Source organism: Nicotiana tomentosiformis, chromosome 1, assembly GCF_000390325.3.
Source record: "Nicotiana tomentosiformis chromosome 1, ASM39032v3, whole genome shotgun sequence".
Classification (NCBI taxonomy): Eukaryota; Viridiplantae; Streptophyta; class Magnoliopsida; order Solanales; family Solanaceae; genus Nicotiana; species Nicotiana tomentosiformis.
Genome location: NC_090812.1, coordinates 68,139,829 through 68,211,917, shown reverse-complemented (window position 1 = coordinate 68,211,917; position 72,089 = coordinate 68,139,829). Strand labels below are relative to the sequence as shown.

General features: G+C 37.6%; 2 protein-coding genes and 1 long non-coding RNA gene across 3 annotated transcripts; 2 read left to right on the top strand and 1 right to left on the bottom strand.

Annotated features, from left to right (window-relative positions):
• Positions 1–14,684: 14,684 nt before the first annotated feature.
• LOC117281464 (uncharacterized) lies at positions 14,685–23,150 on the top strand. Its single transcript, XR_004512097.2, has 2 exons — positions 14,685–14,889; positions 22,963–23,150. It is a non-coding gene; the product is annotated as an uncharacterized lncRNA (long non-coding RNA).
• A 19,370-nt stretch (positions 23,151–42,520) lies between these two features.
• Positions 42,521–52,822, top strand: LOC104116087 (QWRF motif-containing protein 2). Its single transcript, XM_009626883.4, has 6 exons — positions 42,521–44,107; positions 45,434–45,553; positions 47,451–47,567; positions 47,672–47,761; positions 52,245–52,352; positions 52,447–52,822. The coding sequence occupies exons 1-6, from the start codon at positions 42,665–42,667 to the stop codon at positions 52,504–52,506; spliced, it is 1,938 nt and encodes a 645-aa protein (XP_009625178.1). The 5' UTR covers positions 42,521–42,664; the 3' UTR covers positions 52,507–52,822.
• A 10,305-nt stretch (positions 52,823–63,127) lies between these two features.
• LOC104116095 (LOB domain-containing protein 37-like) lies at positions 63,128–64,582 on the bottom strand. The gene is made up of 2 exons (XM_009626892.4): positions 64,165–64,582; positions 63,128–63,972 (listed from the first exon to the last, which is right to left on the bottom strand). Exons 1-2 carry the CDS (start codon positions 64,346–64,348, stop codon positions 63,485–63,487), a joined length of 672 nt encoding a protein of 223 aa, XP_009625187.1. The 5' UTR covers positions 64,349–64,582; the 3' UTR covers positions 63,128–63,484.
• Between the last annotated feature and the right edge of the window lie 7,507 nt (positions 64,583–72,089).

The following is a 72,089-nucleotide window of genomic DNA, read 5'->3' as shown; positions in this document are numbered from 1 at the left end:
TCGGACTTGATTTGATAGGTTTCAGCGTCGAATGTAGAAGTTGGAAATTCTTAAGTTCCTTAAGCTTGAATTGGGGTATGATTCGTGGTTTAGCATTGTTTGATGTGATTTGAGACCTCGACTAAGTTCATATCATGTTTTGGGACTTGTTGGTATGATTTGACTGGTCCCGAGGGGTTGGTTGTATTTTTGGATCATTGGTTGAGAGACTAGTAAAGTTAAGAAATTTGGGAGTTTGACCATGGTCAATATCAGGTCAAGACGACCTCTTTTTCAATGTTTTGAGTGTGCGATCGGGTCCGTAGCATATTTTATGATTGAAACGCATATATGGTTTGTGTCCGAGAGGTTCCGAATGAGTTTCAGGGTGGTTTCAGATCATTTCAGAGAATCTTGAGTTTGCTGGTTTCTGGTGAGGTACTTTTCATTCACAGTTGCGAACCATTTATCGCAATTGCGAAAACACTGTTCATTCACAATTGCGAACCATTTATCGCAATTGCGCAAACACTGTTCACTCGCAATTGCGAACAATTTGTCGCAACTGCGAACACTATTCATGGGAGGTACTGTTCATTCGCAAATGCAAAGTTTTTGTCCGCAAATGCGAACCTGGACAGGATGTTTAAGATTTGAATTCCATTTTTACCAAATTGGGGCTCGGGAAGAAGAGATTTTCGGGAAATTTTCAAGGAAAATAATGGGGTAAGCGTTCTTAACTTAATATTGGTAAAAATACCAGAATCCATTATTGTTTTTATCCCTAAATCAGTGAATTAGGTTGAAAATGGTAGAAATTTTCATAGACTTTAATTGAGGATTTGGAGGTCGAGTTGATGTCGGAATTTGGTAAAATTTGTATGGTTGGAATCGTGATTGGACGGGCGTTCATATTTCGTAACTTTTGTCGGGTTCCGAGATGTGGGACCTACTGTCGATTTTTGGGTGAAATTTCGGATTTTTATGGGAAAATTATATTTTTTATGGAATTTATTCCTATAATTTGCATTGATTGAATCAAATTAATTATGACTAGATTCGAGCCGATTGGAGTTGGACAATCGAGGAAAAGGCATTCTACTTGACTGATTGAGCGTGGTCTGAGGTAAGTGACTTGTCTAACCTTGTATGAGGGAAAGTTTCTCTAGGATTGGTATTGATGTGATAATTGTAATGTATTGAAAGTCGCGTACACGAGGTGACGAGTGTGTACTCGGGCTAAATGTGGAAGATTATATTTTTATATTGTGTAGATCACTGTTGCATATTAATTAAATTATTTTTTCTTGTTATATTCTTCATCATTGATCTGATTTTTTATACTTTAAATTTGCTTGACCTTTTCCTACTAATTGTTTTACCTGTTTGGTTAAAACTTGGTTTCTTTTATTTTGTGCATTATTTGAAGGTGAAATTTTTTTTAATTTAAATATTATTAATATGAAGTATTTGATATTTTAAATTTAGTACTGAGGCAATATATTAAAAATTTTGAAATATTATTTTTTGCTGAGTTATTTATTCTCGAATATTTTGTGAGATTTTGTACTCATTGTGATTGAGCCGTGAGCTCCCTGTTGTGAAAAATATTGTTGATGTTGTTTATTTTAGCAAATTGAAATATTTGGGCACTTGAGGTGTAAATTATGATATATTGTGATATTGATACGCATGCGGTGGTATAAGGTCTAGGTGTTGAAACGCATGCGGTGAGATAAGGGTAGCTTGATACACGTGGCTAGTAGGGGAACTAATAGAAGTCATGCTGTGTGATAAGGGTGGCTAAAACGCAGGATGCTATTTTGGGAAAAATATTTTCTTTAAAATAAATTGTGAAGGCTCCCGCGGTGATATAAGAAAATGAGATATTGTAAATTTATTTATGATTTGGGACTACGAGGCGGTACCTCGGGAGTGCCCCTGTTGATATTTCTTTATGGCTGCATTTGCCTTTGATTATTGTCGTGATTTTTCTTAAAGTTGTAAATTTCTATTTTCTTTCCGCGAGGTATTATTTGCCCTTATTCTATGTAATTTAATGGTGACATACTACTTACTTGATTCATTTCCATTGTCATTTATTATTATTATGTTGTTAAACATTTCACCATGTCTTTTATTATTCCAGTAGGGACTAACCTGACCTCGCCACTACTCTACCGAGGTTAGGCTTGGCACTTACTGGGTACCGCTGTGGTGTACTCATACTATGTTTCTGCACATTTTTTTATGCAGATCCAGGTACTTCCTACCAGCCCAGATATTAGTGAGCTACCAGTGTATGGAGACTTCGAGATATATCTGCCAGCGTCCGCAGACTCCGGAGTCCCCTTCTATCCTTATTATGTTGCTTCTTTATTTTCTTTAGACTCTGATATATAGAGACATTGAGAAAAAATTCTTAGAAGCTTGTGACTTATTTCTACCGAGTTTTTGGGAGTTGTAATTATGTGAATTTCAGATTTATTTATTTCAGATTTCTATTGTTATTCCGCATTAATAGGCTTATCTAGTCTTAGAGACTAGGTGCCATCACGACATCCTACTTGGGGAATTTGGGGTCATGACAAGTTGGTATCAGAGCTCTAGGTTCATAGGTGTTATGAGACACAAGAAGGTTTAGTAGAGTCTCGCGGATCGGTACGGAGACATCTGTACTTATCTTCGGGAGGCTATGGAACTGTTAGGAAAATATTCACTTTTTTGATTCCTTATCGTGCGCATTTGTTGATTCAAAATTTTAAACCATTGTCTTTCTATTCTCTCACAGATGGTGAGGACACGCACAACTAGATCCGATGATCAGACACTCGTGCCCCCTGCTGAAGCCGCAAGAGACCAGGGTCGGGGCAGAGGCCGAGGAAGACCACGTGGTGCAGCCAGGGCATCTGCACGAGCTGCTGTAGAGAAACCACCAGTAGCTCCAGTTGGAGAACAGGCACCTAAGATGCTTGTTACTACCCCTGCACTTCAGGAGACTCTTGCCCAGTTCTTGAGCATGTTTGGCACTCTAGCTCAGGCAGGGTTGATTCCACTTGCTCTTGCCACATCTCAGGCCGGGGGAGGAGCACAGACTCCCACCGCCCGTACGCCATAGCCACGGGCCCAGGTTGACCATGCTCTAGAGGTTATACCAGTGCAGCCAGTTGTCCCAGTTCGGCCTGAGGCTAGAGAAACAATTTCGGAGGGGAGCAACTCAGGCTCGAGAGGTACAAGAAGTACCACCCTCCCACTTTCAACGGTTTGGCTTCAGAGGATGCTCAGGGTTTTCTTGAGGAATGTCACTGTATCCTCCGTACTATGGGTATTGTGGATTCTAGTGGGGTTTCTTTCATGGTATTCCAGCTTAGAGGAGCGGCCTACTAGTGGTGGTGGGCATACGAGTTGGATAGTCCGGCTGAGGCAGCTTCACTCACTTGGACTTAATTTTCAGATATGTTCTTGAGGGAGTATGTTCCTCAGAGTCTTAAAGATTCCTGGCGCGCAAAGTTTGAGCAGCTATGCCAGGGTTCTATGACCGTGTCAGAATATGCGATCTGATTCACTGATTTGGCTAGGCATGCACCAGCCTTAGTTGCCACTGTTCGAGAGTGGGTTCATCGATTTATTGAAGGGCTCAACCCTAGTATCAGATTCAGTATGGCCCGAGAACTGGAGATGGACATCATATACCAACAGGTGGTGTCAATTTCTAGGAGATTGGAGGGTATGCGAACTCGGGAGAGAGAAGAGAGGGAAGCTAAGAGACCTCTAGATTCTGGCACATATAACAGTTCTCGTGCCCCAGCTGCATCCCCTCATGGTAGAGGCTATGTGAGCCGTCCTATTCATTCAGTACTTCCAGCTTCCAGCAGTATTCCGGCTACTCCCAGACCCATGTTCCATATTATGCACCGCCAGTGTCTACTGTACATCCTATACGGGGTGCTTTCAACGGGCAGTCTAGTCGATCAGGCCCGAGCCAGTCCCAGCAGCCACGTCCTCCGAGGGCTTATTTTGAGTGTGGTGACACTCATCATATCATCAGGGATTTCCCCAGACTTAGGAGGGGTGCACCTCCACAAATTTCTCAGGCTCTACTAGTTCCACAAGGCCCTCAGGCTTCTCAAGCCATGATTACTACACCAGTTTCTACTCCACCTGTAGCCAGCTATATGTGGAGGTCGGACAGGTAGAGATCTCCCTAGAGGGGGAGGCCAGGCCAAATATTAAGCCCTTCCTACTAGGACAGAGGCTGTTGCATCCGATTCTGTTATCACAGGTATTTTTTCAGTCTGTCATAGAGATGCATCAGTGTTATTTGATCCAGGCTCCACTTATTCTTATGTGTCATCTTATTTTACCCCGTATTTGGGCGTATCCCATGATTCTTTTAGTTCTTCTGTTTATGTATCTACACCTGTGGGTGAATCTATTATTATGGACCGCGTGTATTGGTCGTGTTTAATTGTTATCAGTGGTTTTGAAACTAGAGCTGATTTATTATTGGACATTATGGTGGATTTCAATATTATTTTGGGCATGGACTGATTGTCGCCCTATCACGCTATCCTTGATTGTTACGTCAAGACAGTGACATTGGTTATGCCAGGTCTACCGCGGCTAGAGTTGGGAGGTACCTTGGATTATGTTCCTAGCAGAGTTGTTTCATTTCTTAAAGCTCAACGAATGGTTGAGAAGGGGTGTGATGCGTATCTGGCCTATGTGAGAGATGTTAGTGTTGATACTCCTACAGTGGAGTCAGTTCCTGTAGTAAGAGATTTTCCTGATGTATTTTCAGTGGATCTTCCGGGTATGCCACCCGACAGGGATATTAACTTTGGCATTGATTTGTTGCCGGGTACTCAGCCCATTTCTATTCCACCATATCGTATGGCCCTAGTAGAATTGAAAGAATTAAAAGAGTAATTACAGGAACTGCTTGATAAGGGTTTTGTTCGGCCCAGTGTATCGCCTTAGGGTTCTCCTGTCTTATTTGTGAAAAAGAAGGATGGTTCTATGCGGATGTGTATTGATTATCGCCAATTGAAGAAGGTCACAGTGAAGAACAGGTATCCATTGCCACGTATTGATGGCCTATTTGATCAGCTTCAGGGTGCTAGGGTGTTCTCTAAGATTGACTTGCGTTCAGGCTATCATCAGTTGAAGATTCGGGAACTAGATATCCCGAAGACTGCTTTCAGGACTCGGTATGATCAATATGAGTTTCTTATAATGTCATTTGGGCTGACCAACGCCCCAGCAGCATTTATGCATCTGATGAACAGTGTATTTCAGCCCTATCTTGACTCATTTGTCATTGTATTTATTGACAACATTCTGGTGTATTCCCAGAGTCGGGAGGATCATGAGCAGCACCTGAGGATTGTGCTTCAGACTTTGAGAGAAAAGAAATTATATGCAATATTTTCAAAGTGTGAATTCTGGCTTGATTTAGTGGAATTTTTGGGTCATATTGTTTTGTGCGAGGGGATCAAGTTAGATCCGAAGAAGATTAAAGCAGTGCAGAGTTGGTCCAGACCGTCCTCAACTATGGAGATCCAGAGTTTCCTTGGTTTGGCAGGGTATTATCGCTGATTTGTAGATGGTTTCTCTTCTATTGCTGCACGTACGACCAAATTAACCCAGAAGGGTGCTCCGTTCAGGTGGACCGAGGAATGTGAGGAGAGATTTCAAAAGCTGACTATAGCCCCAGTATTGGTATTGCCTACATGTTTGGGGTCTTATACTATATATTGTGATGCATCACGTATTGGTCTCGGTGCAGTGTTAATGCAAGATGTTAGGGTGATTGCCTATGCGTCCAGACAGTTAAAAGTGCATGAGAAGAATTATCATGTACATGACCTTGAGTTAGTAGCTATTGTTCATGCTTTAAATATTTGGCGGTATTATTTGTACGGTGTCCATTGTGAGGTTTATACCGATCACCGAAGTTTACAGTATTTGTTTAAGCAGAAGGATATTAATTTGCGGCAGCGAAGGTGGTTGGAGTTACTTAAGGATTATGATATCACCATTCTCTATCATCCCAGAAAGGCCAATATGGTGGCCGATGCCTTGAGTCGTAAGGCGGAGAGTTTGGGCAGCTTAGCATATCTACCGGTAGCAAAGAAGCCTTTAGCCTTGGATGTTCAGGCCTTGGCCAACCACTTTGTCAAATTAGATATTTTTGAGCCGAGCCGAGTTTTGGATTGTGTGGTTTCTCAGTCTTCTCTTTATAATCGTATCAGAGAGCGTCAGTATGATAACCTCCATCTGCTTGTCCTTAAGGATGTAGTTCAGCACGGTGATGCCAAGGAAGTCACTATTGGAGATGACGATGTATTACGGATGCAGGGCAGGTTATGTGTGCCTAATGTATAAGGTTTGCGTGAGTTTATTTTACAGGAGGCTCACAGTTCGCGGTACTCCATTCATCCGGGTGCTGCAAAGATGTATCAGGACCTGAGATAGCACTATTGGTGAAGGCGAATGAAGAAAGACATAGTGGAGTATGCAGGTCGGTGTCTAAATTGTCACCAGGTAAAATATGAGCATCAGCGGCTAGGTGGATTGCTTCAGAAGTTAGAGATTCCGGAGTGGAAATGGGAGCGGATCACTATGGATTTCATTGTTGGGCTTCCACAGACTCGGCGGAAGTTTGATGCAATTTGGGTGATTGTGGATAGGCTGACCAAGTCACCTTATTTCATTCCTGTGATGACTACCTATTCTTCCGAGCAGTTGGCTCGAATCTATATTCGCGAGATTGTCATACTTCATGACGTACCGGTATCTATCATCTCTGACCGGGGTACGCAGTTTACAACACGGTTCTGGAGGGCAGTACAACATGAGTTGGGTACTCGGGTAGAGTTGAGTACAACATTTCACCCTCAGACGGACGGGCAGTCTGAACGCACTATTCAGATACTGGAGGATATGCTTCGTGCGTGGTGATAGATTTTGGGGGTGCTTGGGATCAGTTCTTACCACTTGAGGATTTTGCTTACAACAACAGTTATCAATCGAGCATTCAGATGGCGCCGTATGAGGCCTTATATGGTAGGCGGTGCCGGTCTCCAGTGGGTTGGTTCGAACTAGGTGAAGCTGGACTAATGGGAACGAACTTGGTTCAAGATGCTTTGGAAAAGGTTAAATTGATACAGGATCGACTTCGTACAGCCCAATCTAGACAAAAGAGTTATGCAGGTCGGAAGATTCGTGATGTTGCATTCATGGTTGGTGATCAGGTCTTGCTCCGGGTTTCACCCATGAAGGGTGTTATGAGGTTAGGGAAGAAGGACGAGTTGAGCCCGAGATATATTGGACCTTTTGATATACTTGAAAGGATTGGAGAGGTGGCCTACAGACTTATACTACCACCTAACCTCACTACAGTTCATCCAGTATTCCATGTTTCCATGCTCCGAAAGTATCACGGCGATCCATCCCATGTGTTAGATTTCAGCTCAGTTCAGTTGGACAAAGATTTATCTTATGTTGAGGAACCAGCTATTATTTTGGATAGACAGGTTAAAAAGTTGAGATCGAATAGTATTGCTTCAGTAAAAGTACAGTGGAGGGGTCATTCAGTCGAGGAGGCGACTTGGGAGACCGAGCATGATATGCGCAACCGCTATCCTCATCTTTTCACCAATCTAGGTATAATTCTAAACCCGTTCGAGGACGAACGTTTGTTTAAGAGGGGGAGAATGTAACGACTCGGCCAGTAATTTTGAGTATTATAACTCCGTTCCCCTATTTACTGCTCAATATATGCCTTATAATTGTTATGTGACTCGCTGAGGTGGTTAGTTCGGGTCCGGTGAGGTTTTGGAATGAATTGGGACACTTAGTTCCTATAAAGGCCCGTAAAATTTTGCAAAAGAAAATAATGTTTCGTGGTTCCGAATTGATTTTACGTGTTGAGGATTATAGAAATTCTTCGCGACGAGCTTGCGAACTGCGACTCGAAATTTTTGGATTGAACAATTCACTGAGGGATAAAGAAAAATATTTGGCAGAAAAATACATTTTTGCTGTCCATTATGCGACCGCAAAATTACTCTGCAGACCACATAGTGGCCGCAGAGTGAGGCAGGAGAGAGGTAATTTTGGATGCCATTCTACGGTCGACTATGCGACCGCAGAACTGTTCTGCGGTTCATTATGCGATCGCAAAACAAGTCTGCGGGCCACATAGTGACCGCAAACCCAGACAGATTTTTGGCTAGCTTTGGACACCAATTATGCGGCCGATATGCGGTCCGCATATCGATTATGCAATCGCAGACCTTGTTCCGGAGCTCCATTTTTGGGTTTTTAAAACCCGATCCTACTTCGTTAAATACACGTTTTGTGCCATTTTTGAGCTAAACTCTGAATTTTAGAGTGAGAGAGGATGCCCTAGAGTGAGAAGGTGTTCTTCAATAATTGTTCCTCAATTCTTGCTCAAATTTTGGAAGATTAAGAAGGGAAACTCACTAGGTCTTCATCCTAGAGGTAAGATTCTACACCCTAACCCCTAATTTCAAAATTATCTGAAATTGGGTAATTAGCAAGGTAATTTTTGGGCATGAGAGTTATTTATTTTACATGCATGTGATATCAAGAGGTGTAGGAAGATTGTTGAACTAAGCATGGTAAAGATTGGGTTGTGGGATGATGGAATCCTCCATAAAAGGACCTTGAAACTTTAATGCACACCTAGTGTTTGATAAAATGCTCAAATGAGCTAGAACCATGAGCATCTTCCTAATTTTGGTTCAATTTGTTATATTTCTGCAATAGATTGAAGTTGCTAAGAATTCCGGAATATTTTAGAGTTTAAGGAAGCTCGATTGAGGTATGTTGGCTAAACTCTTCTCTTAGAATTGAATCCCACGATATTCATGTAAATTATGTAAGTCCCGAGTGGTTCATTATAAAATTGGCTATTCCGAATAAGATTAGATTGAGAGTTATATGTTCTATAAGTATCATAAATGCTTTATTCAGGTTATGTTATAAATTGAGGATGTGCTCGAGTATGGGCTGTACATTAATAATGTTTCGACTTCAAGTCAAGGTCAAACGAAGGTTATTATGCCAAATTTTGTGTAGAATCTCTATGTGCCTTAGACTCTTAATTGCTCACGTGTGTACTACACACCTTGAATTGAATTATTGTTGTTGGTAATGATGATGTTGATGTTTGAAAGTGAAAAGATGAGCATGAAATACTAAATACGGCCAGCGTGCCAAGAATGATTATATAATTATAGCCATTAGTGCAAATGAAATGTAATGATGTGAAAGAAGTATGAAATGCGATGATTGATATAAAAAGGTTGATGTCTCGAATAAGACAGCCTAGCTGATCGGGTCGTGATCGGATACCATGCCGCACACATAGTGGTGATTGTACTAGAAATTGTAATCAAATTGGTGATTGTGGTCGATGTCCCTACTAGATAGCCTAGCCGATCGGGTCATGATCGAACTCCATGTTAAAGACGGTGGTATTAATATTGAGAGTAATTGTGGTTGATGTCTCTAATGAGATAGTCTAGCCGATCGGGTTGTGATCGGACTCCGTGCTGAGAGTACAGTGGTACTGGTATTATGAATAATGGTATTTTGGACAATGGTATATCGATAGTAAAAATCTCCCCATATGAGATATGGAAATTAATTTGAATACTGTCTTGATCCTAAATTAAGCTTTGATGTTGATTAAGGCTTCCATTGACATTATGATAATCTTATTTGTATTATTTGTCATTCTATTGAAAGGGTGTTTAGTTATTCATACTAGTGTTATTCGACAGTACTAACGTCCCTTTTGTCGGGGGCACTGCTTCTTTAAATGGATGCAGGTAGTTTCGTAGCAGAAGATATTGATCAATGATAGCAGTACACCTTCTTCCCACCTGACTTGGTGAGCCCCACTTCATCGCGGGGTCATGTATCTTTTGTACTTTGTGTATTCTATTTGAGGTATAGCCGGGGCCTTGTTGCCGGCATCATCATTGTACTCTCCTTTAACTATAGAGGTTCCGTAGACATAGTGTGGGTTGTATATCGGTGCTGGAAAGTCAAACTTGTTGTGTTGTATTTGAATTACTATTTCCACTTTAGATTATGAAAAATGTGTGTGAAATTGAGACTTTAAATGAAGTAACTAATGGTAAGAAATTGGTATTGCAGACATGATCACTTTATTGTTTGATTAATGAAGATATATATTCTCTTTATTCATGAATGAGTTTGGGTCGCGCTCTTCGATTTTGGGGCTTGTCAGTTTCAAGGTTTAAAGTTTAAGTTAAAATAGTGATCGGATGTCGACTTATAGGTAAACGACCCCGAAATAAAATTTTGATGATTCCAATAGCTCTGTAGGGTGATTTTGGACTTAGGAACGTGCCCGAAAAATTATTTGGAAGTCCATAATGGAATTAGGCTTGAAAAGACAAAAGTTTAATTTTTTGGAAGTTTGACCGGGGGGTTGACTTTTTGATATCGGGGTCGGAATCCAATTCTGAAAATTTTCATAGTTCTGTTATATCATTTATGACTTGTGTGCAAAATTTGAGGTCAATCAGACTTGATTTGATAGGTTTCAGCATCGAATGTAGAAGTTGGAAATTCTTAAGTTCCTTAATCTTGAATTAGGGTATGATTCGTGGTTTTAGCGTTGTTTGATGTGATTTGAGACTTCGACTAAGTTTGTATCATGTTTTGGGACTTGGCGGTATGATTTGACGGGTCCCGAGGGGCTTGGTTGTATTTTTGGATCATTGGTTGAGAGACTAGTAAAGTTAAAAAATTTGGGAGTTTGACCATGGTCAATATAGGGTCAAGACGACCTCTTTTCAGTATTTTGAGTGCGCGATCAGGTCCGTATAATATTTTATGATTGAAATTCATATATGGTTTGTGTCCGGGAGGTTCCGGATGAGTTTCAGGGTGGTTTCAGATCATTTCGGAGAAGTTTGAGTTTGATGGTTTCTGGTGAGGTATTGTTCATGGGAGGTACTGTTCATTCGCAAATGCGAAGTTTTTATCTGCAAATGCGAAGTTTTTGTCCGCAAATGCGAACCTGGAAAGAATGTTAAAAATCTGAAATCCATTTTTACCAAATTGGAGCTCGGGAAGAGGCTATTTTCGAGAGATTTTCAAGGAAAATAACGGGGTAAGTGTTCTTAACTCAATATTGGTCAAGATACCCGAATCCATTATTGTTTTTATCCCTAAATCAATGAATTGGGTTGCAAATGGTAGAAATTTTCATAGACTTTAATTGAGGATTTGGAGGTCGAGTTGATATCAGAATTTGGTAAAATTTATATGGTTGGAATCGTGGTTGGACGGGCGTTCATATTTCGTAACTTTTGTCGGGTTCCGAGATGTGGGACCTACTGTCGATTTTTGGGTGAAATTTCGGATTTTTATGGGAAAATTATATTTTTTATAGAATTTATTCCTATAATTTGCATTGATTGAATCAAATTAATTATGACTAGATTCGAGCCGATTGGAGTTGGACAATCGAGGAAAAGGCATTCTACTTGACTGATTGAGCGTGGTCTGAGGTAAGTAACTTGTCTAACCTTGTGTGAGGGAAATTTTCCCTAGGATTGGTATTGATGTGATAATTGTAATGTATTGAAAGTCGCGTACACGAGGTGACGAGTATGTACTCGGGCTAAATGTGGAAGATTATATTTTTATATTGTGTAGATCACTGTTGCATATTAATTAAATTATTTTTTCTTGTTATATTCTTCATCATTGATCTGATTTTTTATACTTTAAATTTGCTTGACCTTTTCCTGCTAATTGTTTTACCTGTTTGGTTAAAACTTAGTTTCTTTTATTTTGTGCATTATTTGAAGGTGAATTTTTTTTTTAAATTTAAATATTATTAATATGAAGTATTTGATATTTTAAATTTAGTACTGAAGCAATATATTAAAAAATTTGAAATATTATTTTTTGCTGAGTTATTTATTCCCGAATATTTTGTGAGATTTTGTACTCATTGTGATTGAGCCGTGAGCTCCCTGTTGTGGAAAATATTGTTGATGTTGTTTATTTTAACAAATTGAAATATTTGGGCACTTGAGGTGTAAATTGTGATATATTGTGATATTGATACGCATGCGGTGGTATAAGGTCTAGGTGTTGAAACGCATGCGGTGAGATAAGGGTAGCTTGATACACGTGGCTAGTAGGGGAACTAATAGAAGTCATGTTGTGTGATAAAGGTGGCTAAAACGCAGGATGCTATTTTGGAAAAAATATTTTCTTTAAAATAAATTGTGAAGGCTCCCTCGGTGATATAAGAAAATGAGATATTGTAAATTTATTTATGATTTGGGACTACGAGGCGGTACCTCGGGAGTGCCCCTGTTGATATTTCTTTATGGCTGCATTTGTCTTTGATTATTGTCGTGATTTTTCTTAAAGTTGTAAATTTCTATTTTCTTTCCGCGAGGTATTATTTGCCCTTATTCTATGTAATTTAATAGTGACATACTACTTACTTGATTCATTTTTATTGCCATTTATTGTTATTATATTGTTAAACATTTCACCATGTCTTTTATTATTTCAGTAGGGCCTAACCTGACCTCGTCACTACTCTACCGAGGTTAGGCTTGGCACTTACTGGGTACCGCTGTGGTGTACTCATACTACGCTTCTGCACATCTTTTTGTGCAGATCCAAGTACTTTCTACCAGCCCAGATATCATTGAGCTACCTGTGTATGGAGACTTCGAGGTATATCTGCCAGCGTCCGCAGACTCCGAAGTCCCCTTCTATCCTTATTATGTTGCTTCTTTATTTTCTTTAGACTCTGATATATAGAGACATTGAGAAAAAATTCTTAGAAGCTTGTGACTTATTTCTACCGAGTTTTTGGGAGTTGTAATTATGTGAATTTCAGATTTCTATTGTTATTCCGCATTGATAAGCTTACCTAGTCTTAGAGACTAGGAAGCCATCACAACATCCTACGGAGGGAATTTTGGGTCGTGACATCGCACTTGCGAAGCTTTGGTCGCAGGTGCGAGGTGGGGAGCACAGATGCAGCCAGGAGTGAGGAAGGTTATGGTCGCGTGGTCGCAGATGCGAAGAGGTTGAGCGCAGAAGCGGAGGCCAACGCAGGAGCAAGAAAGAGGGTCGCACCTGCGTTTGCGCAGGAGCGGAGCATGGTCCGCAGGTACGAAGGCCAGTTCTAGTTGATCACCGTAGAAGCAGAAGTATTATCGTGTCTGCGATGCCGCATATGTGGTTAAGTTTTGCAGGAGCGAAAAGGCTGGACAAAACCTTAAATTTAAGAGTTCGCGATTTTTCTCATTTTGAACATTCCAAGCTCCGGTATTATGCGATTTTTGAGAGGATTTTTGAGGGATTTCTTGAGGTAAATCACTTGTGGTTAAATTTATTTAATAATTATATTTTTCCATTGAATTTTTCACCTAGATTGTGTGATTTTGAGGTGTAATTTAGGGGTTTGAGACTAGGGATTTAGAAAGTTTAAATTGGGGATTTGAGTGTCGATTTGGTGTTGAATTTTGATAAATTAGGTATGGTTAGACTCGTGGCTGAATGGGCTTCCAGATTTTGTGACTTTTATTGAATTCCGAAATGTGGACCCGGGGGACGGCTTTTGAGTCGACTTTTTGACTTTTAATTAATAACTTAGTATTTTCTTATGAAATTGATTCTTTTAGCCCGTGTTGATTGTATCAAACTGTTTGTGGCTAGATTCGAGGCATTTGGAGGCCGATTCGCGAGGCAAGGGCGTGTTGCAGTAGGGATTTATACGGTTTGAGGTAAGTAACAGTTCTAAACTTGGTCCTGAGGGTATGAAACCCCGAATTTTATGTCATGTGATTGGTGTTGAGGTGACACACATGCTAGGTGACGGACGTGTGGGCGTGCACCATAGTAATTATGACTCGGTCAATTCCATAGAACTGTATAGTTGAATAATCTGTTGTTATCCGTATATTCTCCATGTGTTATAGAAATTGAACTGAAAATCATGTTAGAAATCGTGCTTAGGCTGTGTGTTGATACTGTAGGGACCCCCAGAGGTCATGTTACATGTTAAATTATCTGTTAAATTGCCACTCTGTACTCAGTCACAGTTTTTACTCGCATATTATATCTCAGTCTCTGTTATTCTTTATTGATACATTATATCATCGATGTTTGGACTGATTATCATGATTATTGAGAGCCCGAGAGAGTGGAGAGATTGATGATTGAGTGAGGCCAAGGGTCTAATGGTGTGTATATTTATTGGGATCGGGCTGCACGCCGCAACATATTTTATTGATCTATGCCACGATTGGCTTATTATAACGCTTGGGCTGAAGGAGCCCTTTCGGATCTACACACCTACAGCGAGCGCAGGTACCTACTGAGCGCGAGTGTAAGTAACGAGCACTACAAGAAAAAGCTTTATCTACGACCAGCTTTTAGGGACAGGTTAAGAACCCCGTCGCAAAAAATATATTTATTGGGACGAAATTATATTGCGATCCTTAATGCTTTATTTTATTGTGAAGGTACTTAATCTGGTCCCTAAAGAAATTAGGAACTGCTCCCAAATTATAATTGAGGGGAATTGAGCATGAGAGTACCGCCAAATGTAATACCAAAATATTTAAAAACTATTATTTTCTAAAAATCAGGCGCCAAAACTAATATATTGAAATAAAAAGTTCTAAAAAGTGAAGAAACTCTCTGTCTTCTCAAAACACAACTCCCGCACAGCTTTGCCCTAGTACTCCGCCAAGCTCTTCCCATCTTCTTTATCTCTGTTTTCTCAAAACACAGGTTGTGAATCTGGTAGTGTGCGAATCCAAATCTCCCCAAGTTTCCATCTTGCTCGTTTGAGAATCCAAGGTACGCCCCCTCTTTCAAGTTGTTGATTACTTTGCTTTATCCGAGTTCTTCTTCTTTTTCTTCTCTAACATTGAAAAATTGGTAAGGTTTCATAATCTGGTATTTTTTCTTTTGTATAATCAGCGAAAAGGGTATTCTTATCTTTTTTTACTGCTCATTCCAGAGAGTTAGTTCTATTGTTTTGGGGGTATTAAGTGAGCGTGTTTTTCATATTAGTTTTTTTGTTTTACTAATAAAGATCAGCACTTTTTCTAGATTATTTCTGATTTTATTTAACTTTGGAAACTGGAATGTTGTTGTAGTAATTGTGTATTCTTATTTATTCCCTGGGCTTTTCTTTGAATTTCCTTCTTTTTTCATTGATTTAAATGAGCTTGCTTTTTGACACAAGCCTTTTTCTCGATTATGTTCTGATTTTGATTTGTTTATTAACTTATAGTAATATTGTAGTAGTAATTGGGTGTTCTTATTTTTGTCAGAATTCTTTTTTTCTTTTTTCCAATCAGAGATTAGCTTGTAGAAGTCTAATTGATTGTCTTTTTACTGCTATTTTCTCGTGAGGCCTAATAAAGATCAAGCCTTTTTACTTGGGAAAAATAAATTTCAATCCTTTTGCACGATTATGTTTTGGTTTTGATTTGTTTTTGAAATTAAAATATTGTATTAGTAGTAAGTATTCTTATCTTCACTGATTGAATTAATCTTTTTGGATTCAAAATGAGTTTGAAAAAGACTAATAAATCAAAATTCTTGGTTGTGATAAGATATATGCTGTTTGTTTTAATTATGGAGTGTTTTTCATTTATGACTGATAGTGGATGAACGATTTTAAGATTGAAGTTGATTCTTGAATCAACTTTTGAATCAACTTTTGATCTTGAACCATGATCCGTACATATACCTCTATAGTAAAGTAAGTATCACGACCCAAAATCCTAACCTGTCGTGATGGCGCCTATCTCGATACTAGGCAAGCCGATAATCTCAACAAACCAAATTTCTTTTAAGTTTGAAAATATAATATTTAAACACAATCCACAAGTCTCGCAAATACCGATACAAACACTCCCAAAACCTGGTGTCACTGAGTACATGAGCATCTATATATTACAAGTCTAGAAAATAAGGTCTATAATAATCTGAGACCAAATACAATAAACAAAAAGATAGGGAAGGAGAGACAAGGTCTGCGAAACATGGCAGCTATCTCTGAATCTCCGAAAAATCGACTGTGTGAAAGAATCAACACCCACTGTATCCGGGATCACCTGGATCTGCACACGAAGTGCAAGATATAGTATGAGTACAACCAACTCAATAAGTAACAATAATAAATAAAGAACTGAAAGTAGTAACGAGCTTCTCAGCTAAGTCCAAATATAATACTTTCCAATATAAAAGAGTAGGCATGCTCTCAAGTTCAATATTTAATATTTCATTGAAATTTCATATCAAGTTTGACCGAAACAGAAAATAATATTTTTCCGAAATTTCCAAAATAGTGATATATGACAGCTGAAATGCAACAAATAATGAAATCAATGCATCCTCTCAGAGTAACAGTCACTCAGTCCTCCCATTCACTCCAACCTCAAACTCACTCTTTCCTCACAGTCACTCATCATTCGGCACTCAACACTCACACTTAGTAGGTACATATGCTCACTGGAGGTGTGTACAAACTTCGGAGGGGCTCCTTCAGCCCAAGCGCTATATCAAGCTAATCATGGCGTAAATCAATAAAACATGTTGCGGCGTGCAACTCGATCTCATAATATCCTCACAATTAGGCCAGCGGCCTCACTCAGTCATCTACCTCTCCAGTCTCTCGGGCTCTTAGAAATCATTATAATCAGCCCAAAATGATAATATGATGTATTAACAAATAGCAACAGAGACTGAGATATGATATGAAATGAATAAACATGACTGAGTGTGAAATTACAATATGAATATATTATTCAACCATAGAAATGATCCTAGTGGGTACTAATAATAACAATATATGTCTAAACATGATTTATAATACGAGTCTCAACTCAATTTTCTCTAGCACATAGATAATGTACTGGTATCAATAGATTATACAACTATACAATTTCATGGAATTTGACCAAGTCACAATTTCTACGGTGCACGCCCACACGCCCGTCACCTAGCATGTGCGTCACCTCAAAACCAATCACATAACACATAGTTCGGGGTTTCATACTGTAACGACCCGGCCGGTCGTTTCGAGAGTTATAGCCTCATTTTTCCTATTTCTCCTTCTTTTTGTGTTATTCAGCTATATTATGATATATCGGGTTAGTTGGTTAGGGACTGAAGTGATTTCAGAGTGAATTGAGACACTTAGTCTCTTAAGTAGAAACTTAAGTTGGAAAAGTCAACTGGATGTTGACCTATGTGTAAACGATCTCGGATTTGAATTCTGATACTTCCGTTAGCTTAGTTAGGTGATTTTGAACTTAGGAGTGTGTCCGGAATGAAATTTGGAGGTTCGTGGTAGAATTAGGCTTGAATTGGCGAAGTTGAAAATTTGGCGATTTTGGTCGGCAGTAGAAAATTTGATATCGGGGTCGGAACAGAATTTCGGAAGTTGGAATAGGTTCGTAGTGTCATTTGTGACGTGTGTGCAAAATTTAAGGTGATTCGGACATGGTTTGGTTGGTTTCGGCATCGGTTGTCGAATTTGGAAATTTAGAAGTTCTTAGACTTGAATCCGAGGGTAATTTGGTGTTTGGATGTTGTTTTGAGTAATTCGAAGGTTCGACTAAGTTTGTATGTTGATATATGACTTGTTGGTATTTTTGGTTGAGGTCCCGATGGCCTCGGGGTGATTCCTGATGGTTAACGGATTTGTCGAAGTTGGAATTTACAGCTGGAGCTGCTGCTTCTGCTATTTCCGCACCTGCGGAAGGAGGAGTCGCAGGTGCGCAAAGAGGGTTCGCAGGTGCGGGCAATGCTGGGCTAGGCAGGATGCGCATGTGCGAGCCCGCAGGTGCGAGCCTTGGGTGCAAATACGGAAGGAAGGAAGAAGGTTGGCTTCGCAGATGCGGCGCGCCACGCGCAGGTGCGACGGGTTTGCCACAGATGCGGAGTCTTGGCGGATAAGTAAGTTGCGCAGGTGCAGTTCCTTGGACCGCAGGTGCGGTCGCGCGGGTGCGAGTAAATGTCCGCAGGTGTGAGAAACCTGGGCAAAGGGTACATATTGCACACTTCGCGAATTTTGGTGCATTCTTCACCATTTCTATTTGGTTTTGGAGCTTTTGGGAGAGATTTGAAGAGGGAATCAAGGGGGGTTTCATTGAGGTAAGTTACTTGAGCCCTAATACTCGTATATATGGTGATTTCACATTGAGTTCCCATTGAAAATGAGGTGTTAGGGCTTGAGATTTTTGGAGGAGTAATTTAAGGATTTGAAGGACCAAATAATGTCGGATTTTTATGAATTTGATATGGTTACACTCGTGAGTGAATGGGCTTTCTAGTTTTGTAAATTTTGTCGGATTTCAAGACATGGGCCTGGGGGCCGGGTTTGAGCCAATTTCGGATTTTGGTCTAATTTTATAGCTTTTCTTGTGGAATTCATTCCATTAGCTCGTATTGATGGTATTGTACTGATTGTGAATAGATTCGGAGCATTTGGAGGCCGAGTCCAGAGGCAAGAGCATTGCGGGGTAGAGATTTGACCGGTTTGAGGTAAGTAACGATTGTAAATCTAGTCCTGAGGGTACGAAACCCCAAATTTTGTATCATTCTACTATTGTTAGTGACACACATGCTAGGTGACGGGCGTGTGGTCGTGCACTGTTGGAGATTGTAACTTGGTCCGTCCCGTAGCAACTGTAAAGTTTCATACTTTGTTGAAACTATATGATACTTATATATTTTAGAAAAAGTTTCTGTAAATTGGGCTGAATGTCATGTTTGGACCTTGTGCTAGTGCTGTTTGGACCCTTAGGGGCCTTTTCTTACTATCCTCTCACTGTTTTCAATTGAAAATCTATACTCAGTCATGTTTATACTTGTTTACCACATAACTCAGTTTTATGACTCTATTTTGATGCATATAAATATTTTGGGCCGAATGCCCTGTTTTACTAAAATGCTCGAGTGGCTTGAGAGGTTTATGACTGAGTGAGGCCGAGGGCCTGAATTTTGAGGATATTTATGGGATCGGGCTGCACGTCGTAGTATGTTGCATATTTATGGGATCGAGATGCACACCGCAACATGCTTGATATAGGCCGAGGGCCTGAGTGATTTATGCCATGATTTGGCTTGATATAGCGCTTGGGCTGAAGGAACCCCTCCGGAGTCTGTACACACCCTCAGTGAGTGCAGGTACCTACTGAGTGCGAGTGCCGAGTGCTGAGTGACTGGGAGGCATGAGTGATTGTGAGTTATGCCCAAGTGGAAAAGAGTGATTGTGAGGTATGCTCGAGTGGTACGAGTGACTGTGAGGTTTGCCCGAGGGGCTGTATATGAGTGATGTTTTGCCCGAGGGGCTGTTTATGATTACATCATTTTTGCTCACTTTTTCCTTTTTCCTCTGTTTGAAAACTGTTGAAAAATATCTTTAAATGATTTTTACTGGAATTGGGTTTAAACGAGATGTTTTGATTCAAATCCTAATTTTAAAAGCATGTGGTATTTTATTGAGATTTCCTGATATGAACGTTATATGCTTTATTGCTCGTCACTATTGCTCAGTCCTTATTTATTGTTGTTACTTACTGAGTTGGCGTACTCACGTTACTCCCTGCACCTTGTGTGGAGGAGGCGACTTGGGAGACCGAGCAGGATATGTGCAGCCGTTATCCTCATCTATTTACCACTTCAGGTATGTCTCTATGCCCGTTCGAAGACGAACGCTTATTTTAAGAGGGGGAGAATGTAACGACTCAGCCGATCGTTTTGAGAGTAATAGCCCCGATCCCCAATTAACTGCTTCTCCCATATCTTTTTCTGCTTATGTGACTTATCGGGAGGTTTTGTTTTTAGTTTCAGAGTATTTAGGGATACTTAGTCCCTAAACGGAAGCTTAAGCCTTAGGATTTTGAGTGTAGGCAGAACTGTGTGAAGATAACTCCGGAATGGAGTTCTGACGATTCCGTTAGCTCCGTTGGGTATTTTGGACTTAGGGGCGTGTCCGGATTATGTTTTGGAGGTCTGTAGCTGATTTAGGCTTGAAATGGCGAAAGTTGAATTTTTGGAGATTTTGACCGGAAGTGAACTTTTTGATATCGGGATCATATTCTGATTTCGGAAGTTGGAGTAGGTCCGTAATGTTGAATATGACTTGTGTGCATAATTTGAGATCAATTGGGCGTGGTTTGATAGGTTTCGGCATCGGTTATAGAAATTTAAAGTTTCAAGTTCATTAAGTTTGAATTGGATGGTGATTCGTGTTTTTAGCATTGTTTGATGTGATTTGAGGGCTCGACTAATTCCGTATGGTAATTTAGTACTAGTTGGTATGTTTGGTTGAGGTCCCAGGGGTCTCGGGTGTGTTTGAATGCTTAACGGATTGAGTTTTGGACTTATGCAATTGCTAAAGCTATCTGAGTTCTGGTGTTTTCGCACCTGCGGTGGGAAGACCACATGTGCGGGATCGCAAGTGTAGAAGCGGAAAAGAGAGGAGTTTCCTGGGATCGCAGGTGCGAAGGAGGTGTCGCATCTGCGATGCCCGCAGAAGCACTCAACGACCCGCAGGAGCGGAAGAAGACAGCAGAAGCGGACATGGGTCCGTAGGTGCGCATATGCAGGTGCGACCCTTTGATCACAGAAGCGGACGCTGAGTTTTTAAGTGGAATCCGCACCTGCGATGGGAATTTCGCAGGTGCGGTGACGCAGGTGCAATTCTTGGCCCGCATGTGCGAAATCGCTAGGCAAAAAAAGGCTAAGTGCGAGGGTTTGATTTCATTCTCCATTTTTGGATGTAGAGAGCTCGGATTGAGGCAACATTTCGAGGGATTTTCACAGGAAGCTTGTGGGTAACGATTCTTAACTCTTTTATAGTTATATCTCATTAATCTATAGTTGATCCCACCCTTTAATTTCGGATTTAGGGTAAATTTTTGGGTGAAATGGAAAGAAGTTCTTCAACAAAGATTTTGGGTTTTGATTGGGATTTTGACATCGGATTTGGATAATTTTGGTACGAGTGAATGGGTGTTCATATTTTGTGACTTTTACCCGATTCCGACACGTGGGTCCGGGTTGACTTTTTGCGGCGATTTTCTAATTTCTTGCTTTAGCTTTGATTTCATTAATTAGATTAATTTCTTATAGTTGTATTTATGGTATGTAATTGATTTTGGCTAGATTTGGGCCATTCGGAGTCGAATATTCGTGGAAAAGGCATTGTTACTGATTGATTGAGCTTGGTTCGAGGTAAGTGGCTTGTCTAACCTTGTGGGGGGGAAATACCCTTAGGATTTGATACTGTTGTGATATTTGAGCGTCGTGTACGTGAGGTGACGAGTACGTACACAGAATATTTGTTGTAAACCCCGATTTATTTTACTGTGTAGTAATCTATTTTTTCTTTAATTTGAGTTATACCGTTTAAATGAGTATTAGTCAGTTTTCATTTGTATTGAGCTATTCTAACATGTGTAGCTATCCAGTTTAATCTAATATCGCATGTCTAAGTGCTTTAATTGCTTATTAGAACTCCGTGAAGCATGCCTAGTTGATTTTCTGTTTTTTCTTGTTCTTTGTCAGTATAACTGTAGAAATTTTGTTGTTAACTATGGTATTTATCGGTTCGAGCTGTGTGTTTACTTTGAGACTACGAGGAGGTTCCTCGGGAGTTCTCCCTGGATATTTATTTTGAGACTACGAGACGGTTCCTCGGGAGTTTTCCCTGTACATTTACTTTTGAGACTACGAGGCGGTTCCTCGGGAGTTCTCCCTGCACATTTTCTTTTGAGACTACGAGGCGGTTCCTCGGGAGTTCTCCCTGCACATTTTCTTTTGAGACTACCTTCCGTACTTTTTTTGTTAGACTCTAGTGTATAGAGATACTAGTTTCCTTCTGTAGCTTGTGACTTATGATATTCCAGGTTTTGGGAAGACTGTGTATTTATAGAGTATTGGTTATCGTACATGCCGAACGGCATTGTTACTAATTATTCAGGTATCCATTGTTGTTAGTTGCCAAATTTTACTTTCGGTTATTATTTTCCGTAATTTGTTAGGCTTACCTAGTCGTAGAGACTAGGTGCCGTCACGACGTTATACAGAGGGAGTTTGGGTCGTGACATGAATATTTGCACAAGCTTATGTGACATGGCATTATTTATTCTCCGTGGTGTTCTTTCTAATGATGCCAGTGACTTCATAACAAAGTGCTTGAATTTCTGATGGATTGTAATTGTAGACATTCAGACTGCTTGGAGTTTCCTTTGCAACTAGAATAAAGATTGATTTATCGGTTTGGATGTTCAACTCTACTCGACAAGAACATTGTTTCCTTCAAGCTTGGTGTAGTACTATAATCTCACGGATTACGGGCAACACTAAATAAATATTTTATTCGTGAAACTTCGCTGCAATTAGCAAGCTTATCTGCTATAATGTTTTCTTTCCTCCAAGCATGTGAGAATTCAAAGTTAGAGCCGCTAGACAAAAGATTAATCTTGTGAATTCTATGAGAAACTTGCCACATCTTATTTTGAATTATATTGGTAGAACATGATTTTGAATGTTATGTTTATTTGTTGTATGTCACATAACTGGTAATGTCCATGCTCAGTAGAAGTAGATGATATTATTCTCTCATGATTCAAAATACCAAGTGATGTTGTGTTTTGTTCGTAATAGTTGCTCTCTTGAATGGTAAATCTCAAATTACCGTACCGGAATTTATCGAACCAAAATTTGATTTACCATCCCAAAGCTTTTCTAATTAATTTTACTTATATTCATGTAGTCTTGTTGATATTGTTGGATAACACCTGGTGAATTTAGACTGCTTTTAGGATAAACACTTTAACTATTGCTAGTTTTAAATTTACATATATTATAGTTATTTATCATCTTTTCAAACTTTTGTACTTACAGGTTTTGAAGATTGAAGCTACAAGTAAAGATGCAAGTTTAGAAGATGCACAAGTTTATTATTATTTTGCTAGGACTGTTATGCAAAACTTGATATCATAGTCTAGCTCAGGGTGCTAGCTAACTTTTATTTGTTAAGGTGTTGAGCAAATATTCAAACTAATTAACATCATCATGGGATATTAACTTGATATATTATATTTTTATATCCAGATTTTTCTATAACAATTTGATATTGATTGATAAAAATAACTTTTGGTGGCATCGAGCTTTAGAACTACTCATGGTTAATAAGAGACCAAAAATACGGTCGCCAAACTACACCAATTATTTTAATTTAAATAGGGACCTCGTCTCTAAAAGATAATATGGGACTACCAGTTAAAGGTTGGTCGCTAAAATGGTTTAACGATTGAAATATATTTATTTTTCACGACCAGATTTTCTGCCCATCTCTAAAAGTATTTTACGACAAGATTTTCTACCCATCTCTAAAAGATAATTTAGGACCAGTTGGAGGTTGGTCGCTAAAAAGGTCTAACGACGGGAATATGTATAATTTTAATCATCTATTAGGGACGAGATATGTAGCCTCTAAATGTATTTTACGACCAAAATTTCTGCTCGTCTCTAAATCAATTAATGACCAGGTTTTTAGACCCGTCGTTATTGACATTTAGCGGTGGAAGCTATTACGACGGGTTGCGACCAGTTTTTGCCAGTCGTTATTTCTCCTTTGGGGACCAGAATTGGTCTTTTAGGGACCAAATTTCCCTTCCTTAAAGGCCGATTTTCTTGTAGTGGAGCGCGAGTGCCGAGTGACTGTGTTGGAGTGGATGAGAGGAATGAGTGACTATTACTCTGAGAACATGCACTTGATTTTATTACTGTGTACTTCAATTATCATATATCATTGTCATGTAGTTTCAGAGATACTATATCTTGTTTCAATTGAACTTGATATGAATTAACTGTTTTGGCTTCAAATGTCGAACTTGAAAGCATGCCTATTTTCTTGGATTGTATTTTCTGTAGTTGAACTGTCTCCGTGAAGCTCGTCACTACTTTCAATCAAATAGTTAGTCTTGTTACTTACTGAGTTGGTTGTACTCACACAACACCCTGCACTTCGTGTGCAGATCCAGGTGTTTTCGGATACGGTGAGTGTTGATTATCTGAGCAGCTTGATCATTCGGAGATTTCGAGGTAGCTGTCCGGCGTTCGCAGACCTTGACTCTCCCTCCCTATCTTTCAGCCTTATGTATTTAGTTTCAGTTTTTCATAGACAGTATTTTCAGACTTGTGTTGTATAGACGCTCATGTACTCAGTGACACCCTAGTTTTGGGAATTTCCGTATTGAGTTTTGACTTTCTATCCAGTTTATGAGAGTTTTAATTATTTAAACCTGTGTTATTTCATTTTTCACTTAAAAGTGTTGAAAATATCTTGAGGTGTCGGCTTGCCTAGTACCACGTTAGGCGCCATCACGACAGGCTAAGTTTTGGGTCGTGACAAAAATCATGAATCGTTCCTGGATTTTGTACTAGTAAAAGTTTAAAAATCAATAATTTTTTTCCCGATTTTGTATTTAAAAGTTAAAAATTCCTGAAGTATAATGGGAATTCAGAAACCATAGATCTTTCCTGGATTTTTTCTAGATTTTGCACTAGAAAAGAATCAAAAATCAAGAATTGTTCATGAAATTTGAAATTTGTACCAGTAAAGGTTCAAAATTACCGAATTCTAAAAATTTCAGCATAGTTACTGGGGTTCTACTTATCAAAGTTTTGAACTTCAATACCAATTATTGGAGTGATGTTCCGTATTTTAATTGAAAGCAAACACATCAATTTAATCGGATCAATGACTAATTGTCATCACAATGTAAAAGGTGGCCAAGACCTAAAAGCAGGGCCGAAAAGTTGTTACGCCCACTAATTATATCTTACTGGTGAGTACTAACTGCGTGACAGAATTAAAAGGAGATAACACAAAAATAAGTGGTAACGAGTCTGTCACCCAACTTGGTCACCAAATGTACTGTTTAGTGAACAATGAAGTGATGTTTGAACTTAATACCTACAACTTAGAAAGGAGTATTAATACTATACTAAACAATAATTTAATGACTTTGAGATATTGAGGAAGCATCCTAGTGGGAAACAAGATTCAAAGTACAAGTTGTAGTCTAGCTTTACCAAACACTATTCTCGTCAAGCTTACCACTACCAGCTTTCTTTATCTCGAAGTTATACTTAATAGCACCGTTTAAATGTCAATTATTTACATTATTATTAAGCCATTCCCCTTTCTCATTCATTCTCTGGTCCACTTTCTTTGCTGCTATTAAATAGTTAGATCTTGACTTAAACTTTGAGCTACAGATTTGTTGTTATTAAATCCAAATTTAGAAAGCTTAAATCGTCACGTTCTGCACATTGAAGTGGAAAGAAGAAGCAAAGGCGAATACAATGATTTCTTCTCATCACTTTGAAATTGGGCTATCTAATACTTGTACTTTTAACAAACTTCACTTGTTTAGTTTTTTTTTTTTCTTCTTTTTTCTTGTGGGGTAAAGGTAATTAAGGGAGGAGGATTTGACAATCTAATTTAAAAGAGAGTCTAAATTTTCGATTTACTGAGCTTGAACTACATTACATTATATGTACCCTTTTGTGGTAATTCAAGAATAGTCGAATAGGGCTAGGGTGGACGTACATGTCACTATTGTTGTATATGTATGTCACTGTCCGAAATTCCCACCTTCGAACTGTGATAGCGCCTAACATTTCACTTGCTAGGCAAGCCAACGTTAAAATAATATTATCAATTTTAAAATAATTTTTAAATTTATTAATAACAAAGAAACAAATGCGGAAGTAAAGTCTGAAATTTAGTGAGTAATCCATAAAAATAACGGTGTCTAAATACCATCCCAGAATTGGTGTCACAAGTGCACGAGCTTCTAGAATATACAAATAAAGAGTCTGAATAAAATAAAACTGTCTGAAAACAAACACACAGCTAAAGTAAAGTAGACGGGGACTTCAGAATTGCGGACGCTGTGCAGTTATACCTCAAGTCTCCTCTGAATAGCTGAAATCTGAGCAAGTCTATGGTACACCATTGGGACCAACTCCGAAATCTGCACAAGAAGTGTAGAGTGTAATATCAGTACAACCGACCCCATGTATTGGTAAGTGTCGAGCCTAACCTCGACGAAGTAGTGACGAGGCTAAGGCAGGCCACTTACATTAACCTGTACGCAATAATAGTAATAACCACAATAATAAAATTAAATCAGGTAACTCATTTCTAATAGTTGAAGCCAACTCAACAGTCATAACCAATTATTATTTCAATCAATTTCCGTTACAACGTGCAACCCGTTCCCACAATATATTCATTTTTCACCCTCCAATCCGATCCCCCAATATAGACTTTTTAATAAGTCTGTTGCGGCGTGCAATCCGATCCCCCAATATAGACTTTTTAATAAGTCTGTTGCGGCGTGCAATCCGATCCCCCAATATATATATATATACTTTCATTTCCGTTACGGCGTGCAACCTGTTCCCCCAATATAACTTTAAACAACTCATAAATATAATAAAAATTACTCCAATAAATACCACGTCCAATGAGCAACTATTAAGCATCAAGGCACACAATAATTATAATTTATTTATGAACAAACAATGACAATTAGCAATTAATTATGAAAATCGTGGAGAAAATAGGCATTTTAATATTTAGTATGATAATGTCAAATAACAATTAAGACACATAAATCAAATAGCATGTAACAATTATTGCAGGAATTCAAGAATTAATATTTGACAAAGAATAGGAGAGAAACAATTATTATAATAATTAATTTGTGTCTTAGAATAATTTATGATTTTCAAATAATTATGCAAATAATTAATTTGACGACGTATAGACACTCATCACCTCGCCTATACGTCCTTCACATGCATTTCACATAACAAATAATTTAAGGGTTCTATTCCCTCAAGTCAAGGTTAACCACGACACTTACCTCGATTTGCAAATTCCAATCAATTACTCTACCACAGCTTTTTCTTTCAAATTTGTCTCCAAAAGCGTCAAATCTATTCACAAACAATTCAATATACTCAATACGAATCATAGGAATTAATTCCATATGAATTTACTAATTTTTTTAAAAAAATCCGAAATTCACTTTAAAAATTCAATGGGGACCACGTCTCCAATCTTAAAAAAACTTACGAAATACGAACACTCATTACGAAACGAGTCCAACCATACAAAAATATCAAATTCCGATGTCAAATGGACCTTCAAATCTTAAATTTTCGTTTTTGAAAGATTTTATAAAAATCTGATTTTTCTCCCAAAATTTTACGGATTCATGATATAAATGAGTATGGAATCATAAAATATAATAAATATAGGATAAGGAACATTTACCCCAATTTTTCCCCGTGAAAATCGCCCAAACTTTTGCCTTACCCGAGCTCAAAATGACAAAAATGAGAAAAATCTCGGAAACCATTGCTTTTAACACTGCCCAGGCGTTTCCGCACCTGCGGTGCATGGGCTTGCATTTGCGAGAAAAATCTCGCATGCGAAATGGTTTTCCCCAGCGCGTGTTCGCATCTGCAGAACTTAGGACTGCATCTGCGGTCGCGTTTTTGCGCAAAAATGGTCGCACCTGCAAAGACCCCAGGCCAGCCCAGTCCCGCATTTGCGAAATTCTGCCGCACCTGCGGTCAAGACCCTCTCAGGTGCGATTACATCAGAGGCAGCAAATTTCCATAATTTGCTTAAGTTCATAATTTGATCCGATTTCAATCCGAATCACACTCGGGGTACTCTGGACCCCGTCCGAATATACCAAAAAGTCCCGTAACATAATACGGATTTACTCGGGGTCTCATATCACGTCAAACAATGCTGAAATTATAATTCACACCTCGATTCGAACTTTTGAGTCTTAAACTTTTCAATTTGCAAATCTCGTGCCAAAACATATTAAATGAATCTGGAATGACTTCAAATTTGGCACACAAGTCCTAAATGACATAACAGAGCTATTCCAATTTCTAGAATCGGATTCCGGCTTCGATTTCAAAAAATCAATCCCGTGGTCAAACTTGGAAATCATTAGCCTTTAAATTACTAGTTTCCTTTAAATGGTCATAACTTGAGTTAGGGACCTCCAAATTAAATTACGGGCATACGCCCAAGTCCAAAATCATGATACGGACCTATCGGAGCTGTCAAAACACTGACCCAAGTTCATTTTCTCAAAATGTTGAACAAAGTCATCTCAGTTAAGTTTTAAGGCTCTATTTCATATTTTAATCCATTTTTCACATAAAAACTTTTCGAAAAATTTTACGGACTGCGCACGCAAGCCGAGGAGTGATAAATAGTGCTTTTCGAGGTCATAAAATACATAAATAATTATTAAATTTAAAGATGACATTTTGGGTCATCACATTCTCCACCTCTAAAACAAACGTTCGTCCTCGAACGAAGTTAGAAAAAGTATCTGAGATGGTGAATAAGTGCAGATATTTACTCCGTATGTCTGACTCGGACTCCCAGGTAGATGCCTCTACCGGCTGACCTCTCCATTGCACTCGAACTGAAGGATAACTCTTAGACCTCAATTGCCGGACCTTCCGGGCTAGAATAGCTACTAGCTCCTCCTCGTAAGTCAAATCTTTGTCCAATTTGACTGAGCTGAAATCTAACACATGGGACGGATCACCATGATATTTCTAGAGCATAGACACATGGAACACCAGATGAACCGCTGATAAACTAGGTGGTAATGCAAGCATGTAGGCTACTTCACCCACTATTTCAAGAATTTCAAAGGGTCCAATATACCTAGGGCTCAACTTGCCATTCTTTCCGAACCTCATTACACCTTTCATAGGTGAAAACCGGAGTAATATTCTTTCTCCAACCATGAATGCAATATCACAAACTTTGTCGGCATAACTCTTTGGCCTAGACTGAGCTGTACGAAGTCGATCTTGAATAACTTTGACCTTATCCAAAGCATCCTGTACCAAATCGGTACCCAACAATCGAGCCTCTCCCGGTTCAAACCAACCAACTGGAGATCGGCATTGCCTTCCGTATAATGCCTCATATGAAGCCATCTGAATGCTCGACTGGCGGGTATTATTATAAGCAAACTCAGGAAGTGGCAAGAATTGATCCCAAGAACCTCCAAGTCTATAACACAAGCGCGAAGCATATCTTCCAATATCTGAATGGTGTGCTCTAACTGTCCGTCTGTCTGTGGATGAAATGTTGTACTTAACTCAACCCGCATGCCTAACTCACGCTGTACAACCCTCTAGAAGTGTGAGGTAAACTGCGTACCTCAATCTAAAATAATAGACACAGACATACCGTGAAGGCGGACAATCTCACGAATGTAAATTTCAGCTAACCTCTCTGAAGAATAGGTAACTGCCACTGGAATGAAATGTGCTGACTTGGTCAGCCTGTCCACAATGACCCAAACTGCATCAAATTTTCTCTGAGTCCGTGGGAGTCCAACAACAAAATCCATAGTGATGCTCGTTTCTAACTTCTGAAACAAACCACTAGGTCTCTGATGCTCGTACTTAACTTGCTGACAATTCAGACACCGAGCTACATATGCAACTATATCCTTTTTCATTCTCCTCCACCAATAATGTTGTCGCAAATCTTGATACATTTTGGAGGTACCTGGATGAATAGAATACCTGAAACTGTATGCCTCGTCAAGAATTAATTCACGAAGCCCGTCAATATTAGGTACACAAATACGACCCTACATTAGTAGAACTCCATCTTCCCCCACAACAACCTGTTTGGCATCACCGTACCGCACCGTGTCCTTAAGGACAAGTAAATGAGGATCATCATACTGCCTCTCTCTGATACGCTCATATAAAGAAGATCGAGCGAATGTGCAAGCTAGAACCCGACTGGGTTCTGAAACATCTAACCTTACGAACTGATTAGCCAAAGTCTGAACATCTGCAGTTAATGGCCTCTCACCAACCGGAATATACGCAAGACCGCACATAGTCACAACCTTTCTACTCAAAGCATCGGCCATCACATTGGCTTTTCCGGGGTAATACAAAATGGTGATATCATAGTCTTTCAACAACTCCAACCATCTTCTCTGCCTCAAATTAAGATCTTTTTGTTTGAACAGATACTGAAGGCTACGATGATTAGTAAATACCTCACACGAGACACCGTAGAGGTAATGCCTCCAAATCTCCAGCGCATGAACAATGGCTGCCAATTCTAAGTCATGAACAAGATAATTCTTCTCGTGAACTTTCAATTGCCGCGACGCATACGCAATCACTCTGCCATCTTGCATTAATACTCCACAAAGCCCAATGTGAGATGCGTCACAATATACCGTATCCGATCCTGAACCTGTGGGTAATACCAACACTGGTGCCGTAGTCAAAGCAGTCTTGAGCTTCTGAAAGCTCAACCCATACTCGTCTGACCATCTGAATGGGACACCTTTTTGGGTCAATCTGGTCAATGGGCTTGCTATAGATGAAAACCCTTCCATAAACCGACGATAGTAACCTGCTAAACCCAGAAAACTCCGGATCTCTGTAACTGAAGTAGGTCTAGGCCAATTCTGGACAGACTTTATCTTCTTAGGATCCACCTTTATGCCTTCTGCCGATACCACATTCCCCAAAAAGGCAACTGAGTCTAACCAAAACTCACATTTTGAAAATTTGGCATATAAATGATTATTCTTCAAAGTATAAAGCACACTCCGAAGATGTTGTTCATGCTCCTCTTGACCGCTGGAGTAAAACAAGGTATCATCAATGAATACAACCACAAAAGAATCCAAATAAGGCTTGAACACCGGATTCATCAAATCCATAAATGCTGCTGGGGCATTTGTCAACCCAAATGACATCACTAGGAATTCGTAATGCCCACACTGAGTCCGAAAAGTTATTTTAGGGACATCAGATGCCCTAATCTTCAACTGATGGTAACCAGACCTCAAATCGATCTTCGAGAATACCTTGGCACCCTGAAGCTGATCAAATAAGTCATCAATTCTTGGCAGCGGATATTTGTTTTTGATAGTGGCCTTATTCAACTGCCGATAATCTATACACATTCGCATAGAACCATCTTTCTTCTTTACAAATAATATTGTGCACCCCAGGGCGAGATACCAGGTCTAATGAATCCCTGATCAAATAAGTCTTGTAACTGCTCCTTCAATTCTTTCAACTCCGGCGGGGCCATACGGTATGGTGGGATAGAAATGGGCTAAGTGCCCGAAGCTAAATCAATACAGAAGTCAATATCTCTGTCGGGTGGCATCCCCGGCAAAATCTGCAGGAAATACTTCTGAAAATTCATGAACAACTGGTACTGAGTTCATAGAAGGAACATCCGTACTGGGATCGCGAATATAAGCCAAATAGGATAGACACCCTTTCTCTACCATACGCCGAGATTTCATATAAGAAATAATCCTGCTGGCAGAATGACCAAGATTTTCTTTCCACTCTAACCGAGGTAACCCCGGCATGGCTAGGGTCATTGTCTTGGTATGACAATCCAATATAGCATGATAAGGTGACAGCCAATCCATACCCAAGATGACATCAAGATCTACCATATCAAGAAGTAGAAGATCCACACTAGTCCCAAAACTATCAATAGTAACCACACACGAACGATAGACATGATCTACTACAACAGAGTCTCCCACCGGTGTAGATACGCACACAGAAGCACTCAGAGAATCACAAGGTACAACCAAATATGAAGCAAAATAGGAGGACACGTAGGAATAAGTAGACACTAGATCAAATATAACTGAAGCATCTCTATGGAAAATTGGAATAATACCTCTGATCACAACATCAGATGACTCGACCTCAGGCCTAGCTGGAAAAGCATAAAATCGGGGCTGAGCCACACCACTCTGAACTGCATCCCTAAGACGGCCTCTAGCTGGCTGGCATCCACCTCTAACGGTCTGACCTCCACCTCTAATGGCCTGACCTCCACCTCTAGCTGCCTGACTCCTACCTCTAGCTTGCTGAGCAGGCGGCAAAGCAACCGGTGCCGGTATGATGGCACGAGAATCCTGCCGAGATCTGTTACTCGCCAACCTAGGGCAATACCTCCTGATGTGACCAGTTCCCACACTCATAACACCCATCCTGATGCCGTGGCTGTTGAAGCTAAAGCTGGCCCGAATGGGTCGGATAACTGCTGTAGTAACTCTGGAGTGGTGGTGCACTGATAGGAGCTGAATGTGTACTAAATATTGGCTGCCCATAGTAAGGCATAATAGGATCGTGACTCCCTGAAGCACCGTGAGATGCATGAAGGGCTGAATGGAACGGTTTGGGAAGATGACCCCTACCAAAATTACCCCTACCTCCAGACAAGGTACCACTAAAACCACCGAACTGACGAGGCCTCTTATCAGACCTCTGCCCTCTCTCCTGTGTAAGAACCATCTCGATCCTCCTCGCGATATTAGCAGTCACCTGAAAAGAAATCTCACTTCCGGTCTCCTTGGCCATCTGAAGCCTGATAGGGTGAGTGAGTCCCTAAATAAACCTCCTCCTCTCTCTCCCCCTCAGTAGGTACTAAAAGGAGAGCATGACGGGTCAAATCCACAAAACGGGACTCATACTGAGTAACAGTCATACTACCCTGCTGTAGACGCTCAAATTGCTTGCGGAAATCCTCTCTCAGTGTGACATGAAGGAACTTCTCCAGAAATAGCTGAGAGAACTGCTCCCAGGTGAGTGCAGGAGATCCAATTGGTCTGGTCAATGTATAATCTCTCCACCACCTCTTGGCGGAACCCGTCATCTGAAATACAGCAAAATTAACCCCATTGGTCTCAACTATACCCATGTTCCGTAGCACCTCATGTCAGCGGTCAAGATGATCCTGTGGGTCCTCAGGAGGTATACCACTGAAGTGAACTGGAATAAGGCCTCAAAAGACATGGCGGGCCTATCACCGGTCCGTGCCGCAACAACTGGCTGAATTACCCCAACTGGCGGGGCTGCTGGAGCCTGTTTCTGTGTAGCCATCTGCTCCGGAGCGGGAGTAGTAGGAGTTTGTGCTCCTCCCCCAGCATGTGAGACGGCTGGTGCCACTGGAAATGTACCATTATGGGCCACGCCCTCCATAAGACTCAACAAACGGACTAGAGCATCCTGAAGCACTGGAGTAGCTATGAATCCTTTCGGGACCTGAACTGGTCCAACTGGTACATTATGTACTGGAACCTCCTCCTGAAGATCCACCTGAGGTTCTACAACAGGTGCAGCTGCTCGAGCTTTGGACTGAGCTCTACCTCTACCTCTGCCTCTACCCCTGCCTCGGCCTCTAGCATGACCTCGGCCTCGACCTCTACCCCTGGCCATAGTTGCCACCGGGGCCTCTGGTCCCTGTCCATCAGTAGATGTATTATGTGTTCTCACCATCTGCGAGAGAATAAGAGTAGAATGGTTCAATCATCGATGATAGAATAAAATCGCACGACAGAATAAGAAAGAAGTGATATTGTTCCTCAACTTCATAGTTTTTGAGAGATAAGTACAGACGTCTCCGTACTGATCCTTCAGACTCTACTAAGCTTGCTCGTGACTAGTGAGACCTATGTAACCTAGTGCTCTGATACCAACTGTCACGACCCGAAATTCCCACCTTCGGACCGTGATGGCACCTAACATTTCACTTGCTAGGCAAGTCAACGTTAGAATAATATTATACATTTTAAAATAATTTTTAAATTTATTAATAACAAAGAAACAAATGCGGAAGTAAAGTCTGAAATGTAGTGAATAATCCATAAAAATAACGGTGTCTAAATACCATCTCAGAATTGGTGTCACAAGTGCACGGGCTTCTAGAATAATACAAATAAAGGGTCTGAATAAAATAAAACTGTCTGAAAACAAACACACAGCTAAAGTAAAGTAGACAGGGACTTCAGAATTGCGGACGCTGTGTAGTTATACCTCAAGTCTACTCTGAATAGCTGAAATCCGAGCAAGTCTATGGTACACCGCTAGGACCAACTCCGAAATCTGCACAAGAAGTGTAGAGTGTAATATCAGTACAACCGACCCCATGTATTGGTAAGTGTCGAGCCTAACTTCCACGAAGTAGTGACGAGGCTAAGGCAGACCACTTACATTAACCTGTACGCAATAATAGTAATAACCACAATAATAGAATTAAATCAGGTAACTCATTTCTAATAGTTGAAGCTAACTCAACAGTCATAACCAATTATTATTTCAATCAATTTCCATTGCAACGTGCAACCCGTTCCCACAATATATTCATTTTCAACCCTCCAATATATTTATTTTAATCAAGTATATATAGAGACTTTTTAATAAGTCTGTTGCGGCGTGCAATCTGATCCCCCAATATATATATATATATACACTTTCATTTCCGTTGCGGCGTGAAACCCGTTCCCCAAAATAACTTTAAACAACTCATAAATGTAATAAATATTACTCGAATAAATACCACGTCCAATGAGAAACTATTAAGCATCAAGGCACACAATAATTATAATTTATGAACAAACAATGGCAATTAGCAATTAATTATGAAAATCGTGGAGAAAATAGGCATTTTAATATTTAGTATGATAATGTCAAATAACAATTAAGACACATAAATCAAATAGCATGTAACAATTATTGCAGAAATTTAAGAATTAATATTTAACAAAGAATAGGAGAGAAACAATTATTATAATAATTAATTCGTGTCTTAGAACAATTTATGATTTTTAAATAATTATGCAAATAATTAATTTGACGACGTATAGGCACTCGTCATCTTGCCTATACATCGTTCACATGCATTTCACATAACAAATAGTTTAAGGTTTCTATTCCCTCAAGTCAAAGTTAACCACGACACTTACCTCATTTTGTAAATTTCAATCAATTACTCGACCACAGCTTTTTCTTTCAAATTTATCTCCAAAAGCATCAAATCTATTCACAAACAATTCGATATACTCAATACGAATCATAGGAATTAATTCCATATGAATTTACTAATTTTCCGAATAAAATCCGAAATTCACTTTAAAAATTGACAGTAGGGCCCACGTCTCCAATCTCGGAAAAACTTACGAAATCCGAATACCCATTCCGAGACGAGTCCAACCATACAAAAATTATCAAATTTCGATGTCAAATGGACCTTCAAATCTTAAATTTTCGTTTTTGGAAGATTTTATAAAAAACTGATTTTCTCCCAAAATTTCACGGATTCATGATATAAATGAGTATGAAATCATGAAATATAATAAATATAGGATAAGGAACACTTACCCCAATTTTTCTCCTTGAAAATCGCCCTAAATTTCGCCTTACCCGACCTCAAAATGACCAAAATGAGAAAAATCTCGAAAACCTTTGTTTTTAACACTGCCCAGGCGTATCCGCACTTGCGGTGCCTGGGCTCGCATCTGCGAAATGGTTTGCCCCAGCGTGTGTCTGCATTTGCAGAACTTAAGACCGCATCTGCGGTCGCGCTTTTGCATAAAAATGGCTGCACCTGCGAAGACCCGAGGCCAGCCCAGTCCTGCATTTGCGAAATTCCGCCGCACCTGCGGCATCGCACATGTGGCCAAGACCCTCGCATGTGCAATTACATCAGAGGCAGCAAATTTCCAGAATTTGCTTAAGTTCACAATTTGATCCGATTTCGATCCAAATCACACTCGGGATTACTCGGAACCCCGTCCGAATATACCAAAAAGTTCCGTAACATAATACGGACTTACTCAGGGTCTCATATCACGTCAAACAACGCTGAAATTATAATTCACATCCCGATTCAAACTTTTGAGTTTTAAACTTTTCAATTTGCAAATCTCGTGCCAAAACATATTAAATGAATCCGGAATGACTTCAAATTTGGTATACAAGTCCTAAATGACATAATAGAGCTATTCCAATTTTCAGAATCGGATTCCGGCTCCGATATCAAAAAGTCAATCCTGTGGTCAAACTTGAAAATCTTTAGCCTTTAAATTACTAGTTTCGTTAAATGGTCATAACTTGAGCTAGGGACCTCCAAATTAAATTCCGGGTGTACGCTCAAGTCCCAAATCACGATACGGACCTACCGGAACTGTCAAATATTGACCCGGATCCGTTTGCTCAAAATATTGACCAAAGTCATCTCAATTGAGTTTTAAGGCTCTATTTCACATTTTATCCATTTTTCACATAAAAACTTTTCGAAAAATTTTACGGACTGCGCACTCAAGTCGAGGAGTGATAAATAGTATTTTTCGAGGTCATAGAATACAGAATTAATTATTAAATTTAAAGATGATATTTTGGGACATCATAATATGCCGCTTGATCGGTTAATCTCATGTTATTGCTATCTCGCGTCTGAAAAATTATTCATGCTTCCCTAACGCATTGTTTAAGTCATTAGTCATCAACTCCCTAGACAGTAATATAAGAGTGACTTCATGTAATTTCCTTATCTATTTTTGCAAATTATTATATACATGTAAGACGCTTGCTTATGATTAAATGGTAATGTAGAATCCAAAATGTATTCTCAGATAGCATGTGAGTCAGCTAGAAGGGAGGATCTTAGTTTCTTGTCTTTTTATACCATAAAAGATGAGTTTGTTCACAGTAATGTCTAATTGTTGTTCCCCTGTGACTCATCATCTCTGTCGTTGATGGTTACCCTGATTCTGTAATAGTAGTATTTTCTATAACTCGAATTTCTGGCAGCTTATAATCATTATCAAATTCAGAGCTATAAGTATCCAAAGCTACAATATCCATTAAAATATCTAACATCATATGCATAAATAGATATATAGCACCAAAAAGATGGGGGAAAAATCTATTGGCGTGTTACAGCTTGTTTGGATGGTTGTTACGTATCGTTTCATAATGTATCGTATTGTATTTTACTGTACTGTTTGATGAATCTAATATTTGGATAGATTGTGTCGTTTGTCGTCGTTTTATGATATCACATACCAGCGATATGAAGAATAAACTTGCAATATTATAAAAAAAATAATTATGATACGGTATATAAAAATGTAGGGTAAATGATAAAATAAAATTATTTAATAATAATGAAGGGTGAGATTGAGAGAAAAAGACAAGGTAACGACGCGACCACACCAAATCGGTCGTCACATAAAGTGGCACATTTCGTCGTTACATAATGACGGATTTAACGATACGATACAATAAAATTTAAATAACAATAAAAATAAATATCGTATTTAAAATAACAATACGATACAATAAAATAGGTAACAACCGTTCAAACAAGCTATTAAGTGGCACAATGACTTTGGAACAGAAGTAAATAGACACAACTTTTTAACATGCATGTATGAAAACAAAGAAACCTGAATACATTCAGAGACCACACACGTGCATTCCCATATTGTTATGTCTATAATTTTTGGATTTTAATTATATCCACTGAAGTTGTAATAAAAAATTTAAACTATCAACTACCATTTAATTTGTTATAGAAAGTTTCTTGTCTTAATTTTCAAATTACTAATATTTCACTTCTTATGAATATTCCATTTATTACTAATGTTTCAAAATACTAATACTTGATATAATTGATAGCGTAATTTTTTTTTACATTAATTAATTATTAAACGTCAACATATAGAAGTTAAAAATAAAATAAAAAAATAAAAAATATATATATATATATATATATATATATATATATATATATATATATATAATTTTCAATTACAAAATGTCAGCACCTCACGAAGTAAAAATAGAAAATTACATGGATGACACGGGCTTAAGAAATTTTACCAGAAGATCATTTATTATGTTGCTCGTCTATTTCTTATAACTTTCACCAATTCTCTTTCTTATTAAAAGACAGAAGCATCTTATATATAGGAAATAAAGAAAGTCACGGGTGACCATAACTTAGCTTGTTCATCTACAAACAAAAATGAATGTGTCTTCTTTGGGCATGGAAATTCTGACAAAAGATATACGATCGTGAGTGTTTGACAACAAATGGTACGTTCTATTTTAATTGATCTAAGAAATCAGACACACACACATTATATGCATGAACCTACGGACGTTTTTATTTCTTTAGGTTCTCTTTTTTTATGTTTACATAAACTTGGTAATTACTTAGCTAGCTAGTCGGATTCTTGTGACGTTTATCACAACATGATACTTGACTTGTTTCTTTTTAAGGTCACAATGCCATATACCTAGAGACTTATCCAAAAATCTATAATATGCAGGGTGCTAATATCGCATCCAATACTAGTATATTTTTGTGACAATGTGTGTGAATTTATTAGTAAAAATATATAATTTAAAATTTATAATTATACTTTTCGAAATAAGATTTAATTTAGTTGTAACTTCTAGTAAAAGGAAAAATAAAATAAATTTAAGACAAATGTTTATAGTAATGGTATAGAGGTGACAAATGATCAGGTGAATCAAGTTTGAATAAGCTGAAATGAATTATAATCCATTACAATCGAATCTGGAGTAATCGTTAAAAGTTTACAATTGAATATCACTAATTCAAATCAATAAAGAGTCATAATCCAACTCATTATAAGATGTGACTAATTTTGTCACCTCCATATAGTATGTAATATATGCGAAAGTAACAAAGTGGAGAAGATGGCGAAGCAAAATGCGGCAACAGCAAGGGAGAATTAATAGGCAGAAAACAATATTGAGTGGGACGGAGCACCCTATCCCTAGGCTGTAGCTAGCAAACATTGTTTTAAAAGGCGTGAGAGTAAGGCAAAGTGTTTTACATATGTTTTAGCGGGGCGTAAGCCCCATAGGTATTTAATATTTTATAAAATAATATAATGATAGTTTATATATAAACAGGTAAAATTGCATAAAAATTGAAGAAAACTATATATATGTGTGTGCTCCATCCCCACAAAAAACTAATCAAAATAATCTATTATGCGTTACTTACAAGCACAAGTAATTTGAGTCTAAAAGAATAAAGTTTTCTATATGTAGGAACAAAAAGGATGATTAACCTGCAATTTGAACTTTGAATTTGCTGCTATGAAGAAAAATGTAGTTCTCTTTGTATTTGTAAAAAAAATTAAATATTCGTTACTTTTGGGAGATATTAGCAGACTAGCGGACAAAATAAAAAATTAGAAAAACCATGAATTAGGGCTTAAATCAATAAAAAGGATCTTTACTTTTAAATTTAATACTTTTGAGTTCATTTCTAAACCTTTTGAGTAATTACCAAACTGACTTTTGAGAATTTGGGTATTATATGAAGGACTAATTCAACAAATTTTATTTTAATTTGAAAAAGTCTCTGGGGCTTACTCCTTACTAAAAAAACGTGCCCCGAACGCCCGGGCATACATCGTACGCCTCTTGAGACTTTCGCCCCACATCATTGCTCATGGGCTCGCCTCAGAAACGCCTTTTAAAACAGAGAGCAAACCTTAGAGCTTTCCAATTAATAGTACTACGAACTCCACAAATAACAAAAACATTTTGAAGCATAACTTTTTGTTTGCAAAGATTACAAGGCAAGGATGTCTTTTCAAGTTCCCAATATTCCTTGGTACAATTTGACTCTTTAATTACTTCCTTCTCATCCTCAAACTTCTTTGATGCTCCAATTTCTATTCACTTTATTTCTCCTCAGGTAATCTTTTATACCCTCCTATATCCCAACTTTGGAATTACTATATATGTGGGCTACACCCAATTTTATGTTAAGCGATGTCAATTTATTGTCATAATTTAGTATGTAAGTGAATAATGTACATTATTGTACGTTCTGAAGTTATGGTGGCTTTAAAATTTTAAATACTTCTACTAAATTAATACTTCATATGCTTTGTATTATTTGCAAGTGGTATAATACAGGATCAAATAACTTACTAAATGGCATCTACTTTAACAACATATGTACATATCATATATAGTTTCTTTCATGTTATCCACTGCAGAATGTGCTGAAAATTATTTTTAAGAAACTGATCAACTCCACCTATGATGGCTAGCGTGAAATAATCAGTTTTGTCAGCAAATTTTTATCAGTGTTGATACTATATATAGGAAAATCTTGCATGTTTACTACGTTACAAAACTTGAAATGCGTGGATTGTCTGTGTAAAAAACTTGATGTATTAATGCAAGAATACATGAATATTGAAAGCATTGCAGTAGATATCCAATCACATATAGAAGTAAAGGGAATGTTTCAGTGAAAAAGACACCTTATCCACATGAACAACTTTAAACAGAGACAATTGACACTCAACTTAAAAAGTTGGCATACACTTATTACTGATACACATGAACTATATATGTACTTGAGATTACAGAGTTGGAACTTCACTAAAATTAGCAATGCTCACATGCAAATACGACATAGAGATTTAAAGCCTTTGAATTGTAGTGAGATATCCATCGATTTCATTCTTTGTGGTACCTCTATCTTGGTGTTTGTCTTTGTCTTATTTCTCAAAATATTACAAACCCAATTTTAAGTTATATACACTATTAGTGTATTAAATAATGTTCTTATATTACGGTTTAATTGAATTGGTTATGACAAATTATTACTCAATTTTGTGTTACATAAAAAATTATTTATTGTTGCAAACCAATTTAACCTCATAGTGTAGACATTGTACAAAAATTAAACTCTAAAAAGTAAAAACCCACATCTGTATTTTGCGTTTTCTTTGCTAAAAAATTAAGCCCTAAAAATACAAGAACAGTCAATTGTGGGACAAAGATTCCTTGGCTTCTTGCCTCTTATTACTGTTAGATCTTTTGACAATTGTTGTTAGTAGTTCAAGGGGCTACTTTAATGGTCAAACTAGGAAATTTGTTTTATCTTAGTTAACCTATAACTTTGCGCCAACTACATTGTAGGTAGTTAATTAAAAAGAAAAAGTCTACCGAATATATTAGCATGACCTCTAGGAGCAAAATGGAATCTACTAGGGCTTTTTGTTAATTTGAGTTGTCCAAATTTCTATTTATGGGGCTATAGCCCTGTAACTTAACTTCTTAGTAGTATAATATAACTGGGGCCTTTGGTATAAAGATTCTCTCTTTTTTAATTTTCTTGATTGATTTGACATCCAAGTCTTAAAAAACTTTAATACTAGGACTTTTTATTTATTTATTAAAAGAAGTTGAAATAGGAGTAATTTAGATTGTCATATAGCAATATAAATATAGCTTCCGCGGTTGCCTAACAAAAAATGTTAATGGCGCAAATTTTGTATAGGGTAATTTAAATGATTACAACTTTACAAGTAATATACATAATGCAAATCCCCAACAATTGGATAAAAAGATCAACCACTGGTGTTAGAAAGAGTTGAATGGTTATCATCTACTAACTACTGTACTAGTCTAATGACAATTATCCAACTTTCAGTTTTTCAGTCAGTTTGTTAAAATCACACAACTAAATTTTGTAATGAAAAAAAAAAGAAAAAAAAAACTAAATTATGCATAATATAATACAGTACATGAAAAACATCAATAAATGCTAAAATTCGGTCTGAAATGCCAAAAAGGTTGCTTTAACAACTCATACTACATAAATCCAAGTGTCACCTCTTAAAAAATTAAAAATAGCACTTTTGACCCACTTATAAGAAGGAAAAAAAACAATTGAGGTGTCAAATTAAATATAGCAATTTCACAATTTATATATACATATATGAGTTATTCTTTCGTTATAATAATAATTAATTTTAGTGTAATATACTAAAAATTAAATGACCATACATAAAATTATCCAGCAAGTGTAACGGAGTTGTAGTTATTGTTATAGTAGTATTATTATTTGTTTTGATATGTCATATTCGTAATTGAGGAAAGGGACAAAATATACTAAAGCAAAAAATATTAAAGTAATTACTTGCATTTCAAGTATGGGAGAGCTTTTATGTGGAGTTGGGACACCTCCATCAATACCTACGAACTCCACTCGCAAATAGACAAAAATAAAGATAGTCACGCCTCTTATAATACAAACAACCTCTCAACTTAAACAAAATGATGATTTAATTACAAAGCAAAATAATCATTTTCTAATTACCAAATACATACACATTACTGTGTAAATAAACAAAGCACATTAAAAATCATTAAGAAATAAGTGAAACACAAAATTATGATTTGCTTAGCGTAACGTCTTTCCAAAGATTCACAAAACCCCAAAACCACCCAATAGCCTAAAGAGGATGTACCAATTTTCTGTACCCCCAAATCTGAGCCTTTTCACTCACCTCTTTGCTCCTCCTCCTTTACTCTCACCGGAAAACCACTTCTCTAATTTCTCTGTTTTAAAGTTATTCTGCTTTAAAACTAGTGCTGTTTGAGCTGTAAAATCTTGAAAAAATGAGGACTTTATCAGAAACTCATAATGGGGTTTTGAGTTATGGTGGAATTTCTTGAATCTTGATCTTTCTTTGCAGGATTTAGGCCATGGCGACACTGAAACAGCTAATGGGTAAGTGTATTTTGTTTTGAAAATACAATGTGAGAGCTGAATTTCCCATTTTGGAGAGAAAGAGTGAGAGTTACTGTGTGTGTGTGTGAGTGTGAGATGATGGTGGCTGCTGTTTCAACAAGTGGCCGACAAAACCCCAAAGATGAGCCTTCAAGAAGACCTCCATTGTTACCAGACAACAATGGAGTTGGAGTTGCTGCTAACCTTAAAAGACCCAAATCAAGAACTGTCCAATCTCGTTACATGTCCCCTTCTCCTTCCACTTCCTCTTCTAATTCTTCTTCACTATCTTCAACTTCAACTTCTTCTAGTACTAGACGATTCCCTTCTCCTTTAGTTTCAAGAAATTTGTCAAATACTACTACTCCTGTTTCAGGTCCCAAAAGATCTGTTTCAGTGACTGACCGGAGACGGTCGTCTGCGGTTTCTAGGCCTCTTACACCTGATCTTGATTCTAAAGTAAGCAGTAATGTAGGTGAAGTTTCTGCAGCAACAAAGCTGCTGGTGACTTCTACTAGGAGTTTATCAGTTTCATTTCAAGGTGAAACCTTTTCACTACCTGTAAGTAAGACTAAGGTGGCTCCACCTTCTCCTAATTTGAGTAGTTTAAGGAAAGGAACACCTGAGAGGAGGAGGAGTACTAGTAGTGGTAGTACTACTACTCCTCTTAGAGGGAGAGCTGATTATGGTGGGGCAGATCAGTTGGAGAATTCTAAGCCTATTGATCAGCATCGTTGGCCGGGGAGGGCTAGGCAGGGGAATCCGCTGGCGAGGAGCTTAGATTGTAGTAATAATAATGGGGATAGAAACAAGGTTATTGGATCTGGGAATGTAATTAGGACACTGCAGCAATCTATGATTGATGAAAGGAGGGCTTCATTCGATGGAAGGTTGAGTCTTGATTTGGGAAATGCTGAGCCGGCTTTGAAGGCTGTTGAACAACCTCAGGACGTACATAATGAGTCGTCTCTACCCTCTGATCTTACTGCATCTGACACGGATAGTGTTTCTTCTGGTAGTACTTCAGGAGTGCAGGAGTGTGGTGGGAGTTCACGTATACGCGGCGTGCCTCGTGGCATTGTTGTTTCTGCTAGGTTTTGGCAAGAAACAAATAGTAGGTTGAGGAGGTTGCAGGATCCTGGGTCGCCTTTATCGACAAGTCCAGGTTCCAAATTGGTTGTGCCACCGAAGTTGAGAAAGTACTCTAGTGATGTCCCAATATCGTCCCCGCGAACAATGTCATCGCCTATTCGTGGAAGCATTCGGTCTGCATCTCCTAGTAAGCTTATTGGGTCATCTCCTTCCAGAGGAATGCCTAGTCCATCACGTGTCAGAAATGTGGTTAGCACTATTAATAGTAACTTCCTTGAGACCCCTTCAGTTCTTAGTTTTGCTGTTGATGTTCGGAGGGGGAAGGTTGGCGAAAATCGAATTGTTGATGCACACTTGTTGCGGCTTCTGTACAATCGACACTTACAATGGCGCTTTGTAAATGCTACGACTGAAGCAACTTTGCTGGTGCAAAAACACAATGCAGAGGTAAAGCTATACTTTTCACTGTAAAGTTTGAATCTCTTAAATCGATATCAATATTTCACTATAATGTGTTGCGTGTACCCCTAAGGATTACTTACTAGTATTAAATTCAACTGGGCCTAAATATAGCGGAATATGTAGAGGATTTGTATCGCAGACTGCAACTTGTCTTGGAATGGAGGTGTAGGTTGATTGATTGGTTTGTTGTGTATACCCCTTCAACTTCAAACTGTTTTCCCCCTGATTTTATTCTTTTTCCTTATAAATTTTGTGGGATGTGAGAAATAAGAACAAGGGAGCTCAGATTCTTCCATACCTCGCAGAAGAGCTATGTGAACAAGTACTTCAAATCATTCCTCTTACATGAATTTTCCTTTGGTAGGGTATAAATGACTTCTAGGGATAAGAAAAGCACATACCTAATAGTAATAGATCTTTAGTGATTGACATTTCTATCTACAGAATGCAGGCGGTTATCTATACATGCGGGCAACTCATGCTAACTCCAAAAATAAAATAAAGTTCAGTTTTAGAATTTGATTAAACGTTTTACCTATTCCATGAATTTTCATTCGGTTTTGTTCTCTCCATATAATCCATATAATTGCTTGTGGGACTACATTCCAAGCTCTGCTCCGCTGGTTCTTCTTTTCTGTCCCCTCCATCATTGAATAGTCTGATAACAGTCCTAGGCATTGTCTTGGTAGCACCAAAAAGTTGCAAAAAGAAATTCCACTGCTTGGTTGGCGATCTTACGGAGAATGAGAAAATGATTAATATCTTCACTAGTTTCTTTGCACAAAAAAAGTACCAGCTGATATGTATTGTTTTGTTTCTTATCTAATTATCAACTGTTAAAATTGTGTCTCAAGCTGCTGTCCAAACAAAGAAGTTTACGTAGCTAGGAGCATGGTTAGGCCAAATTGCCTTGCAAGGAACTCTCTTGCTTTCTGATCTTATATGAATTAAACCTTCAATTTTTAGTTTGTGGATAAGAGATGTTGTAAGAGAATTTTTTAACTGAAGTTATAAGACTTCATATATTGTCATCGATTTGGTCATTGTTCTTCTCACTTGCTAATTGAGATAGGTAACTTTTACTGAAATTCTATCTGTTAATGTTGATCAATCCAGTGGTTATGCAGTTCTTTTCTTAGAAAGCTTCTATCGGATCCTTCCTTTTGGCTCAAGCCGTCTTGAAAATAGCTTCAATTCACTAGGTTGTTATAAAGATTGAAGGTCTTATCTTAGTTCCTTTAATAAGTTTATGCTGATTGATAAACAAGATCCCTACCCATTTTATAAGCTAAAATGTTGTACTTTTTGCAGAAAACTTTGTGGAACGCATGGATAACAATATCAGATTTACGTGATACAATCACTAAGAAAAGACACAGGCTACAGTTGCTGAGGCAGAAATTGAAGCTAGCTTCCATTTTAAAGGGACAGGTATGGTACCAGCTCTTTGTTCCCCTAGGTACATTTTCCATATTATAAATTCTTGCTGGATTTTTGGGTGATATCATCTTTTGGTTTCATGCTTATTTCATATTCCGTTGAAAAGATATTCCTTACAAGGTAAAATCAGCCAGCCTGATGCAGCCTAACTTTGCCCCTCTTTTTATTGAGAAGGCTAAGAAAAACTTTGCCCTCTATTAACATAGTTTGGTTGCACTTCAGGATGAGCTTTATTTTCACTTTTGGTATCTGCTTTACTTTTGAGCTCAATAATTGCCTTTTCTCTCCTGTTTCTTTTTGTTTGATTATTAAGCATAGCTGCTACTTAACTTAATCCTAATTTGCCTTTCACTGTCAATACCCCATTAATATCTCAAAATTTTATTTTATTATCCTTTAAAAGAATCCTCCTTCCTCTGCCGATAGTTATTGAATTGTGGTGCTGCTTGATCTACCTCTTTTGGCATATGAAAAGAAGCCCTCTAACGCATCATCCATGAATCATGACTATAATTGGAATGTGCCAGTGGTACCAGTTCAGGTCCTTCATATTTTCAAATTTCCTTAAAGTTATATTGTATTCAAATGTCAGTTGGATATTCTGCTATTTCATCATGTTTGATCCCTGGACTCATTGAAACCCAAGCTAGTTTCATCTAATACCTTTGCATTGTCTTCACTTTCCATCTTCCTTTGCACTCCTCTCTATGGCATGCATAACATGAATCTTATATTGCCCAGCAAATACTAATAATGAGCATCTCAATATGAGCGATGCTGTTGACCTTTTGACATTTGCCTCTTAACTTTGCCCATGAATCTTATTGACTACTCTACTCGTGTCAGGCCTATCCGGAATGGAAATATTCTATGCTCCTTTCTAGCTGACACCAAATGCAACTCTAACATTCCGAGGAATTTTAACCCATTTTAGTTGGTTTCTTATGAACTTTTCGTAGTAGAGTATTGAGAGTGAGAGGAAAAGTTTCTTTTAGGGAGTGCATTTGTTTTAGGAACAACCCAAAATATAATTTAGGACAATTTCTGACTTTTGGGAGTTGTTCCGTTTCTTACTGATACATGGGATGCTTATTGCATAAGTTCACATAAGTGACAGATTACCCTACCTAACACAATTATCTACTGTTCAAGCTTTCTCTCACCCCTAAGAGCGGATTTCAAAATTGATAGTTTTAATTTCTTTGCTTTGCTATTCAGAATGAGAGTAACTTGCTATATGTTCTTAAGTTTTTGCCCCATTCATTCTGTTGGAAAGCTCACCTTCTAATCTTCGCTTGTGCATGTAGCAATGCAATTCCTTCTGTTTTATAAGTTCATATTTACAAGAGTGTTGTGGTACTTCATTTTTTTGCAGGAGTAAAATTACTCTAAAAGTAGTCAATGACTTGTTTGATGTTTTTCCTTACTCCGGCAGCGAGTACCAGACACCTCTGTGTTTGCCTTGTTGCTCTGATTTTCTGCAGTCGGGCAACAATTAGATTCTAGCTTTCACCTTCAATATATGAATAAAATCCCTGAAATACATCATTCGTGAATACAATTTGCAACTAAAAATGCATCCAGTTTCGTCTCAGTTGGTTTATATTTTCTCAGCTCAAATACTATCTTTTTTTATGTTTCATATATGGTGCCATCCTCGTCAGTTTTCAGCCAAAGTAGAGCCAATTCATCTGGAAACCCACTCCTAATCGGAAAGTCTGACTGTTTATATCAACTGCAATTTGTTATTCTGAATAAGTGTCTGAGACTCTGAGAGAAAGTGTCTTCCAGTTGATCTAGTTGATGTGGTCTTGTAGTAGTTATCAGAGAGAATAACTGTAGGCATGATATGATTATTGTGAGCTAAGTTGATTCTTTTCTTCTGTAGATGATGTCCTTAGAAGATTGGTCTTCATTTGATAAAGAACACTCCATCTCACTGCTTGGAGCAATTGAAGCCTTGAAAGCGAGCACTCTCCGTCTACCGGTCATTGGAGGAGCTCATGTATGTTATTGGGTGACACATTATATTTTGGTTTTAGGCTTCGTTTCTGTTTTTCATAAGAGGTCACATATAGTTTCATGTAATCTGTGTGTTAATAACAACAGGTTGACATCCAAAACTTGAAGGATGCTGTTAGTTCAGCGCATGGTGTGATGCAGGCAATGGCATCCTCAGTCGGTTCCATTTTTGGCAAGGTAACCTCATTTTCATCTAGCTATCTTTCTGTTAATGGTGACTGTTGCCGTGAATTCAGTTAATGCGTAGTGAGTGTACTGGTTCCTCTTCATTTTTCTTTTGCTTTTGATAAAGCTGTTAGGATATTTAAGCAACATAGAATATTGTTTATCAAGTAGCTCACAACTGTTGTTGAAGTTTGTATTGAATAGCAATAGAGTTGTTCCCATGTCACAAATATTATATTGAGCTCTTTCTGATGTGGAATGGATCCTCTTCAGATTTTGTTATCTCTCTCTCATCTAACAACTGCTCCTCAATATATGAATCATCAGTTTCTGTGGCGCTCCATTTAAGTTGATCTCCGTTCAATATTATATAACGTAAACCCTCAGGGGTTGGCCTGGTGGTAATTGACTTGAGCCTTGGGGTTTGCTCCCTTTCAAGGTCTCAAGTTCGATACCCACTGGGTGCAAACGATTTCTGAGGGCCATCGGACTGGGTAAAACCTGAATTAACCGTGGTGCACGGGAAACTCCTTGCCGAGGGCCTGTGCACCCCCTGGATTAGTCGGGGGCTCAAAGAGACTCGGACACCCGGTGCAAATCAAAAAAAAAAATTATATAACGTAAATAAAAATAAGAACAAAGGACTAAAGGACTCTAGAAATCGTTGGACCTATAAGGTAAACATACTAACATGACTAAGACTTAATCTAAAAAATTGGTATCGCCTATATAGATTTTTTTCTTCCATTGTGCCCTTTTATTCTCGTCTCAAGTAATAAAAGAAAAGCCAAGTCAAAGGAAGCTGCATTTTCTTTTTCATCTCAGTGTAATTCAGAATAACTCCTTTAACAAGATGATTTCTCAGGTTTTGCTGGTGCTGCCGATCATTATAGGATCAAGGCATATTGTTAAAAGTACTGCAGTAAAAGCAGTATTTTACTTGGAGGATTCCATAAGAGATTCTAAATAATAACAAGGAACTTAGTTTAGGTAGCTTATTACTTGGAATTTGTAATAGTTCATAGTGATCCCAATGAAAAATAGGGAAGAGAGAGGTAAACGGGGCAACCCTTTAAATCTCCAGAGTTACAACATCATACAGGAAAATTATAAGGAAATGAAAAGAAAGGAAAGAAGATCAATTTCCAGCTAACAAGCCAACTTCTCAAAACTCATGAAAGGAGTGAAGTGATAAGAAAAAGGAATTAGGAATTTACTTCATCAAAAAAAAAAAAAAAGGAATTAGGAAAGACAAGGAAAATATTACAAAGAGAAGTCTTTGTGTTGAAAACCTTTGTTTCCAGAGCTGTAGAATGCAGTATAGTGGTAAAAATCATTAGGCAGCTTTATTGGATTTGATCTGTTAGAATCATGGTTTCTTGATAGAAGAAACTGATGTCAATTGTCTGCAATTTTGTTTAGGGGAAAAAGTAAGATATTAAAAGATTGCTCATTCTTTGATCCAATTTCATTGTTTTGAATGAAATGATTTTGCCAAGTAGACCGAGGAGGTCTGTTGCATGAGATAGTTGTAAATTTGTACATAAAGTTAGAAAGAATTGAACAAGCAATTTGGAAGAGACAATTTGCCTTCCTGGCAATTAGCAGAAATGTTACCCTGTCGTGAACGCAATTTGCAGTTTTACTGGTAGGACTAGAAAATAATGAAGTTGAGTAAGAATCTGTAACCAACCAACATAAACTAGAGAAACAATGAGTTTTGGACACGAGTATCTTCCGCAAAGATTAAGGACAAATACATGCATACAAGATATGAACATTAGGGTCAAGTAAGCTGGAATATAAAGCAGAATAAAAAATGAAGGACAAATACATGAACATAAGATTTGGTGGAGGATAAGGAAAAAATTTGAGAACCTCACCTTGTGAAATTTAGATTCCACTTGCCATGTTGCTCGAGCATTTGGTTGATTAAATTACTACCTGGAGGCTTGCGCACTTGATTACACAATGGTTAGACTTGGAACTCCAGTTCTTGACTGAAGGCTAGACCAAAAAATCTACTTAATAACATAAGTTAGTAATTGTAGTGCATTTGGACCTATAAAAGGTCGAAAGCAGACTGCATGAGTTCACTTGTTCGCTTTGGAATTGGAAAAGGATGAAATTAGTTCAGCCAATGTCTGACAGAAATATGCATAAAGTCATTCGTTATAATATAATAATAGCTGGAATTAGATTTTATCAACAAACCAAAAAAATAGAAAGTAATAGCTGGATTAGTGATGAAACATGGTTTCCGACCAGAATAAACTCTATTCAGTTCTAAGTTTCATATGCATCAAGTCTTTTTGATAAGGATCACATGCATCATGTCTTCTTGATTGTATACAAGCAACACCAAGAAAAAGTATTGAATTTTGCGAACCACCTCATTCAAAAATTTAAAGCTGTAAACAATAGGATAGTCTGGTTTTTAAAATACTGTCTTTAACACATTGTAGTCTAGCAGTGCTTTTGACACCTTAGGATCTAGATGGTTCCCAAACCAGTTCCATGTACAAGAAATTCAATGAAACAGCTAGTTTGTGCGGCAAGTGATCTGGAACTCCAGCTTAATTGTTGCAGAAATGGGATAACTACTGTAGCCTAATGACTGCCCAATCCTGTTATTCAGATATAGAACAAACAACTAAAACTACGCCTCCACTCTATGCTAGTTGCCTTCAGCCAATCCTGTAATCTATTGACTAGGGGAGCTTTGGCCCAACGGTATAAGTTGCCACCGTATGACCCGGAGGTCACGGGTTCAAGCCGCCGAAACAACCTATTAAAGTAATCTGAGGTAAGGCTGTGTACATAGGACCCAATGTGGTCCGATCCTTTTCCTGACCTGGGCGTAGCTGGAGCTGGGAGCTTAGTACACAGGCTGCCCTTTTATAAGTCAGAATAACCATCTCATTAATAGACATAAAGAAGGTGGCAAAAGTTGAATAGATAGAAGTATCTAGTATTAGGCTTCAGAAAAATCTAACCATCTTTACAAAAAGAAATGTGTTCTTTACACCAGAAGTATAAGTAAAAGATTTTGTGTCTCTTGATTTTCACATCGTCTCAACCCATCTAACTCTTTTGTTAATTTTGGTATCTCCCCAGTCCTCTGCAAGATGCATGAAAGTGCTATTCCCAGACTGACTTTTCTTTCTAGTTTTGCTCAATCCCCTTGTCAAAATGGCTTTAGCAACTGTTCCTGGAAGCAGCCATGAAATGTTAAACATCAAGTACACCAAATTCTATAACCCATCTGCATACTTGCAATGAAGAGCAAGCAGTAAAGGGGCAGCCCGGTGCACAAAAAATCCCGCATTATCGTAGGGTCCGGGGAAGAGCAAGTAGTCTCACCACATTTCTTGCACACACGGCACCATCTTACCAATGTGCAATCCCTCAAGTTTTGCACCGTATAAGATTCCATGTGACCGCCACGTAAAGAAGGTTACCCTTTTGGTGCCCCCGTCTTGCTAATATTTCACCACATGATTCCTCTCTCCCTTATCGTCTAGACAAAGCAATCTCACCAAGGAACAAGTCTAACCCAGGCCCCTCAACACCATCCTGGATGTTCCTCCACTGTCACTAGGCTATATATTGCTTGAAGAAAATGGTCTTTTCTCCATTCTCCGTCCTGAATAATTCTTTTAAAAGATCCATCCCAGGAAATTCCATGTGTCCCCTTTATTAGTAATTCCACCGGCAATGCCTCTCTATTGTCTGCAATTTGCCTGTCTAATGGAAGTTGATCGCTTTGCTACCTTGACTAACTATAATGTTGAGTGTAATTCTTCTGTTGTGTACCCACTCTTCAGGGTCCTTTTGAATTGGTGAATATATACGAAGTTACGAACATTACTTGTGTCTGTAGCAGTGTCAAATTGACTATTAGATATTTTCTGTTGACTTCTGTCTAACAGTAATGTAACATAGGCATCTTTGATATATGAATCAGTGGTTGTGGTGTTCATTTAAGGATTACCTAGATTTGCTTTGCCTGCGGAATAAATAAAACGTATGGAATGATGTTATCCATTGTTGGAGATCTATATATAACCTGCTTTTGTTTTCGTAATGGAATGAATTCTGGTGTAGTTGCAATACAGCTCTTGTTATTGTATGATGGAAGTAGATGACATAAGGATCATTACTTGTTCAAGACTGTAAACAGTGATGAATATGTGGGTTGTGGAAGTATCTGTTGAAGCTTCCTGTGTTAAAAGTCTACTTTGATTTTTGAAAGTTGGGTATTATCTGTTCTCGTGATATGTATCTTGAGGTTACCAGCAGTAGCACAATTCCTCCTTCCAACTGAACTGCTGGTGCATATTAGTAGTAATCTGCTACAACAGACGAGCTGTACTTTTATTGTAACTTTCTAAAAAACTTAGTTGTTTTGATAGCAAAAGAAGATTTACTTTTAAGAAATATGATAGACTTGTGTGATAATTTGGTGGATGCCTAAAAAGTGTGTCCTTTTCAGGTGGAGGAATTAAATTCTTTGGTAAGTGAACTTGCCAAAGTAGCTGCCAAAGAGCAGGCTTCTCTTGAACAGTGCAAAGATTTCTTGTCGATGATAGCAACAATGCAGGTAATGCAGCAGCAGCCATTTCATGTGTTCTTCTTCTGTGTAGGTCTTTTCTGCATTACTCAGATTATGATTAATATTATGAATTGTGGACCAGGTTAAAGACTGTAGTTTGAGAACACACGTAATACAACATAACCGCGGATCAACAGCCTGACAATACAGGTGTAGAACTGATGTTATTTGACAAAATTTTTAATGCTAACACCCTATAGTAACGGTGGCCAGAGCAAGAGAACGATGACTAGTCCTGGTTCTTGTTTGGCATTTTTGCAACACATCTGCTCCCAGCTCATGTATTCTTCTCTGTCAGAAGATTTCGGAAATGATTTCTTTCCCACTAATCAGCTGTATACATGCTCTAATCTTTCGTTCTTTTCTTTTTCCACTGTTTGTCAAGGAAGAAGAGAAAAAAGAACTCGTGTATATATATGTAAAATTCTAATTAGACAATCATTCAGCACTTCCTGGAACTTCCTAGTGTTTTCATCTCTGTATCTCTCTGTGGTGTGTGAGCGCGCGTGTTGTTTCCTGTGAATGTGTAAGAATTTGCTTCCCAGATTCCAACTTGTAAGAGTATGAAAGAGATTAGTTTAGACAGGTTGTTTTGGGAGAATATAGTTATGTAGTAGTTAGTAATTTTAATATATGTACCTTCTTCCTAGGTAAAGAATTTGGAGAAATATGTGACAGAATATTTAGCACTGGACCTGGAATCTATAACCTCAACACACAGTGAGAAGCACTCCGCGTTTAATTTTCACACAAATTCCTACTTCGTAAGATATGAACTGAAAACATCTTATTCTCAATACTGCTACCTGAACTTAATAATCATTACTTTAGTACTCGCTTTGATTCATATTATCCGTTTTTAATGGTTTTTGCACCACTTAGTTATAGGAGTATTTTTCTAATCTTTTATCTCTCCCTCAAACGTATTACTTGGCTAACACTTTATATTGGAGCAGGAAGGATAGATCTGCAAATAAAGAGATGATAAATGGCTTCTTGTTCTGTAAAAATATTAAATATTTTGAAATTTAATTTAATTTAATTTTTATCAAAAGGATTAATTTTTAAAAATGAGAGGAAGTATGGTCCAAAATAAATGACGTCCACATTGGCTTTAGGGCAATTGGCACTAAGGAAACGAGTATAGAAGATGTAGGCAAACAATGAGCAATAAAAAGTTGCCTACATAGTCAAGCGGTGGAGAGAAGGTGCGTGTTTCAAGTTGGACAAAAGAATTTGATTTCCAACGCATCCGACATTTTAAAATGTTAGGTCAACATTCATATAAAGTAAATATCAAGAAGCGAAAGAATGATACTCCCTCCGGTTCACTTTAATTAACATTTTTTTTTGTGACTATTTTCACACATATTATAAAATTCGTCTTTGACATTAATTAATAATAAAATTATCATATTAATCTTAATTTGTTTATTAAAATATATAACAAATACTCTTAGGCTCTTTACTCCAAGGACAACTTTAGAAAAAAGAAGGTAATTGTTTTTTAATATCTATAAAAATCTAATATTATGGACACAAAACAAAGGGAATAAATAATTTGGGATGGAGGGAGTACATAATATGAATCTGCTAGCTCACTATACTGCTAAGATGTTAATTGCATGTAATAAGTGTTTACTTAGATTACTTCTTTCTGTAGTATATATATTAAGCACTGTGCAAAGCATTTGCTGTTCTCTTCTCACTTGCCTCGACTACAACAAAATTGAATAAAACTCGTACAATACCAACTTGGTTATGGAATACGTAACTAATTAAAACATAGAGGATAAAAAGTCAACAATCTTGTCCGCCTCGTAACTCCTCTTTGTCTCAAATTGCAGTTGCTCTCTCTAGTTTCGAGACCACCCCTCACCCACGCATTTTTCAATTTTACTCTCCCGCATTTACATACTTTAAATATTCACTTAATTAACACTTTCAGCAAATTGAACAATAAAAAATATTTTTTTTTAAACGTCAATTATATTTGAAACAAATTTAATCAGTCAAAAACGACCAATATTCACCTCTTCCAACTTCCAAGTCCTAATTAAAATCCAAGAAATTCTTCTTCAAAACATTTAATCGAATTCAAGGTTCTGTCAGAAATTCAAGAACTCCTAGACTGCATGCCTCAAACACTAAAGTGGTCCTCAAAATCTAGACCTTTGATTGTGTGGATCTCACAGTATTCAATGGTCCAAAGGATGAGATCGAGAAAACCCTCTCATGTTATATAGTTATACGTTGGATCAGTTGTAATTGTAAGGTCTAAAGAGTTGACAAGTTTGTGTGAATTAAGGCTGTGGCAGTGTGACAGCCCAAAAATAGTACTTAAACTTTAGTATAAAATAGGAAAGAATTGTTATAAAAGAAAAGCAACTTAGTAAAACATGAACAAGACATGTTGTTATGAAATAAAAGTAATTTAGTAAAATATGAACAAGAAATAGAGATAGAGAGAAAGAAGAGATTTTCTTCTTCAATTGTGTATATATATTTTTATCTATTACAAGGCCTTTATATAGACATGAAAAGTGAAGAAAAATATGTCATTGAATATATCATTAAGCATAGAAATATGTCATTGAATATGTCATTAAGCATTTGAGAAGATCATGGAGGAAGAGTAGACATCCACCATAATTTGATTTTTCTTATAACACTCCCCTTTTGATGTCCATAGATAATGTGCCTCGTTAAAACCTTATTAGGAAAAAATCCTATGGCAAAAAAATCCTAGTGAAGGAAAAAGAGTACACATGTTTAGAAATACGCATTTTGGTTGCCTCGTTAAAAACCTTGCAAGGAAAACCCAGTGGGACAAAACCTTATAAGGAAAAAAGAGTACAACGCGTATTAACTCCCCCTGATGAGAGTATCATTTCACATCCTTGAACCTTCGTATCCCAATCTTGTACACTAGTTTCTTGAAGGTTGACGTTGGTAGAGATTTGGTGAACAAATCAGCCATATTATCACTTGAACGGATCTGTTGCATATTGATATCACCATTCTTTTGAAGATCATGTGTGAAAAATAACTTTGGTGAAATGTGTTTTGTCATATCCCCTTTTATGAATCCTCCCTTCAACTGGGCTATGCATGCTGCATTGTCTTCATACAAAATTATGGGTAGTTTGTCACACTTCAAACCACATTTGTCTCGAATAAGGTATATTATAGACCTCAACCATATACATTCTCGACTTGCTTCATGAATAGCAATTATCTCAGCATGATTAGATGAAGTAGCCACGATTGATTGCTTAGTCGACCGTCAAGATATGGCAGTGCCTCCATATGTAAACACATAGCCTGTTTGAGATCGAACCTTTTGTGGTTCATATAAATACCCAACATCGGCATAACCAACAAGATCAGGACTGCAATCATTGCCATAAAATAATCCTATATCGGTAGTCCCTTTTAGATACCACAATATGTGTTTGATTCCATTCCAATGTCTCCTTGTAGGAGCAGAGCTATATCTTGTTAAGACATTAACTGAAAAAGTTATGTCAGACCTTGTAATGTTAGAAAGATACATTAGTACACCAATTGTACTAAGATATGGTATATCGGGACCAAAAAACTCTTCATTATTTTTATGAGGTCGGAATGGATGTGCTTTATCCATATAAAATCGCTTTAAAATCATTTTAGTGTATGTTGATTGATGAACAAAAATTTCATCTTTCATATACTCAATTTGTAGACCAAGACAAAATTTATCTTTCCAAGATCTTTCATTTCAAATTATTTCTTTAACAAGTCTACTACTTTAGGAAGCTCTTCTGCTTTAGGAAGCTCCCTAAGAGTTTCAATGATATTTAAATCATCAACATACATGGTGATTATAACAAATTTAGATCCAGATCTTTTTATAAAGACACAAGGACAAATTGAATCATTCGTGTACCCTTCTTTCAACAGGTACTCACTCGGGCGATTATACCAATGCGCCCTAATTGTTTCAATCCGTATAAGGATTTTTGAGGCTTTATTTAATAAATTTCTTTAATATGTTTCAGAACAATTTAAATCCTTCAATGATTTTCATTATACGCATATCACGTTTTTCTTGTATTGCCAGATTAAAACCTGAAATGGCGACATCCACCACAAGAGAACATGTCTCTATATAATCAATGCCAGGATATTTATAAATCTTCTTGTGACACAAGTCGTCTTTATGTCTATCGACTTGACCTTTTTTTTCCGCACAAGAACACATTTATACCTCCACTGGCTTTATACTTTCAGGTGTTGGGACTATCCGTCCAACTTCATATTTTTCAGGTGAAATCAATTTTTATTGCGTATTTTTTATTTGGCCAATCATTTATCTGTCCAAATTTCATGACAGATTTGAGCTCAAGATCCTCGTCAATATTAATAATATTGAGCGCTACATTATATTAACAATATCGTTGACGATCATTTTATATCGGTTCTACTATTACCCAATAAAGACATAACTTATTGAAATCTTTTTATCTTATTATTTTCAGGTACCTGAGCCTCTCCCATGAGGTCTTATGAAGTGTTATGTCGTGGTACTCTTCTAGAGCACTTGCCTCCTTATTATGACCATCTTGAACATTTGCTCCTCTCCTTCTTCAAGGAGTTTTATCTTTGGAACCGATTAGTCTATTATGCTTTATGCATGCCATGTACTCTATTAATTATGAACTTTATTTTATTTGGAGCATTAGCAACTGAATATGACATTTAGCTTTGGGTCAGCAAATACGTCTAGCAATATTTTGCAAATGAATTATCACTTGAACTTCAAGTTCACATTTTCTCGTACGAGGATCTCGATGTACTCATAATAATTCATTATATGCATTACTTTTTCAGCTTTCCATTTTCTCCCCCTATTGTTGAGATCACCAACACATATCTCTAGCCTTATTTGGGAATTCATCTTTGTGCATTGTGGTGGAATAATTAAATCATATATCACATTCATATTTTTAGATGGAAATTATTTGGTTTCTGACCCTAAACCGATTGTGATATGGAGAACTTATTATAACTTGGCTAGATGCGTACAAGTGCTGTTGTATATTAAATAATACATCACATACCAAATTTTATTTTGGCAATTTTGTTCTCATAACCAATGGTTTAGATATAATTGGAGGCATACAATTTATGCTAAACCAACTTGGATTTAAACCAGTATTATCAAGATAAATCATCATAATTTATATTCTGGAACTGTGGTATAATAATTTGATCAATCAATCTTGCAAAAGCCAAACTACAAGTTGATAACAAATGCACATGTGACCATATAATAGATGCATCTATTAAAATCATATAATAGTAAACGGTCCACATAGAAGGTGACTGGGCCCATATATTTATCACATTTTATTCGTTCCAGAAATCAAAGAATTCAATTCCAACCTTAACTGGTATATCATGAGAATAAGCAGCACAAAAAAATTCTTGAAGAATCTTATATTTCTTCAATATATGCCAATATAATTCTCAATTAATTTTTTCGCATCATAATTGAACCGAGATGGTCAACCGGTCATGCCAACTAATATTTATTTCAGTAAACCTCTAGTTTACTTGTGGCTTGTGATTGCATCATCATGCTTATACTTGTGTAGTATAAATAGAAGAAAAGTTAGGTAACCTTTTATATTTACCCGGTATGATTATAGTAATATAAAGATATTCAATCTTCTTTTCATTTATAGTCTCAATATGCCAACCACTTTGGCTAATATATTTATAAATCAAAATAGTTCTTTTGATACTTACTACAATATTAATGTCATGAACAATTTCATTCATCCGGATAGTAGCAAATTAGTTCTTTCAGAACTCTTAACTGCTTTTGTACTACAAGATCTTTTGTCACACCATCCATATAATGAATGTCTCCTTCACAAAGAGAATCATATCATAATAATTGTCATGTTCAAAATCATCACAAGCAAAATAATTTCTTGCTTTAATTTTACTTTTAATAACTTTCATAAGGCATGACAAAATATTTTTTGGCGTATCACATGCATGCGACCAATGATATATTCATGTAACTACACAATAATATTCATTATCTTTCTTTGTCTCAAACCTCCATCAGAGGTGAGTTGTAGTATTTATCCAACTATGCACAAGTACATTATTATGCATAATCTTTATCATATATATATTTTCACATTCGCTTTCAGGAATGAGTATGCAATCTCAATGTTTATCACAAGTCACATTCTCTTCAAAGAATTTCTCATTTTTTATAATTACCATAGTGATAACTACTATTATTTTGGCCTTTCGCACACCCGTATTCATTGGTCAACCACTTTGTCTTTATTTAGACTTATCATGCACTGCTATCACATTCACTTCAAGAATGGAGCAAATCAAGTGGGACAAGCTTCATGCTTTTTCATGAAAATTACATTATTTTTTCTTTAGTTATTATTATTATTATTATTATTATCAATATGGTGCATTAGGACTCAAATTCAATGCTTTACCCATATAAAGGCATGCTAGGCCATTATGCGTTGATAGATAATGTGTTGGCATAACATGATGTATTTCATTAGGATATATGCCAATTTTGTTTTCAATGAAATACATCATGTTATGGTAAAAATATTATTACTAAATTACCTTAATAATTATCTATCATAGTATGCAAAAGGTCAGAACATATATATACGTTGAAATATTATCTTTGTCCTATAAGAGATGTAGCAAATAAAGACATACTTTTCCAGTTCTTTATCTCACTGGATACAATTGAAAAAAATATTTTTACTAAACACTGCACATAAAGTTAATGCAAAGATATGAAAGTATGAATGGGTTTAGATGGATGTAAAACTTATCTTTGTATTTTCATCCAAGACATTTTTCATTGTACTTGATCTCATTGCCTGCATATAATTTACATAGTCTTGACGTAGAAGATCATGAAATGAGCAATTTGTGCTGATAACGTGTTATAAAATAAAAGTAACTTAGTAAAATATGAACAAGACATGTTGTTATGAAATAAAAGCAATTTAGTAAAACATGAACAAGAAATGGAGATAGAGAGAAAGAAGAGATTTTCTTCTTCAATTGTGTATATATTCATATCTATTACAAGGCCTTTATATAGGCATAAAAAGTGAAGAAAAATATGTCATTGAATATGTCATTAAGCATTTGAAAAGATCATGAATGAAGAGTAGACATCCACCATAATTTGATTTTTCTTATAACAAGAATAACTTATTACAAGTAGTGGAGGGGTTTATCTTGACAGCCTTTTGCTTAAAGTTAAAAAGCAATATTAATTAGCCAATAGGGCGTTAGATATTTGACTTACAAATTATGCTTCTTAAATTTGGTTGGTGCCCTTCATATGCCATCATCCAACTGTTGTGTGTCGCTGCATTTTCAACCCTTTTTCTTATCTATTTTAATTTATTACGTTGTGGATTGTGGTTGTGGATCTCTTTTTCTATGTATTAGGTTTGTGGATTGTGGACCCTACTTTAACATATTTCTTTAAAGATCTTTCTGCAAAGCTATTTGGTAGGCGACTAGCGAATGATATTAATAAAATTGCAAGTTGAAAGTTGAAACTAACATGCAAGCGTTGCCTTCAATTATCCTCTTCTTTCGTATAACCTTTTTTTTGTCAAAAGTATTTAGCCTTTACACACTATAGGAGTAATTTTTCTTTTTTACACATCATATTACCTAAATGATAGTTTAGGTAACAGTCCATAATTAGAGTAACGAGAAAAATAACATATATTATCTGCCAACATATAAAAAGTATTTATTAATAGTGTAAAAGAATTTCACCGCTATTTAATTCTATATATATGAATTAGATTCTATTGCATAAATCTTAACTTTTATACACCGATCACCTACTACATACATGCGGAGGATTCCCACGGCAGCTCTAAGAGTTCTTATACCAAAGTTACTTGTATTTCACTCTTATGTATGTTTGTCCAAAAATAATACTTATAAGGAACAAAGAACATGTCAAGAGATTTTAGTAAAGGGTTTACTAACGTTTTAGTATGTGTGTGGTAAAATTGTCAATGAATTAGGTTAGAGAATCATGAGATCTCAAATTTAAATTCTAGTATAAACAAAAATATTAATAAATAATTTCTTTTTATCTGTCACGCTTCAATGAATATTATTATTCGATATATATTCTGGTGGAAAATAATAAATATTGTATATAAATACACACAAATTGACCTAAGCATACCACGATTAAAAAGAAAGAGTTTACTGAGGTCTCAACGAGCATAATAAATGGAGTAAAAGAATAGTTTCTCCACCAATTGGATAAAGTAAGGAGCAGATAATGCAAATTGTCCGTAGGACCCTTTTTCCCCAATTGCTCCTCACAAAATTAAACACAAAAAAATACCCCAAACTTTGGAGTATCTTTAATAAATATGCCTCTTTCAGAACTCAAAAGCCGGAATTAACTTTATAGCTTAACTTACCTTTTGGAGCTTTTTTCTTTTCTCTACCTTTTCTTTATTAAAAATGTCTGACTCATTGATATCATATCATCATTTCTATCATGTAGTATACCTAAATCCTAGAATATTTCAGTTGCAACATCAAGCTTTGAGGGCGATAACTAATCTTTAATCTCTTATCAACAATGCAGATTCAGAATCTTTATTTTGATATAGATTGAAGTTAAATGGTCATCATGTGAGATTCATTATTAATTAGGTAAATGACCTCACCAATTATTGATCTATATCAACTGTTAGGATTTAATTCTTTTTCCTTTCGTTCTTTTAATTTCTTAGTATTATTCTAATGAGAAACTAATTAAGACATCGTTTACGCACATGGTATGCAAGATTTGTGGTTTCATTATTTCTCCCAACATAATATAGTATGTCGATATTATTAATGGGATGTTATAAAGCTAAAGCTTTAAGAGCTAAACACACACACACACACACACCCAAAAAAAAAAATTGTGAATATCATGGTAAAATTCAGTGGCATATATGTTTACAGATGACAATTGGATTACATGTATACCATAATCATATATACTTTTTCCATTATGATTTATTGCGAAGTTTAGTTTTCATTGGCTCAAATAATGGAGACAATTGCTAATGTCTTGTATTAATCGTCATCTTACCTGTTGTTTGTCAATTGTTGCAAGATAAAATATTAAAAGATCTTCTTCCAGTGTAAATGTCAAATATGCAATCCGGATTCATTTTTATCCGATATGAGAAGATCAAAATGAAGACTAGAATTGTATAAGAAACTACACTATACAAGGATTCAAGATACCTGACAGCTAAATAAAATATAAATTTAATCAACTCTCCAATTTCGTGACACCAAGTCCTGTATTAAGTTAAAATATATTAACTTACCTTTGTTTTCTTGTTAAAAGATAAATTCAGGTTTAGGGAATAGGGAATATAATTCTCTGTAATATCCACCAAAAGAATATAGTGTATCGAGCCCTGTATCAGGAGCATGCAGATAATTGAGATCTCGAATGTTCCACTTTCCAGTGCAACAAAGTAGTCTGCACTGTCCACACTGAAGAAACTGCTCAATTTTGTCAAACTGCTTTCACATTCGATTTAAGAACAAAGAAGATCCGTAATTTGCACCCGCTATTATAGTAGCAATCGTCTCAGATATTAATAGTCTTCACAAACTGAATTTGTTTCGAAATATTTGAAATTTTAATTTGCAAAAATAAAAAGTCATATATATAATACTGTTTTCTCGAAGCTACCCTTACTATTTACAGTAGTGTAGGCTAATTAAGCTAGACGTTCAAGGAATAATAAATAATGTAGATAGAACTCTCAAGATTAAGACTATCGAACGTTTTTTTTAAGGGTATGAAAAAACCTTTAAAAAAAATAATATGGGACCGAAATAGAGATATATAACGATTAATGATCACAAATTAGTATACAGTAAAATTGTGTAAAATTTGTGACTATGTATGTGGTTCAATCCGAGAACAATAACCAGGACGTGGCTTTATTGAATCTCACATTTTTCAGGATTTTGTCAGCCATGGGAACCCAGCGTTTACTAGCGCGGTTACGTTCCACCCATGCTAATCGTTTATTCTCAACGCATATATATGGAGCAAAAGAAGCTCATTCATTGAAACTTTTGTTATTCATATACAAAGTTTTTCAATGTGTTGCGAGATTTATTATGAAGCTTTACCACGATGATGATATTCGTTTCTACATTTGCCTTAAGACATATGAGACAATTAAAAAGCTTTTGACAAATTGAAGAGGTACTCACTTCGTTTCAATGTTCAAGGGGTTAAGGTAAATTGTTTAGAAATAAGTAAAGGATCATACTTTGCACAAATTTGAAAGAAAATGCGTTTCACATATATTGAAAACGAGGAAGTACGACTTAATCCTTATTGTGAGGTAATTCTTGATGATGAAAAAAATTATTTACACGTAGGATTTAGTGATAAAAGTTTGTAGACGTCAGTAAAATTAAACCCTAAGTTAAAGCAATTTTAACAAATTACCTTTCATTGAAATTCAACTTAAATTTAAGTTAATTTAGTAATAGAAAAAGTTCATAGTCGTAATCATAGTCGTACTAGCAGTATGGGAAAATGTTCGGTTACTTCTTTTATTATTGGTTTACACATGTATAGTTTCATTTAAAGTACAAATCTAGTCAACAGGAAATTCCATCATAACGGGAAAAGGAAGGTGAAATGTGAAAATTAGTTTTTTATTATGAATCAAAATGATCAGTGACTAACAAAATTTGTCAAAAAAAAAATACCAAAAAAGAAAAAGAAAAAAGAGAGATAAAGTAAAAAGGACAAGAAAAAAGAAGAAAAAAAAGTAAAAAGAAGGCAACTCTCATCTTTCCCTCAAAACTTTCTTTATCGAGAAATCTAGTGCCATAGAAGCCATCTCAATTTACCCCCTTAAGTTACCAAAAACTTACCACTAATAAGTTCGAGATAACACTTTTAACAACAAAAAAGGTTAAACTCGTTCCAGCTTCAGTTAATAACTGGCAGTAACTTGTAAGAAACCCACGGTAAAACTTGAAGCAAGCTTTCAAAAAAACAATCTAAGAAGCTTAGTATCATCTCCTTGTCGTTGTTGTGGATTTTGATGGCACATAAATCCGCTTTCTAATGTTGTGGTATCAGATTCATCTGAATTCAACGAAGGCGTCGCCTCTCGTCTCTTCTCCGTCCGCCGGTTCATTCTACCGCCAGCAGCCGCCATTTTCGCCGGGAATCCTGACGTTAATCCGAGATCTAGATCCTCCGCCACCTCATCCATAACTTTCCTCTTAGATCGGAAGTTAAAGCTCTGTGATCTAAACAGATCAACATCGTTCGCTTCCGAGCCCGAATCAGTCTCCGGCAAAGCCGTTACACCAGAAAACTCCGGCAACGGCCGTAACACGCCTCCTTTAAGCACCGTTTCTACCGCTGACTGGCACACGTGCCAGTTGCCGGTCCACAGTAATCCGACCGCTCCGTGCACCGGGTTCACCGTCCTTCCACACGCTTCGAACAGCAGCGATTGGAATAAAGCTACAGGTACACAAAAACAAACTCCTCAGTAAATAAGTAAATAAGTATGAACGTAGAAGTTTATGTAATTTTTAATTAGAGCAACAAAAAAATAAAAATCTGATCGTGTTAGTAAGGCTACTATGTAACTTATAATAAAATTTATTTGCATACAATAAATAAAATGATTTGATGCACATGAATAGTAAGTACCTGGCCGTTGAGATTCGGGAACAGAGGAGAGGAAAGACATGAGGCCAGCACGGCCGAAGAATTTGGCGACAAAGACGGTGGCATTAGCTTGAGCATGAGGGTTTTCAATGCCCTGTAAACTTTGCCGGAGTATGCAATTCTCGTTGCAACCTTTCCGGAGAATTCGACACCCGTTGCAACTCATGTTGCTGCAAACGTACAACTAAATCCCCTCTTACACAAATAGCACTATATTTAAGACAAAAATTAAATGAACAGAGAACTTTGATGCCCCTGAATTGCTTGGAACCCAAGAAACGAGTAATGCTTTAGGATTTGGAAATGAAAGAGAGTTCAAAGTGGAAGGGAGTCTTGGATAATAGGAAACGGAGATAGATATATAGAGATGAAAGAACGTGGGGGTTAAGGGGTATGAGATGTGGAGAAAAGTGGAGAATTATTGGACAAAGTGAGGAGAATAACCATGGGTTAAGAAAGTAACCATAGTTAGGTTTAAAAAGGTAGTGGCTTTTGAGCAAAATGAGTGGACATGACGTTGTTTGTTTTAGACTTTAGACTTTAGAGTGGAGAGGGGGTGGGGAAAGAATAAAGTATTTGGGTGAGTGGGGGTGGGGGTTTCCAAAAGTGTTGGGTAATAGCGGCTCCGTGTCTCCGCGAATGGGTAGAGAGAGGGGTACCTTTTTCTATAAGAAGAAGCAGAAGAGAAGTAATGGATTCTAGTGCAGCACTTGAGAATCTTTTCTCCGCCCATTGTATGGGAGACTCTGCCCTTTCGTGATGCGCCTACTCCTCAACTTGCTCCACTTACCAACGACGTCGCTGAGTGCCGCATATTTCATTCTCCACTATTAATTAATATTTTTTCTTTGGTTTTTGTATTTTTTGGAGATAAGCCGATTGGTTTAGGAATAAATATATTAAAATTGATGATAATATTTTCTGTAACACATATCATCAACTCTATCACTTTTTCTTTTTTTTCTTTCCTCTATACAAACCATATAGCCAAAAGAATTATCTTTTAGATTACTTTACCATTCAAAAATAAATATAGTACAAATAAATATGTTCCATGGATATTTCTTTGTAAGTTATAACTAAATAAATTATTTTACTTCTGTTTCTTCGAAAGTTTGTAACCCAAATCAAAATAAAATAGATTTTCAAACAAACTTTTCCAAACATAAATACAAAAACTCACAATTACTTTCTGAAAACCACACCTAAAACTAAGCTCCCGGTTGGCTATAAAATTTGAAAGCTTTTTTTTAAAAAAAAAAATTTCAAATATTTATTTGTTTATAGATTTTAACTATTTTTAGCTGATTTTGAAAACAAAATCTTCAAATTCCAAAAACAACTCTAGAGTAATTTTTACATTTTTTGAAGTTTTCTACTCACAAAACTTCAAATTCTTTTCGGGTAAAATACATGTCCAAACTCAATTTTAACTTTCAAAAATTATTTTTCATCTCATTTTCAAAAACTCATTTTTCCAAATTTAATTCAAATTTGTATCCAAATGCTAGCTAACTAATTCTTTAACATCAATTTTGAAACAAAATCCAAGGGACCTAACTTTTAAACTAAAATATGATTCCTTTCCTGAGGCGTTGAAATTCCCTGAATCAAATCTGCTTTATTCCTATCTCAATAAAAAGAACTTGCAGAGGTTTGTGTGGTGCATCCCAAGCGGTAGAGCAGGTGAATAGAATGTAAATGACAATATTAAACTGTGTGAGGTTTGTTCAACAATTTATATAATTTTTTAAAATTATATTAACATAAAAATTATAATTTATAGTACTTTTTGTATAATTTTTGAATATCTAAATTTTAATTATAAATATTGAATTGAACTAATCCAATTAAATTTCAAAATTTATTCAAATTGACTTTCGATAGGTGTAATGTATCATCTAGTTGAAAACAAAGATAATACATTATTTTAAAAGGTGAATATTTATACTATACCAGGCCAGAAAACAAAATATACTAAGGCAATTTGCCTTCTTCTACAGCAGGTGTCTATATTGACAAGATGAGCAATAAGTTAAGATTTTACGCTTCTTCGCTTCCTGTGGATGTTATTCCCGAAGGAATGCCACGTTCTTGTGCACAACAGTTGGAATTTTGTACTTATTTAGCTCGAGTAATATAATTTTTTAATTATACTCAACCAGCGTTTTATAACTCTGGCATTAATTCTTTATTTTTTGAATCTGTATTAACCAACGACTATAGAATAAAAGATGGTCAAAAAATCAAGGGGGAACTAAAAAATAATCCGTATTATCCTAGGGTTCTTTGCTCCATTTCCTAGGTGAATTGTTCACATAAATTAAAACGGAGGAGTATACTATTTTTTTAGATAAAAGATTTTTCTAGGTAAATATTTTTCTTCAAAAAAGAGAAAATGATTTCTCTCACTAATGGACAAAAGTCATTTCCATACAAATTTCTTGACTCAATTTAATATTATTCACTCCTACTAATATTTAGATATTACTCTTATTTATTATTTAAAAATTTCATCAATATACTTTTCGATATGCTACTATAATTATAAATTTTAATTTATTTATTTTTTGAAGAAATTTCTTTCAACTCACTAACATTTTTTTCAAATAAGTACAACAACAACAATAACATACCTAGTATTATCCCACACCGTGAGGTCTGGGGAGGGTAGTGTGTACGTAAACCTTACCTCAATGGGCCAACCCATCGACTGACTTCGGTGCAGGCAGAATCCAGGAAAGATCGAAGAAATGATACCAAAAGAGATCTCACGGCCTAACGACCTAACCGGGAACGACATCTTCCATATGTCAGGACCATCATTGCATCTTCATCCCGCCGTGAAGAGGGACCACCCCGATCGAGAACGGGGACTCACCGGAACGAGAGAGGTATGCCCCATTTATTACCCGCTCATAATTTTTGTGTGTCACCTACAGAGATAGTCTACGCCTTAAAGAAGCTCAGACCGAAGGTGAAGTGACCGCAAAAGATGAGGTCAGACCCAAATACTAGAAAATCAGACACTCTCTGCGAGTTCCATCAAGAGCGAGGACACAAAACCAAAGATTGCATCGCCTCCAGACAGGAGGTCGTAAACATGCTACGACAGGCACCTCAAAGAATTGTTAAGCGATCGAGGAAGGACCAACTTCGCTAGAGGGCGTGAACAACATCAAGGGTTGCCAAAATCGCCCTCGCCGGCCCGCACGATCCACATGATCATCGGTGGTGGGGACGACGCCTCCATCAACAGCCTGAAGTTCACCACAACCTACAAGCTCAAACAGTCGATCACCCATGAATGGTATGATGAACTCAAAGAAAGTATCATCTTCGATAAATCGGATACCAACGGTTTGGCCTTCCCTCACTATGATGCTCTTGTTATCACTTTACGAATTTTAGATACCGATGTGAGATGAATTATGGTAGACGATGGGAGCGGTGCATGCATTATCCATACTTGAGTACTTGCACAAATGAAACTTGAAGATAAGATAGTGTCGCGCTGCATCACACTAACAAGCTTTAATAATGCAATTGAGTGAACTTCCGGCGAGATCACACTCTATGTCCTAGTGGGTGGCGTCACTCTGGATATAACATTCCATATCATAGACTAGGACACAACATACAACGCCATAATAGGGCGACCGTGGATACACACCATGAGAGCTATCCCCTCGAGCTTGCACCAAGTCATCAAATTCCCAACTCCATGGGGAATATTCAGTATACGAGGAGAGAAGCGCACATCCCAGGAATGCTACCGCATTGCCTTAGATTATACGGCCACCCAACAAACAAAGGATAAAGAAAAAGTGGCATAGCAATCAACATGGTTGAGGTCGGTATGCGATGACAACGAGGACATCATCAGAGACCCCGATATGGTTGAGGTCGCAGGATCGACCATAGAGGACCTCGACCCTATTCAGTTAGACAGCAACAACCACAATAAGAAAGCTTACATCGGATACAAGCTTTAAAAACCGGGTAAGTTTCGTAAATTTTTAACAGCTAACGCGGACTTGTTTGATTTTAGCCATACAGATATACCAGGTATCCCCAAGGATATTGCCACGCACAAATTGAACGTCGATCCACTCTACCCCCCGGTGAGGCAGGTTAGGCGTAAGCTCAACTCCGCAATTAATGATGCAGTACACGAAGAAGTGGAAATATTGTTGGAAAATGGCTCTGTTAGGGAATCGAAGTACCCCCAATAGGTCGCCAACGTAGTCATGGTGAAAAAGAACGGCAAATGGCGGATGTGCGTAGATTTCACTAACCTAAATAGAGTTTGCCCCATGGATTCATTTCCATTACCTCATATCGACCAACTCATCGATGTAACGGCCATGCACGAGCTACTAAGCTTCTTGGATGCGTACTCGGGCTATAATCAAATACTCATGAAGGAAGAGGACCCGAAAAAAACCAGCTTCATTACCCACCAGGGGACGTACTGCTAAAGGGTCATACCCTTCAGACTGAAAAATGCAGGGGAAACTTACCAAAAGTTGGTGACGAAGATGTTCAAAGACAAACTCAGTAAAACGATGGAAGTCTACATAGACGACATGCTGATCAAATCCAAAAGGAAAGAAGATCACGTCGATCCCGAAAAATGAGCATTCGGCGTGGCCTCAGGAAAATTCTTGGGTTTCCTAGTATGGCAGCGAGGTATCGAGGTCAATCACGATCAAATCAAAGCCATCGAAGGGATACCAGAGCAGTTGACCACCAAAATACAGGTCCAGAGATTGACTGGCCATATCGTCGCCCTTTCGAGGTTCTTTTCATGATCCTCGGATAGGTGCCATAAGTTATTCGGCGTACTCAAAAAGGAGAACGACCTCCAATGAACCCCTGAGTGCGTCCAAGCCCTGAAGAAGTTAAAGTTGTACTTGTCATCGCCAACGTTGCTTTCTAAACCAGAACTGGGACAGCCCATCCTCGTCTATTTTGCCGTGTCCGGAGTAGCCGTGAACGCAATTCTGGTCCAAGAAAATAAAGGTACGCAATCCCCCATCTATTACATTAGCAAAACACTAGTCGACGCCGAGACAAGATACACATATCTCGAAAAACTAGCTATGGCCTTAGTCATAGCTTTACGAAAGCTTAGACCATATTTCTAATGCCACACCATCTCGGTCGTCACGACTTTACCCTTAAGAAGCATTTTGCATAAATCCGAGCTATCGGGCAGGTTGGCCAAATGGGCCATCGATCTGAGCGAGCACGATATTACATATCGGCCGCGAACGACGATAAAGTCACAAGTCCTCGCTGACTTCAGTGCAAACAATAATGCCCGAAGTCGAAAACGAAGCCGTCCACGCTTCTCCCCAAACACAAGACCTCTGGGTCTTGTACACTGATGGCACATCTAACGCGTCAGGGTCTAGGTTGGGACTCGTACTCGAAGTTCCAACAGGCGAAGTGATTCGCCAGTCCATAAGATGCCCGATCATGACTAACAACGAGGCCGAGTATGAGGCCGTAATTGCAGGACTAAGACTAGCACTCAAATACTAGGCGAAGCGGCTAAAACTGCGATGCGATTCCCAACTCGTGGTCAACCAAGTCTTAGGGACTTTCCAAATCAAGGAGCTAAGGTTACAAAAGTACCAGACCAAAATCTGCAAGCTGCTACCCGAGTTCGATGAATGTCAACTCGACCAGATCCCCCGAGCACATAATACCGAGGGGGACGGCCTCGCCAAATTAGCCACAGCCACCAAAAATATTACAACGGGGGAAAGAAATGTAGTCCACCTCCTTAACTCATCGACAGATAAAATCGAGGTAAGAACCATAAACCTTACTTGGGACTGGCGCAACCGTATTGTTACATATTTGCAGGATAGCATACTCCCTGATGATAAAAAAAGAGGCCAAGAAACTGCAAATGTAAGCATCCAGATACAATATCATTCATAACGACCTGTACAAGAGGACGTATGGCGGCCCTCTGGCAAAATGCTTAGGCCCAAATCAGACGAGGCGCATCCTTAAAGAAATACACGAAGGCCACTGTGGAGCTCACTCCGGCAATCAAGCTTTAGTCGGATGCCTCATACGAGCAGGGTACTACTGACCCACCATGAAAAAAGTGGCCGCGAATTTCGTGACAAATGCGAGCAATGCCAGAAATATGCCCCAATGATCTACCAAGCAGGCGAACACCTACACTCAGTGACTTCCCCTTGGCCGTTCATCAGATAAGGAATGGACATCGTGGGCCCCCTCCTGGCAGGACAAGGTAACATACAATTTCTTTTGATTTTAATTGACTATTTCTCTAAATGGGTAGAATCAGGAGCGTTCGCCCAAATACACGAACATGAAGTGATCGCCTTTATATGGAAAAACATCATATGTCGCTTCGGTCTCCCCAAAGAAATCAGCTGCGACAATGGATACTCTCAGCGCCATACCATCCCGCGGGCAACGGGCAAGCGGAATCCTCCAACAAGTCGATACTGGACATTATGAAGAAGAAACTTGAGGATGCCAAAGGACCATGGCTGGAAATATTACGTGAAGTACTCTAGGCCTACCGAACAATGCCAAAGACGAGCACAAGAGAAATGCCATACTCGTTAATCTATGGGACAGATGCGGTAATACCGATCGAGGTCAGAGAGCCCAAGCTAAGATACTCCCACGAAAGCGGACCCTAGAATGACGACAGCAGAATGTAGGAGCTCGACGAAGTCGAGGAACGAAGAGATATGGCCTATGTGAGAATGGTCGCCCAAAAGCAACAGGCAGAACGCTATTATAACAAAAAGGCAAAGATCACACCACTCAAAGTCGGGGACTACATGCTCAAAGCCAAAACACAAGCAAGCAAAGACCCGCGGGAAGGAAAACTAGGAACAAACTGGGAAGGCCCCTACAAAATCATGGCAACGACAAACAAAGGGTCAATCCAACTAGAAATAATGGAAAGAAAGCGACTACCAAACAACTGGAATATTACACGCCTCAAGTACTTCAACTTTTTAAAGATGGTGTCCCCAAAATCGTACTCTTTTTTTCCCTCACTTGAGTTTTGTCCCAATTGGGTTTTCTTGAGGAGGTTTTTAACGAGGCGATGAAGGGGGACAGTTTAGGATTGAAGTACGCACAGACGAAGGCACTGGACTGCTAGTTCATTGCTCGACTTCTCAATACTTTTCCAGGTCGACCAATGAAGGGACTAGATAGGCTGGGACTGGAACTGAAATGCCAGCCATCGCCCGGAAAATATGTAAATTTCTCCAAGTGTATGAACAAAGCACAAATACATGAAGCTTATTTCTATTCTCTCTAAGCATAGGTTATATTCGACCTCATTCGAATTAACTCCTGATCGGCCCTCGGCCATAACTAAAAATAGGTTACATTCGACCTCATTCGAATTAATGCCTGATAGGCCCTCAGCCATAACTAAGTATAGGTAACATTCGTCCTCGTTCACATTAATGCCTAATCGGCCCTCGGCCATAACTAAGCATAGGTTACACTGGGAAGAGTTTTCCATAGCAACATTGGGAATGGGAGTGATATAACCGGCAACCTTTAATCTCTCGTACAGCTAGTCTATAGGTTTAACAATTAGGGTGTACTGTCTGGGTGGTCTGCGGTCGAAATTTGGTCTAGGTTTTTGGTAGTTTTGGCGGGCTGGTGGTGAGTGGTAGTATGTAGGTTGGGTGTTATAGGTATGGTAAGTGGTGGCAGGTTGTTGGTATCTGGGAGGTGAAGGCTGATATGTGGGTGAGGTGTTTGGTATGTGAGAGGAGAATTCGGACCTTGGGCTACCATTACTGCACCTACTTCTTTCTTCTTGGAGATACCTCCTGACTGCAGGGCCTTATTTGTGGCTTGGAGTGCTTCAAAATTTGTCA

Excerpts from the sequence above, each read along its gene's own strand:
- LOC104116087 (XM_009626883.4), top strand. The coding sequence starts at position 42,665 with ATGATGGTGGCTGCTGTTTCAACAAGTGGCCGACAAAACCCCAAAGAT. Across the intron at positions 44,108-45,433 it reads TGCAAAAACACAATGCAGAG|AAAACTTTGTGGAACGCATG; the intron begins GTAAAGCTATAC and ends TACTTTTTGCAG. Across the intron at positions 47,762-52,244 it reads TCGGTTCCATTTTTGGCAAG|GTGGAGGAATTAAATTCTTT; the intron begins GTAACCTCATTT and ends TGTCCTTTTCAG.
- LOC104116095 (XM_009626892.4), bottom strand. The coding sequence starts at position 64,348 with ATGAGTTGCAACGGGTGTCGAATTCTCCGGAAAGGTTGCAACGAGAAT. Across the intron at positions 63,973-64,164 it reads TCCCGAATCTCAACGGCCAG|CTTTATTCCAATCGCTGCTG; the intron begins GTACTTACTATT and ends GTGTACCTGTAG.